The following is a 72,089-nucleotide window of genomic DNA, read 5'->3' on the forward strand; positions in this document are numbered from 1 at the left end:
AATCGAAAGTGCTTGGTTTCATCATTCTTTTTTTTTTGGAGGTTATTGTGGATGTGTAAAGATGATTTAGAGACCAGTATCTATAGTTTAATTTTGAGGCAAGGAAACGAATGTACCACCCAAATATTCACTAAACCAATTAAGAAATCTACAATAAATACCAAATCACAATATATGGTCACCGCGATATTAGACATAATTAAAACGACTTGGAGAAATGATTTTTCCATAAAAGTTTTATTTCAAAGTAAAATTCGAGATTCTATATCGGTTATGTAAATAATCATATGCATCGAATATACTACACAAATATTCCCTAGGGCAATTCCCTAATCTATAATAAATACCAAGTCACGCAATATGGTCACCAAGATATTATGCATATTTGATACGACTTGGAGAAAGGGTTTTTAATAAATGATGTTATTGTTAAGTAAAAATTGATGTTTCTTTTATGAAATATACCAGAAGTATAGATATAGATATCAATTATTAACAGAAATATATGAACTTCCAAATCGAAATATTGTGTTTGATCAGTTTGAAAACAAAAAAAAAATGAGTAACTAAGATGAACTTGTGGTATGAACCGATGTGCAGAAGTGATTTTTTTTTTTAACAAAATATTTTTATAGCATCTGTTCTGATATCTATTTGTTCATCGCTGAAACATTAAAATTGGAGCATGTATAATGTATTATTGTTCGTTTGGCATAGTCTAGTGGTTGGTTATTATTTTGTGTTTATGTTTCTAAAATTCAGTCTGATTTTAGCAGAGTTATAAGACATAGTCGACGGTTATCTTCTGAAACTGTATAGTTTGTATTAACATAGATATCAGTATAGGTTCAGTTATGGTACATTTAATAATAATTATGAGGTTGGATATGATACGTCTAATTCGTAAGGAATTAGGCGTTTAATTAAAACTATGAAGTCGGTTATGGTATCTTTAATTTATAAGAGATAGACATTTAATTAAAATATGAAGTCCACCTTAAAAATCCACCTAGAAGAAGTTGTCATGTTTCTAATTTAATAAGATAGATATTTTAGACATGAAAAATATTAAAAGATTTTTTCCATTATGTTGAATATAATTTATATAAATTATATTTTACATGATAAATGTTATTTAAATTAAAGCTCCAATTTTTAAATTTGCCTTAAGCCCTACAAAAGCTAGGCACGGCACTGGATTTACCGCAACACCAGACCCAAATAAAGATACAACTTAATAATTAAAGAATAAGGCTCATTTGTAGGTTGGTAAGTTGATTATCATCACCACCATGTGTCCTGTTTGGCGAGTTTTGTAACACGTGTACCAAGACACCTCCCTCATGCTTGTGGGAGCCTTTCCAGTCACCATGGGAGCTTCACCGCCATGGAAAACTTTGATTGCTTCTCATAGTTTGCAGGAAAGTGTATATTCAAGAGACGAGGAGATTGCAAAATGTCATTAGCTTAGGGTGTCATTAGCTTAGGGTGGTAATGCATAATAGAGAGTAATACATTTGCTGTAACCATAGACAAAACTGCTAGACTTTTTCAAAATCTAAGGGCATCCGCATTGGTGAACCCCCTCTTGGGGTTCATAAGATTTTTTTATTATTTTTTTGGTAGGACCATAAATAGTTGTGAACCTCTATCGATTGTGTTCTTTCATTGGTGAACCTGCAGAACGGGTTCATAGAAATAAAATAATATTATATATATATTTTTTTAAATATTTTCACTATATTGAAAATAAATGAATAAAATATAATAAGTTTTAAAATATTCAATACATTAAGAATTGATTACATTAACCAATATATTTATAAAAGAAATTTATTCAATACATTGAGAATTCATGAAGATACAACGATCAATCATCTACATTACCAAACATTTGCCAGATATTTTCGATGAGATCAGCTTTCAAACGATCATGTTTATCTGAATTTCGAACTTCAGTGCGAATGCCAAGCATATTATGGACATTCAAACTTTCTCTTCTTCGCACCTGGGAACTTCTGCTTGACTCTCCCGACTCGAACTCTGATGTATCAATTTGATTGTATCCGTCTCTTTCGTTCTCGACTATCATATTGTGCAATATAACACAACATCTCATAATCCTTCCTATTTTTTCCTTGTCCCATTGTAAAGCTGGGTTTTTAACTATTGCAAATCTCGATTGCAATACTCCAAAAGCACGTTCGACATCTTTTCTGGTGGCTTCTTGGCGTTCAGCAAACCGCACTGCTTTAGGACCTTGAGGAAGTGGGATGGATTGGATAAATGTAGCCCAATGCGGATAAATTCCGTCAGTAAGGTAGTATGCCATATGATAGGTGTGGTTGTTGACTTTAGGTGCTCGACCTTGTAAAATGTCATCAAAAACTGGTGACCGATCAAGAACATTGATATCGTTGAGAGTACCTGGTAAACCGAAAAATGCGTGCCATATCCAAAGATCCTGTGATGCCACAGCTTCTAAGACAATTGTCGGCTTTCCTGAACCACGTGTAAACTGCCCTCTCCAAGCCGTTGGGCAGTTTTTCCACTCCCAATGCATACAATCGATGCTGCCTACCATCCCTGGAAACCCCCGTGCCTCTCCAACATCGAGTAATCGTTGAAGATCCGCCGGGGTAGGTCTTCTTAAATACTCAGCTCCAAACAATTGTAAAATCCCATTAGTGAAATTATCCAAACATAAACGTGAAGTACTTTCACCTAGTCGGAGATATTTGTCATACATATCTCCCGATTGTCCGTATGCCATCATACGTATTGCTGCCGTAAACTTTTGAAGTGCAGATAGCCCCAACCTTCCATGAGCATTTCTTCTTTGCTGAAAGTATGGCAGTTCAGTACTTAGGCTTTGGACTATGCGAAGGAACAATGTTTTGTTCATTCGAAAACGGCGCCTAAACATTTCCGGCTGGTATGTTGGATTTTCCGCGAAATAATCCTTCCATAGTTGTTTGTGTCCTAGTTCCCGCTCTCTTTCGATATAACTTCGTCGCTTTGGCTTGTTGGTTTGAGCATTAACCATTGAGTCGATGTAATTATCGACTACTTCGTCGACAATTTCATCTAAAGCTTCATCTACTTCATCACTTGATGAGGAAGACATCCTTTGTACATATTCAAAAAAAATTAATTATTATCATATTAATTAAACAAAATGTTGTTTGTTTCATATATTTCTTTAAATTGTATTTTAAGACAACAAAATGTTCGGTGTTTCATATAAAAAAAAGCAACGGTTGATTAGAAATATATTATGTGATTATATCATTTTTTTCATGCAAAGATACATAATACTTGTAAGAAAATGTCGCCAAAAAAAAGATATAATCGCATCACATGGCGGTTCACCAAATATATTTGTAAAATGTACACGCAAACAAAGAGAAGTTGCATTGGAAATTATGTGATTATATCTTTTGTTTCATACAAACCTTAATTAAAATGTGTTATACATACCTGAATACAAGAAGTGGGTAGATACACAAATACTTTGTGTTTCACAAAGTCAAGTGAGAAAGAAAGAGAAGTTGCATTGGAGATTTTATAAATGATAGCCAAAGAGAAGTGACAAGCATAATATATATAGGGAGACATTGTTTACACCCGTGAATGAAGTTATCAGGGGTACATACACCCGTGATTACATAACATAGAAGTGTAGAAAGATCCAACATTTTACACTTTCCCGACATACATAGAGCTAAAAGACAAGTACATAAAGCTAAAAGACAGGTACATAAAAGAAACAGAGAAAGCGTGAACCCGTGACCTGCAACACAAGTACAAGCATCCACCTCCACAAGTCAAGCAACCCGTAACCTGCAACACAAAACATAGCCGAATCAATAAAGTTAAACAAAAAGTCTAGACAACACTCAAGAAATCACATATCACTCTAGACAATAGTCTACACAACACATTGTAAACCACAAAAAATAACCGACTGACCAACTCAAAGCATTTCAGATATCAGTTTATTCTTGAGTGTCATTTCTTGATCAGAAAGTGTATCTGCATTTTTGCCTAAGAGACGATCAAGGATTTTCCGGTTTGATATGATAGTTTTCATAGCTAGTATGCTCTCTATCTGATCAAGAGCTGCTTCATTCCCGTGCTTCTTTCGTTTCGCAGCTTTGGAAACCTTAATACCAGGAGGCCTAACCTCTTCCAACTCAGGCTCTGTTTCCGCAGCTTCCTTCCTTTTCTCCTTTGGACCATCTCTGGAAACAGAGTTTGATCTCCATTTTTGATCAAACCTCAGTTCCCTCCACGCATGCTCGAGTGTGAACTTGAGCTGGTAGTCGTTAAAGAAGATGTCATGGGCAGACTTCATGACATCGTTCTCATTTTGACCACTAGCTTGTTCCTTCAATGCGGCCTCATAACTTCCCACAAACTTACAGACCTGCTCATTAACTCTTCCCCACCTCTGCTTACACTGACTCCACTCTCTAGGAGCGAAGCCACTCAGCTGAGGGATTGAATTGAAATACTCTGCTATTCTATTCCAAAATGACCCTAACTTCTGCTGGTTACCAACTATCGGATCCTTGCTGGTGTTCAACCAAGCACTGATCAGAACAATGTCTTCTTGTGTTGTCCACTTTTTCCTTTCCAACGGTTTTGGAACAGTAGAAGACCCTACGCCTATGGACCCTACGTCTATGGGTTGACTGGTTTGGGAAGATAAAAGGTTCATAAACCCGGGAGAATCTAGAGAAAACGGTTCCATTTTGGTTTGAGGTGGTGTTTTAAACGTGGTTTTGGTTTTCAGATTTTTTACTTCTAACTATGTTTTTAAACTACAATTGTGCTTTGATAAGAGAGAGCAATTAAAGTAAGTCTAACTACCAAAATTCATTAAAGTTAATTACACAACAAGTTGTTCTCTAACGGCATTCATTACACATCAAATCTGTTTTAAAAAACTAGTACAAGAAGTAGACAGAGAGCATTCAACACAACATTCATCAGAGCAACCAACCAACTGATAATTACTGTTTTTCAGTTCCTAGTCTACCTAGTTCACTTCACTTTCTAGTTCGGTTACCTACTCTACCTAGTTCAGTTCACCTCTATTTCAGCATTCATCACATCATTCAGCAGATCAAGCTAAATACTTCAGTTCAGTTAAGCTTAGTTAAGCTTGAGTGTTTACCTTAAGGTTTTTATTCGAAGCAGACCTTCTCCAGATTTGCGACCTGCACAGTGAGAGAATAAATCTCAGCAGTGAGGTTATCAACCACCAAACTGAGGCGGTTAACCTCTGTCTGCAGATGGAAACAAACAAACCGTGTTACGGACTTAAAAAGAACCAAACTTTACAAATCTTTATACTACCTATTCGATACTCTTAAAAAGTTCACTAACCTCAACTGTGTCGATATGTTTATTGAGATTGGGCACCAACTTGATCACCTGCTCAGCCTTCTCCACCCGCCTACGCAGACTTTCGATCTCCTCCTGCACACCTATAACCCAAGGCTGACGGTAATGAAACCCATCAGCCTTGTTGACAACATAAACACATTAGACTCGCGTCACTAAAACATAATTTATACTTCTTCAAACCCATCTGCATTGTATCTCTTACCTCGTAGTTGATGCATGTGAAGAAGCGTTTCCCAGGCAGAGTGTCGTACTCCTCCTTCACGCGAACCTCGTCTCGGATTCTCCCACCACAGGGACACCTTCTGGAAATCCCATATTCTGAATCGGCCACGTTTCCCATCCTGTTGTAGTACTCCTCTTGCCTCTTTGTATTTCTTCTATCTTCCACGGGATCTATCTAAACAACAAAGATAAAACAGATTACGACATAATCACGAAAAATTATGATGAAACGACCCATAAATCGAACCCACATGCAGATTTAAAACCATAACTCGAAACCCCCAAATCGATTTCAGATCCCAGATAAACAAACCCTAAAAATCGATAAATCGAACCCCGCATGAGGTTTTACAACCATAAATCGAAACCCCCTTTTCCGATTTTGAACCCAAACTCGAAACCACAAAATCTATTTCGAGTCCCCCACATCGGTTTCGACACCAAAAACGCTTGATTTAACCGTGAATCCACTCGATACCCACCTGGGCTCGTAGAGAAGACACTCCGTCGTCGATTAGATAGAGAAAAGTGAAGAACGGTCAGCGTCGCACCAAAATCGCCTTTCGGAGAGAAACCCTAGCTTTTTTTCAGAAATGAGAGAAAATGCTTTCTCTCCGCTTTCCTCCTCGTCAACTCGCGAACGCGTCTCCAATGGGTGGGTGACACCTGGCATGAACCGGGCTCATACGGGGTCAGTACTAAGAGGCGGGTCGCGGAAATAAACCCAATTTTTGATTTATTTTTGGCTTCCGGGCCTATGAACCCGAGCCCATGAATCCCATTAGAACTTTCAATGCTGATGGCCTAAGTCAAGTAGCCCACCGCTTAAAAAGAAAATATAAACATTATACTAGTTTCCGTGACTTTTTCTGTAGACAACATGTGGTAGCTGGACTAAAGACAAAATTTTTAAAATGCTACATACAAGGTAAAATACATTGGCTGTAAGCCTGTAACTATAGACAACTGCAACTTGAAGAAAATAGCGAATAAATTGGCTGCAACCAAAGACAAAGCCGCAAGACTTTTCAAAAATATATGTCAAGGAGTCAACTGCCTAGGAAGATAAAACTTGGCTGCAACCAAAGACAAAGCCACAAGACTTTTCAAAAATCTATGTTAAGGCGTCAACTGCCTAGGAAGAAAAAACAATAACATTTCACTAGCCTTCATGATCTTTTTTATAAACGTGATGTGGTGACTGGACTTTGTATCCCATTCCTATATGATGGGTTTAGAACCGAAAAACATTGTAAAACACATGTTTAAGATACTCATTATTGTAAACACACGTTTAATATACATTGGTCAGGTTTCTATTATAGAAAAAGGTTTGACATCGCAAGTTAGAAGAGATCCTTAATAATATATAAGATAGATGGACCAATTCACTTATCACCAATTAGTTTTAAGTTGAAAAATCTCCGATCCAAACAATCCAACCCGATCCATTATCGTTCTAGCCCAAAGTCGGCCCATCGATCTTGCTCAAACATTTCGAGATTGACTCTCAAAGAGCCATCATCTCGAATGAGCGTATTAGGAACAAAAGTCCAACATTGGAAGTTGTAAGAGATCCTTAATAATATATAAGATAGATGGGCTAATCCACTAATCACCAATTGGTTTTAGGTTGGAAGCACACCTAGCTTAACAACTTCTACGATGATTTTCTCAGTGTACTGGTTAAAGAAAAAAATGTTTGTCGAAACATATGACGAGGGCACAATACGAACTGGCTTCTTCCATGGATGATATCGTGTCTTCTCATTCCTTAGCGAGGTGAGAAAACATAAGAAAATTTTGTGACGGCGAGCTCTGTATTGGAGCTTTTGATGAAATGTGGAGCTTTTGATGGAATGTGGAACTTGAGAAATGTGAATTTGTTTTCTCGCTTGTTTATGGAAGTCGCCAAGATTGAGTTTCAAAGCGAAAAGACAAACATAGAGGAGACATACTTGATGTTTAAGTTAACCATTTTTGATTCAATATTTGGATAAATTTAACGGAAATAAAAGATTTCACACTTTTCTGCAAAACCTCAACGGAAACTTCGTTTGTGACGGAAGAAAAGAACGATCTAGACGGGACTTAAACAAGAGCATGATGGAAGAAGAAATTGGCTGACATGCTCTAAGGGAGAGAAGTTGGTGAGGTGGATCGGGCAAGGTGAGTTGAGCGAGGTGGTTATAGAGGAGAGAACAAGGTATGTGGACCGAGAGGATATATTAGGAAATGTGGCCTAGAGAGAGAGAGAGAGCAGGCGATGTTGCCTAGAGAGGGAGTGGGCGATGTGGCTTAGTGAGAGAATGAGAGATGTTGCCTAAGAGCATGATTAATGAGAGAGTGGACGATGTGGTGAGAGGATGAGAGAGAACATTTTTTAATATAAACGACAAATTTTGACGAAATCCTCCGTAAAAAAAAGTGTGTTTTTGTAGTTTTATATTATATTTCTAAAAATTTTGTGTTTGTTTTTACAATTGAGAGCATGTAGTAATCCTCATCTCGATCCACATACCTTGTTCTCTCCTCTAGTGAGAGAGAGATGTTGCCTAAGAGCATGCTTAATGGGTCCGAGGGTTCTTAGGGTAAGGTTCTTAGCGGAATATAAGAAACTGTCTCTTAATTTTTAACTAAAAAAACTAAAAACCGGCTCTTAAATAAGATATTTAAGAGCCGGTTTTTAGTTTTTTTAGTTAAAAATTAAGAGACAGTTTCTTATATTCCGCTAAGAACCTCATCCTAAAAACTTTACCCTAAGAACCTCCATTAATCATGCTCTAAAGAGAGAGAACATTTATTAATATAAACGACAAATTTCGACGAAATTCTTTGTAAGAAAAAGTGTGTTTTGTAGTTTTATATTATATTTCTAAATATTTCTCGAAATTTTGTGTTTGTTTTTACAATCGATTCTTTGATTATAAATATATCATGGGTTAAGCAGAAAAACTACGTTGACTTGTCAGTTACAAGACTTGGTTTCCACAATGTCTTCTTCGGGGAACCATCCTCGTTCTTCACTTCTTCTTGACAAAAAGTAAAAGCAAAAAAATTTACTTCCTCAGGTAAAAAAAGTAAAATTACCGAACTATGTAACATTATCCCTATATATACCTCGCAAATTATTCCTTATCAACCACAGACAATAACCAAAACATGGCTTTCACAAAAGTTTCCTTAGTAATTTTCCTTTCCCTCTTTGGTTTATACTCTGTAACCGCCAAGACTCAAAAATGCGGTTGCGCTCCAAACCTCTGTTGCAGTCAGTTCGGTTCTTGCGGTACCAACGATGCTTACTGCGGTGCTGGATGCCGGTCAGGTCCTTGTAGAAGCAATATTAGAACCCCAAACGGCGGTGGATCGGTCAGTAGCATTGTGACACAGCAGTTCTTTAACAACATTATACAAAAAGCCGGTAGCGGCTGCGCCGGAAAAACATTCTACACTCACGACTCTTTCATTAACGCCGCTAATACTTTTCCCAACTTTGGTAATTCCGTTACTAGACGTGAAATTGCTACCATGTTTGCTCATTACTCTCAGGGGACTGGACGTAAGACTTCTCTCTTTCTTCTCTGTTTTTGTCAAAATATTATAAATACAAAGGGAAAATAATATTTTTGCAAGTACATCTACAGTAGTCACGACCGATATTCTAGCTGTCAGTTAGCTACAAATAAATGATAGGTTATTATCGATAACTAAAGAATTGAATATTTCTAAACGTATGCATTATTCGAAATTTATAAATGAATTCTACAATTAACAGGTGAGGTATTTGAAACAGTCTTCGTTTACGACATGCCTGAAAAATCTGAACATTTATCTCAGTTAATTAGGCTAATTATAATTCACTTTGTTTCATGTGCATGTCGTATAGACTTCTGCTACATACAAGCAATAAATGGAACGTTACGACGTGATGCATGCCAGGAACCTCAGCGACAAATATCATGCCATCCTCCTGGCATAGGCTACTTCGTTCGTGGTGAACGTCTCAATATCGACCTTCTCCGTCAGCCTGAGCTTGTTCGTAGCAACCCAACTCTAGGTTTCAAAACAAGTTTGTTATTTTGGATGAATAGCGTAAGGCCAGTACTCAACCAAGGATTTGGAGCAACCATAAGGGCTATCAATGGAACTGAATGCAACGGTGGGAATTTGGTTGCAGTCAATGAAAGGATTAGGTACTACAGAGATTATTGTGGACAGCTTGGTGTGGACCCTGGTTCTAACCTTAGTTGCTAAAACACGCGTGTTACTTTATAATGCAAATGCCATATGGAACGATATGATATGATATGAATAAAAGTATGTACTTTATGTACTTTATGTTGGATTGTTGGGTCTCAGTGTTCTCTGATTGAAATATGGAACAATATGATAAGAATAAAAGCGACTTTTTATTTAATAAAGTAAGAAACCTATTTCATCGCCTACCGGGCAATAATAAAATTTGATTAATTTTACACTGTTTTATTTATTTGTTACAAAAATCAATTATATTCTCCGTAACATGTTATTTTGATAGTGAAAAACGAAATTATTAAATAGAGTTTTATTAGGGACAAAAGTCTTGCATCGGAATTTGGAAGAGATCATGATCAATATATAAGATACTTGGTGTCTTGTCCGCACATGCGGATATAATCTTCTTATAAATATTTATTATTTTATATTTTGTTAATTAAAAAACAATATGTTAAATTATTATTTATATTCGTATAACAAGTTTATACCAAATATAAATAATTTATATATGACAGAAAATTTCATCAAAATATATATACTAATTATTGTGTTGAATTTTTCAAAACACTCATATATTAGAAATGTTTTAGACTATATTTTTATACAAGTGTTTTTTCTTCATTAATATTTAATTACATATTGTTTTATATCTTAATTTTTATAATAAAAATAGTATTTAAAGATAACAACCCAATATATAAGTATTATCTTATTTTTTAGAAATATAAAATATTATTTCAAGATAACAACAAAATATATGAGAATTATCTTTATAGAAATTTAATATTATTAATATAAAATTCGTTTTTAATTAAATTATTATATAAAAATTTATTAAGGGTAAAAACGACTTTAACCAGTCTAACTTTTAACGCAAGAACTCGATTCTGAAAATTTACTTCGCAAATAATAGTAATATGGACTAATTCTCTTATCACCAATTGATTTTATGTTGGAAGTTAATCTAACTTAACAGAGTTTGCACAGTTTTATACATTTTATGTAAATCTATTAATTAAACGAGTAATCTATCTATTATTCTGTTTTATATTATATATTCTATATTTTGTACTCTTATTTTCCGCTGATTTTTTGCATTCGAACTCTTACGTTAAAAGTTAGACTGGTTAATATCGTTATTATTCTCAATGAATTTTTATATATAATATATTATATAATTAAAAAAATTTTATACTAATAATATTATAAATTATAAAATTAGATAATTTTATGCATTATGTTGTTATCTTGAAATAATATTTTTTCTATTATAAAATTTAAAACTTAAGATATAAAACAATTTATAATTAAATATTAATCTAGCAAAAACATCTGTATAAAGATATTTTCTAAAATATTAAATAATTTGATGTTTGATTTAATTTCTTTTTAAAACATAAATAATAATTTCTCATGCTGGTTTTAAAATTTACAAAGCATAAAGTAATAAATATTCGTAAGAAGGTATGCTTGCATATGCAGGCAAAACCCCTAGTCTATAATTTTGTTGGTTAAGTGATTTTTTTTTGCATTCGAGCTCTCACATTAAAAATTAGAGTGATTAAAGTTTATTATACCCTTAATGAATTATATATATATATTTTACTAAATAATTAAATGAATTTATATTAATAATATTAGATTTATATGTTTGGTTTGATTATAATCGTAAATATTTGATTGTAATTTAATATAATAATTTTTGGAAAATAAAAAATTTCTTATATATTGCGTTGTTATCTAGAAATTTGTTTTTGCTATTATAAAAGTTAAAATTAAGAAATAAAAATTTCAAATTATATATTAATCAAACAAAATCATTTGTGTAGAGATACTTTCCAAAATATTTTTAGTATGTGAGTGTTTCTTAAATTTCAACACAATAATAAACAGAGACATTTTGATGAAAAAATATATAAATAATTTGATATTTGATTTAAACTTTTTGAGAACTTAAATAATAACTTATCATATTAGTTTATGAATTAACAAGACAAACTAATAAGTATTCATAAAACAATTGTGCCCGCATTGTGCGGGTAAAACACTTAGTTTTCTGTATATGCCTATTTATTTTAAAGTCAATTATATTAATGTCATATAAAAGTGTGTGAGTGATGAATTGGGGGTTAAATATATCTCATGTAAGGAATTTTAACTATATTAAATATTATTTATGCATTTTTCAAAATTTGGGGTTAAATATATCCTAAGTTGAAAGTGTGTGAAATTGTTGATTATTTATGCATTTCCATAACTTCATTGGGTCCATAAAAGGAGTACATGTTTTCCTAGCCAATCGTTCATCTGTATGTTACGATGTACCTCATTTTGTCTTCTAGGGGCATGCATAGAGGGATTCAAAACACGTGAAGAAGGAAACCCACTCAATCTCCACATCTCCTGAGCTAATAGACAAACAAAAAATAAATGATGAATTGTTCCCCCCCTCGATACAGCACCAGGCATAATAGAGCTCAATTATCGAATCTTGAAAGAGTGTTTTAATCACTCGGAGATCATCCATGTATCATGAACGCAGAATACAAGAGCGAACAGTCTGACACGCAGTGCAAGGAAACAACCGTCTTTCGTCGTTCATATAGATTCTGAGTCACCAGTGTGGTTTGTAGAGTCTTAATTGAGTCTGTTGATGTTTATATTGATGAGAAAAAAAAATCAAATCTTGTGTTCTATCAAATTAATTTTAACCGCAAGAGCTCATCATGATAAGAGGCACCACAATAAATTTATAAGTTTTGGAATTGTTTCCAATTTCTAAATGTTATTGGACATGTCTGGATGAAGGGCCGGTGGAGGTTGAGTTGCCCGATGTGAATCATCAGCTTCCATAGAAATGATTACCATATCGAGCTGTGAAGACCAAATTGTTTGTTTTCAGGCTTTAATGGGGATAATTGTATATGTATAGTAAGATGACGATCACAAAGTAAGATCACAAAGTGTTCGATAATCCCATTGGTTTGTAGTGCTGTCAATTAAATCTCGAACCCGCAGCTATGGGGTTTTGTATGGTAAAAGTTTCGGTGCTCTTGGTTGGTTGATGCGTGATACACATAGGCTTGGCCCTATGCCATAAGATAGCCGTTTCTCCAGGTTCCTGTTGTAAGATCTCATACAGATCATCAGCCCCTTTTCCAGGTTTCTGCTACTTATGAATTTCTAGAAGAACTAATTAGTCTAATCCACAGAGGAGTAAATTGGCATGTTGATTAGGTTGATGTACAATCTCAAGGAAGTTCCAGTAATACTTGACCGGAAGCCCTCACACACTGTGGCTTCCCGGTGTTCCTTCTGAATTTCTATCATGAGTATCGTCTGCCTATCATGGATTCTCATGATCAAAAAAGGAGAATTTCCTTGATATCTCAATAAGGGAGATATTATATGAAAAAGGAATATCCACGTAGGAATCTAAGGTGTTTCTCTGGATTTATGGAGCAACATAAGTCTTCGGTCATGGTGTGTACCTGATGCAGACAAATAGGTTGAACGGTCGATCAAAGAACTTTAGGGTTCTTAGAGACTTGTTCTTGGATCGATCAAGAGTTTTTTTCGATAGCTTCCTGAGACCAACTTTCTGTTTGGTGAATTTAATCAAATCGAACAAGGTATAAAGCAAAACAACTAGTTTATTAATTATCAAAGCATTCATACAACTTTAGGCTTCAATGCCTATTTATAATAAATCTTTAAATCTAGAAAACCCTAATCTTAATTAAAATAGGAAAACCATTAAAATATAGAAAATACAAATAAAAGGTAATTATCTAAATTAATATAATTAATAAAATAAATAACAAGATATTTGGAGATATTCCAAATACTTATCTGCATCATTCTTTCCGGGTTGTAGAAGATTCGTCCTCGAATCTTGAATAGGTTTTTCGTGGCTGAAATCTTCAAATATTTATCTTCAAATCCGAAATTTTTATAAAACCGAATCTTCTGACTTTCCCCAAAATTTGCACGTAACTTTTCCTACACGGGTTTTGCACGGATATTGTCCCGCCCGAATTTTGCACGAATCTCGTCTTGCCCGATATTTGCACAGACGAAATTTGCAAAAGAATCTTCACCAAAAACGAAGTCGACAACGCGGACATCATCTTCATAGATATCGTAGATCGGATAACCATAGATTTCTCGATAGATTTCATAGTTTTCTTCTCTCTCAACAAAGAGACTTTCGTCCTGGATAGGATAGATGTTCGTCCTGGATAGGATAGACTCACCATGACATCCAGAACCGTTCTTCGATTAAGAAACCAAAGAGACGCAGCTCTGATACCACCCGATGGAGCGGAAGCAATGATAAACAGCTCAACCAAGGGGTTATGGAACCACGTTTGGGACCTGCCAGCTCAACCAAGAGATTCTAGGGAATCCTCGCTTGGGACATGTTTCTTGATTGATGAATCTAATCAAATCAATACAAGGGATAGATAATACAATTTTCCCAAAAGCCAAACCTATTTTATTAATCAAATCAAACTGAAAACAAAATAGCCTAATGGCTTCTTAAATAGAAAAACCTAAACAAATCCTAACTTAAAGAATAAGCTAAACCGACATAAATTAGTAAAGTCCAAAAGAAAGCCCATCACTATATGTTTCCCTAGTTAACATGTATGTGAAGTAAGATGCGCTGCATCAGTACCACTTTGAATTTCTTCCAGATTCGTAGTCTCTAACGAATTTTTGAACACTGCTCCCTCCAGCATATTCGTGTTGGTATATGCATCGGTATCATGATTTTCACATGTGAATTAGCATGATTGGTGTTGCAGTTGGCGCATCCACGATCTGTTCTCTGTTTTTCGTAGGAGGCTATGTAATTGTGTTTCATGTTCCGGCAGAGGCATCTAATGTATGTGCCACTTCTTAAAATCTGTCGGTTGAGATTGCGAGGACGGATATAAGTAACCAATACTCCAAATCTTCACCAATGAAGCATGTTCATTTCCTTTTTTTTATGTGCAAAGAAGCATGTTCATATTCAAATATTTTAATAATGGTATTATCCCCTATATATTAATCATGTAACATTTTTAAATGACAACCCTGACGTGTCAGCCTCACGTACAAACTCAGACGCCCTTAATAAATTTCCCTGTCTCACGAGAGATATTACATAATGTACCATCGAGTGGACCAACCTCATATTAATAAAAGAGTACTCATTAAATGAATGTTTTGCACGTTTAAGTAAACCGTGACCAAACCGGTTCATGGTTATTTTATGGAAAACTATTAAAACTTAATGAGTACTCCTCTATATATTCAGTCAGCAACTAACCAATGTTAACACATTGAGCAAACTGGTTCACCTGTATATGGCTAAAATCTCTACAATTTCTTGATTTTGTACGTCCATATAATTTGATGTTGAGAACGATTCATCACAAACTCAAGGATTACTCACATGTGACATTGTACAACCTATTAGAAACATTACAACACAACGATGTAAACCAGTTAGAAAAATGACACAAGTCTTTTTATATTAACGTTTACCAAAGTAAATGACATAATGGCATTAATCCATGATCGAAGAATACTGACACGTCTCTTTATCACACAATATCATGTTAGAAGAATGACAAAAGTTTCATGATTGAATTAAAGTTGAAAGAGGAATTGGTTTCAGTTAAAAACTTATGTTTTCATATTCATACATTCAGTTTGATGAATTTGAATCGACATGTAATTTGTCAATTTTTTTTAAAAAAAATTAAAGGACACATATCGTTGTTTTAAAAGGATTACAATAATTGATTTTTTATAATTTAAATAAATATCATATATATGTTTTTTTAACACGGTTTAGTTTCAAGCCATAACAAGAAAAAAATTCAAACAACCAGCTTTAAAAATTCTAAATAAACTAAAAGAAATCACCAGTATCACAATACTAAAAGCCCGATTTCCTCAAAATCTAGGGTGCCACGTCAGGATATATATTCGACCAATAGGAACATTTCCTTTCGGGTCTGGGTTTCTGTTTTATTTGGATGGGTTTGTTCGGTTTTTGGTCTGGGTTAATGGGCTTCGCCAGGTTTGTGTTATGGCCTGTTCTTCAGCTTAAACCTAGGTCTACGGAGGCGCGTTCTGGAGTCTCTCCTTCTCTTCACCATTTCTCTTCGTCTTCTCCTCTGTGTTTTCATCATCCGATTCCTCGCGATCGGTTTCTCTCAATCAATTTCGCCTTCAATTCTTCTTTATGGTTTCTTTTCATCTTCCCCCTTTCCTCCTCCTTTATATATTGTTTCTTCACCCGTCTACAAATCAAAACCCTAGAAACTCTATCAATGGCGATGAAACCACATGGGAAGTCGATTATGTCATCCGATTCCGACGAAAAAAGCGTATTCTTCAAAGATCTCTCGCTGGGTCCCAACGAAGCTCAGTTGAAGTTTCGGCTCATCCATTTCTGGGAGGCTTGGAATCCGGTAAAGAAGACGCTTATTGGCATGGAGATGCTACTCATCGACGAACAGGTTATAGTAATTAAGCATTATTTTTCATTTCGAAAGGAGTTTGTGCTTATCGTTCTTCACTTACGCTGGGTTTCTCTTATGTCGTTATTCGCAGGGAACTGTTATTCAAGGATTTATTTCCCCAGGGCGTATTGAAAAATATCTGCCTGATATGAAGCGAGGCTCTGTTTACAAACTCAACAACTTCTACGGATCCAGAAACAAATCGGTGTTTCGGGTTGCTGATCATACCGTTACAGTGTCGTTCTCATGGAACTCGGAGTTGAAGGTTCTTCTAAACTGTCCCACTCATTTTGATGCGGACAGTTTCCGGTTCCATTCATATGAAGAGTTTCAAGCGAACTGCGACCTCAAAGGAGACCTCTACGGTAAGCTCTATGATTCCCAACGTTATTTTTAGTTTAGTTGCTTGATAATTGGTTGAATCAATGTTTTGTTTTAACATCCGTAAAGAAATATATGCTTTAAAAAGATAGAATTATAAATACATGTTGTTTCATACGTAAAAACTTGGATTTTAGTTTAGTTGCTTGATAATAGGTTGAATCAATGTTTTGTTTTAGCATCCGTAAAGAAACATATGCTTTAAAAAATAGAATTGTAAATACATGTTGTTTCATACGTAAAAACTTGGATTTTAGTTTAGTTGCTTGATAATTGGTTGAATCAATGTTTTGTTTTAGCATCCGTAAAGAAATATATGCTTTAAAAAATAGAATTGTGAATACATGTTGTTTCATACGTAAAAACTTGGATTATTAGGATTGCTTAGATTCTTTTAAACTTAAAGTTTATAACATTTGTTAGACAGAAAAAGTTGACAATATATATATATATTTTTTGGCTGTGATTCATTAAATTGATGAATTTTAATATAGATGTAACTATTGTGATGTTTGCCTAGATGTTGTTGGCCACATGAAGTTGGTTAACGGTCAGAGTATCGTTGAGGCACCGGTTCTTGATGAAGTGGAGATAGCAAAAGCAAGGCGTGTTCTTATTCATGTCCAATCACATGAGTACGTGTACATTATTTTCTGAAAACTACTTCTCCTTACTCCTATTACTTACGTAGTATCGTTTTTCAGTGGACCGGTCATGAAGCTATACCTTTGGGATCAGGCTGCAAGAGACTTCTGCAAAAAGTTCAATTCGTACGAGGGCACACCCACTGTGTTACTGGTCACGACCGTCAACACGAAGACTCTCGGAGGTTCTGATTTTTATCTATGATATAGGTTTCTTACATTTATATATCAGCATTTTGTGTTCTTTAGTTGGGTTTTTTCATGTGACAACAGGTACTCTGGCCTTGACCTCAATGTCATCTTCGCGTGTGTTTATGGACTATGAAGTCCAACCTACAATAGACTACTTCAGTTGGTAAGCGTTTATGTGTTTTGCTTTTACTCTTTTTTCTGAATGAAGTGCTCGCGTTACCTCACTGCGTTGACTGACTAACTCAAATTTTTTTACTCTATCTCAGGTTGGGCTCTAATCCCGCAATTGCTGAGCAGGTTAATGCAGAGGTAGTCACCAAACGTGAGACAATGACTATAGGGGAAATATTCTCCTACATCGAGCAAGAATCCGCAAAGGTAAACTCAATCTATAAAACTTCAATCACTAAGAGAAATTTATATTCTTATGCATATACGCAGGATGCCTTCTTTGAGTGCACGGCTACGATCGATGACGTCGTGCATGGTTGTTCTTGGTATTACATTGCTTGCAGTGGGTGCCATTCTAAGGTTATCAACGGTCCAACTTCGTTGATCTGTACAAGCAAGAAGTGTGGAAAGGTTAATGCATCTGGTGTTCCACAGTAAGAACTCTAACCTGAACTTCAATTAAGTTTTTATTGGAGTTACGTTCTCATTCTTTCATGGCAGGTACCTGTCAAAGATATCCGTTTATGACAACAGTGATCAAGCTGTCTTTGTGCTTCTTGGTGATGCTGGTCGTGAGCTGACTGGGAAGCCAGCATCAGAGTTAGTCAGAAGCTATTTTGAGGTAACTTTTTATAAGTATATAAGCTCTGAAACGTTTTGGGCAGATGTTGTTTTCTTTTCATCATGCTAATCTCTTAAACGTATAAGCCTGACCCTGTTTTGATTGAATGTCAGGCTAATGGCAACGAAGGAGTTAACCTTGAGGCGCCAGTTCCGGAAGCTCTAATCAGCACCATAGGTCAGAAGCACAAGTTTTGTGTCAAAGTCACAGAGCATAACTTTTCAGGTAAGACCCGATCTCTTACCGTGACCAAGATCCTCCCACTAGACCCTCAGCCAACCACAGTGTCTTCGGAAGATAACCATACTGCTGCCACGTCTGAGGAAACATCTGAAAACCGTGTGGATTCAGCAGATGGGAGTAAGAGAACCTGTGATAGTTCTGAGCTGGAGAGAGTTAAACGCCCTAAATGTGGGAACTAGGGTTCTCGCGACAGTTCTCAGAGATTGCAGCATCTATTCAGTTTACGTGTTTGTCTCTTTACAATTGCATGCATGGTTTTTTCATTATGTCTTTGGATTATGAGAGTTTTTTCCTAGACAATGGTTTCTCTCATTTTGATTTTTCAGCGTTTTTAATTTTTCAATGATTAGATTGCATGCATGATATTTGTCAAATATCATAGTGTTTAAATAATCTGGATCAACATGTTATTTTTTCTTAACCTAATTTGATTGACTTAAATCCAAAGAATAGTGTGAATATATTCCCATATCGCAAATCCATAAGGTTTATGACAAACCCAAATGGTCCATAAATACATTAGGATTTACTTACCAAAATGAGAAAATAACGTTAATGTCAAACACAATTACTAAATGCGTTTTCCTTTACTAACGTAAAAAAATATTCTCATATCTCAATCAGTTTAATATCTTTCCTAAACCATACTCCTAAAAAAAAAAAAAAACGCTTTCTACTCCAATCTCCATATTCGATAATCAAAACGCTCTGTAACATATTTCTTCCCCTTCTCGGTTCTTCCTTGGGTGATTTTACAGTAGGCTACAAATTTCGCCAAACGACTCTGTAAGTGTAAACTTTTTTTACAAATAAACGGTATACGAGTATTAATCCACCCCTATTGTTAACAATATATTTGCTTCTCAGGATAAAGTTACACACAAAATGGAGAACGTGCCTCGAAGACCCCATTTGGAAACTGCAGGTTCAAAAATACAAACTTTTGCATACAGTATTCTATTTACCAAATGGATTTGAGAATAGTTCATATAGCTTTAATCCAGTGTATATACCTGTAATCCGATTTAAAACAGAAGACATACAAAATAATCAAATTTCAATCTTTATATTCCTTTATATCGCAAATTGTTTTTATATTAATATGGAGATAACAGGTATTTAAAGTTTTATATTCTTTTACAACACGAATTGTTTTTTATTAAATAATAACCATTTCAATATTTATTTTAAAAGGACAGCTAATAACTCTGTCCCCTCGCAAGAGCTTCACATGTCTCTGACTATACTAAACTAAATATACTAATACAAAAAAAATATATATATTTATAATCTTATTTTTTTAAGCATATATTTGTTCCAGCTATATAAAAACTAATATATGAGTTGAGAAAATTACAGATATTACTCATAGTATATTTTAAAATTACTATTTTAATTTACAACTTTTAATGCTGTATTTTAAAAAAAACTTTGGGAAAAAAAGATAAAAATAAAAACATTTCGCATTTGTCATAAAATCATAAAAAAAAGTTCCCTCTTTTTGTTGTTATTTTTAAATTTTTTCTTATAAAAGTTTTTATTATTTTCTTTAATATTTATATATTTTTTATATTCCAAATTCTATAAATTTTGTAAATATATATTGAGTATTAATGTCATTTAACTATTAAATGAAACATTTGGTAATTTTCGTCTTTATGTTATAAGTTAGTGACCAAAACTTAAAAATGGTCTGTTTATAAGAATAACCCAATTCAAGATGTGATAAAAATTTATAATATAATTATGATTGACATATTATACATTTGTCAATCATATTGTAGTATAATTACATGTAGCCTATAAAATTTAGAAGTGAGTTATAGATGGGGTCCAACTGGTTTCCACAAATCTGTTAAAGCTTGGTAAGGTAGTAATCAATTATTAAAAAACACATAAATCCAATTCGTGGGCTTATTTGTTTCTATAGAAATCACTGTATTTTACTATCATTTTATTAACGACATATAACAGAACTTGGAATTCTCAAATATTACTATTTTTTTATAAGATTTAGTATTAATAGGAAAAGAACATGTATATGGTTTGATAAACATAAGATTATTCTTTTTCAAATAATAAAGTGGTAAAAATTTTTAAAAAAACTCTCCATATAGTAAATGAACTAAAACTATTATTTTCTGTATTATTAATGTCTTATATTTTATACAAACTCACCTGTTTTTTTGTTATTTTTATTTTAAGCATATAATATAAGCTGGAGTTCACATATACTATTATTCCATCTTAATAAGAGTTATTGTTAATAAGGGGAAAAACATGTGAATGAATGTCTTCTTCTTTTTATGAATGATATTTCGCGAGGCTAATAATTTTCAAACTTATACATATATAATCAATTAAGAAATCATTAGAATAAATAATTTATCATATTTAATTTTGGGTTTATCTATTTATATAATATTTAAATACAAATACAATAAAGTTAATTTAATTTAATGAATACATTTAATACACTACTTCTTTTACGTAATGTATAATTTCTAACTGTTTATAAAGGTCCTATTTTATAAAGTTTATACTTAAAAATCTTGACATCGATACAATTAGAAATTCTGTAGCAACTATAATATAATATGGACTTCTCCTTATTTGTATGAACGATAAGTGTTCTCCCATAACTTTAAAAAAAATAGTATATAGATATATTATAAACACCTTCCTAATTTTTTTCCATCCAGGAACTTCTACCGGAATCACACATAAAAGAAAAAGAGGACGCCCACCCGGATCACGTAACAAACCCAAAGGTGTGTCATTACTCTGAAGATATATTATTTTATTCTCTACGAGAATACTATTTTAAATTATGAATTTATTTTGTAGTCAATCAGATATGCAATCCACCGACGTTCAAACCAAAATACTATGATTGTAAGTTTAAATAGATAATTATAATATATTTTCAAAAGAATCTATTGATAAACTAATTTATTTATCTAATTTACAGGTGGCTGTGATAAATGTGACACCTATGGTATAAAATCAATCCAGTCTAAAAACATTATTATCCCACAATGTTTAATGCATATATTGTCTTAAATGGATCGCTTTTAATTTATCCAGTGAGACAAAAAAACGCCCGAGGGATGAGAAAAGCCATCTTGCTATCCAAACGAACGTCATCCCTGCCACAAGGTAACAATCCCTGTCAACTTTAAATAATTAAGAAACTATAACAAAAACTTATACGTCTCATCTGCATATGTTATACGCATAGGTCTACATGCTCCACAAGGATCTCATGGCTTACACCCAACAAGAACTGCAAAGAAAGGTGCATATATTCAACTCATATTTTAAACCAATGTCAAGAATGAGCACGATAAATTAAAACCTCATATCAATAAATGTTAAGTGCATAAAATTTATATCTCTTTATAATATATTAAACGCTTCTAACTATAAAAATACTAACCGCAATGTCTTAACAATTTAAAACACCTTTAACCACAGATAAAGGCTCCACATCTAAATCCGAAGACAACCCCATCGTAGAATGCACAAAATGTGGTGCATTAATGTGGACTTCAGAGAGTACTGGTAAAGACTTCAGAACAGGTGAACTAACCTTCACTATTTGCTGTAACCATGGCCAAATAAAGCTTCCACCGATCAATCAACCCCCACCCATGTTAGAAGAACTTCTTCAGCATAGGTGGTTTCGAGATACCATCCGAGTCTATAATTCGGTACTGGCTTTCACCTCCATTGGAATGAAGATGGATTATACGGTAGTTAATTCTCCCGGACCCTACACTATACGGATCCAAGGTCAAACCCACCATAGAATTGGCTCGCTAATACCGAGACAAGGCCGTCCCCCCGAATATCTCCAGCTTTATATATTTGATACGGGCAACGAAGTCAGAAACCGTTTAAACGCGATGGGCCAAACCCCAACAGAAGGTAATCTTGATGAGGCAACCTTAGCGCGCCTCATCGAGATGCTTGATGAGAATAACTGTTTAGCCAAGCTTTTCCGACGAGCACGTGACTACTACGAAGGCAGCGGGCAAGAGTTTAATATAAGGTTGCTCTCAGATAAAGGGAAAGGTAAAGAATACGATCTCCCGAGTACGAGTGAGGTCGCAGGCCTTATCGTAGGGGATATGTCATCAACAATTGGAGTACGAGATATAGTGGTTCAATTCCAATCTGACACTTTGCAGCAGATCCGTGACGACCACCCTCTATACATGAGCCTCCAATATCCTCTTCTCTTTCCACATGGTGAGTATGGATTTCACCCCGAAATCTCATTACATCTAGAGACAGGCACCTCGAAAACAAGGCAATTCTTGACGATACGCCAGTACTACGCTGCTCAGATACAGACACGTCTTAACCAAGGGATGACATTGGTTAAAGGGGGTCGTCTCCTCCATCAATATGTTGTGGACGTTTATACGGCAATCGAAGAAGATCGGCTCAGGTGGGCCAGAAATAATCAAGATGTTTTGCGAGCCGAGCTCTACAGTAATGTACTCGATGCTGTTAGCAAGGGTGACACTGATGCTAAAATTATTGGACAAAGGTTCATACTGCCGCCAAGTTTCACCGGCGGGCCTCGATACTTAGTTGAGAAATACCATGATGCGATGGCTATCTGCAGAGAATATGGGAACCCGGATTTGTTTATCACAATGACGGCCAATCCTAACTGGAAAGAGATTAAAGAACATCTTGAGATATACGGTGGAGACTCCCCTAATGATAGACCAGACATTGAATGTCGTGTCTTTAAGATGAAGTTAGACCAGCTACTGAAGGATTTCAAAAAAGGAACTTTCTTCAAGCCATACACTGCAGCTCTCCACAGAATAGAGTTTCAAAAAAGAGGCCTCCCCCATGCACATATATTATTGTGGTTTGGAAAATCATCCAGAACACCAAGTTCGGAGGAGGTAGATGAGATTATTTCAGCCGAGCTCCCAAACAAAGAAGAAGACCCAGAAGCTTATAATTTAGTGACAAAACACATGATCCATGGTCCATGTGGTGTCATTAATCCGAAGTCACCGTGTATGGAAAATAATGTGTGCACAAAGAAGTATCCTCGGCCTTATAATGACAGTACTTCGATTGACAAATCAGGGTACGTGTTATATCGTCGCCGCCGAAATGAAAATGAGTCTGTGGTTAAAAGTGGGGCAACCCTGAACAACACGTTTGTTGTACCTCATAACGTTAATCTCCTAAAGAAGTACGAGGCTCATATCAATGTGGAATGGTGTAACCGTACAAGCGCAGTGAAGTACTTATTCAAGTACATAACCAAGGGTGTTGACAGAGCATCCGCAGTTATTGAAAAAGGAAATACGGCAACTACCTCTGACACAGTTGCTTCTGCAGAACCAAAGGAAAAAGTGATTAAACAACGGAATGAGATCCAAGAATACATCGAAGCCCGGTATTTGTCAGCTTGTGAGTCCATGTGGCGGACTTTCGCATTTCACATACATAAAAGAAAGCCGTCCGTTGAGAAACTTATCATTCACTTAGAAGGCGAGCATAACATCACCATTAAAGAAACTGATAACCTCGGCCGCGTAATCCGCAAACCAGGTATTGAGAAGACAATGTTTACTGAATGGATGGTGTTATGCAGAAGGTCAGCATTTGCACGGACATTAACTTATGTGCAAATTCCAGAATATTTCGTCTGGAACAACAATTCCAAAGTCTGGTCTGAACGTAAGAAAGGAAAAACCATTGGGCGAATTGTGGCTGTCCATCCATCAGCAGGTGATCGATACTATCTGAGGATCCTCATCAATAAGATTAAAGGTCCTAGAAGTTATGACGAGCTGAAAACTTTCAACGACGTGAAATACCCTGACTTCAAATCGGTTTGCCACGCACGAGGCTATTTGGACGATGATGTTGAATGGCTCGAGAGTATGTCAGAAGGTGCTAGAACAGCCACCCCATACCAACTCCGCGATATGTTTGTCACATTTCTAACCACTTGCTTCGTTGCAAGCCCCAAAGGACTATGGGAGCACTCATGGAAATCGATGAGCGAGGACATACTTCACAAGAGGCAAAGGATCTTAGGCCACACAAATCTGGAGCTGGACGATGAGACCCTTGAGCAGTACACGTTAATCGAAGTGGAAAAGTTGATGCGCATGCAAGATCGTTCTTTAAACGATATTAAAGAGATGCCTAAGATCAAACCTGTTTTGCTAAAAGAATTGGGGAACAGTTTGTGGAACCAAGAAATGGATTATGATGTTGCCGAAGAAACGCTCAGGCATGACAATCAGTACAACTTGCTTAACGCCGAGCAGCGTGCGATTTACGAATCAGTCTTAGACTCTGTTGACAAAAAGGATGGAAAACTATTCTTTGTACATGGCGCAGGAGGCACGGGAAAAACATTCCTCTATCAAACCATCATATCCAGACTTCGCTCGAGGAAACAAATCGTTCTCCCGGTAGCTTCTTCAGGAATAGCCGCATTGCTACTACCAAACGGAAGAACAGCTCATTCACGCTTTAATATTCCTTTGAAGCTCGACGAAGATAAGCTTTGCAACATCAAACCAGGTACTATGCTCGCTGAACTCATCGAGAAAACGGACCTCATCATCTGGGATGAGGCACCTATGACGCACAAACATGCCTTCGAAGCACTTGACAAAACATTGAAGGACATAATGTCTATGAAAAGCCCACACGCAAAGGATCAAACTTTTGGCGGAAAAACGGTTTTGTTAGGTGGTGATTTTAGACAAATCCTTCCGGTTGTTCCACAAGGGAGTAGAGCTGATACTGTCTTAGCTTCGATAAGTCATTCATATCTATGGAATTTCTGCCACAAGTTCCCTTTGAAGACAAATATGCGAGTCAACCAGGACGAAAAAGAGTTCTCCGATTGGCTTCTCAAAGTAGGCGAGGGTCGTCTGGAATCAGAACAAGAAGATGAGAACGATGGCTACCATGACCAAATGGTAAATATCGATCCAACATTCCTCCAAGAGACTAAAGATGAATCACTAAAACAGGTTGTCGATGCAGCGTATGGTGATACCAACCAAATAGAGGCCTCCCAAAGTACCTACACCGACAAAGCTATCCTAACACCCCGGAATGATACAGTCGATGAGATCAATGCGTATACAATCTCCAAAACCGAGGGAGAGTCAAAAGACTACTACAGTTATGATAGCTTTGAGGTTTCGGAAACTCAATCTAACCAAAATGATACACTATACGCCATTGAGTATCTCAACTCGATGGAGTTTCCAGGATTGCCTTCCCATAAACTCACTCTCAAAGTTGGGGCCCCGATTATGCTTCTGCGAAACATAAACCAAACAAAAGGATTATGTAATGGTACCCGTATGATCCTAACCCACATAGGCGAAAGAGTGCTTAAGGCAGATATAATTACTGGTTCCCACATTGGAAATGAAGTTTTGATCCCAAGAGTAGTCCTCTTGCATGGGGATACACAGCTACCGTTCACTTTACGTCGACGCCAGTTCCCTATCAGATTGTGTTATGCAATGACAATCAACAAAAGCCAGGGCCAAAGCTTAAAAGAGGTTATCCTATACCTTCCTAGACCTGTCTTCTCACATGGTCAACTGTACGTGGCCCTATCACGTGTAACAAGCAAAGCAGGACTACAAATCATCAAAGGCGAAGACTCACACAAACAAAAAGTGAAGAACATAGTCTACAAAGAAATCTTCAACCGCCTTCACCCACATGAGAGTAAGTAAAACTCAAAACTCAGAATCTAATGGAAGATATCGAAGTGGTTATTTATCTAATAATTCATATCTATGTACTATGCAGCACTCGAGGTACCACCAAAAATGAATCAGAACTAAAACTCCTTCCGTGATGAAGGTTACCTCACTACTTACAAGTACGTCTCCATACTCTACTATCTAATTAATTGATAACTAATACTAATCTATATTCACTGATATATTTAAAAATAAATTTCAGGCTCCACAACACGGAAACTCCTTCCCTTCCACCACCTCCTTCGTCAAAATTCCACTGTTCTATTTACGTTTCTTCCTTCTATGTTTTAAGACATTAACATCTGCTCTTAATAATGATAAAAACAATTTTGCTTCTACAAATAATTTATAACAAACTTAAATTTTAAAGTGATTAAAGTTATTTATTTGTTTACAACTTTTAAAGCATTATATTATTCAAACAAACTGATGTGTTAATTAATTTTTGCGAACAATATAACATACACTGTTTAATTTAAAATAATGTGTTGCAAATCAATTCATACAAAATAACCCGGGCGTAGCCCGGGACCGCCTCTAGTGTAACATAAAAAGCCCAAAAGATCATATAAATAGAACCTACCAAAAATTGATATAGTACCAACCAACAGACTGGTTTTTGTACTAATTTTGAAGGAGTAAACTCAAAATAACATATAATTGTTATGCCTTGATAAGTAAGTTTTTATGATGGAAAAAAGACTTTTTTATAATTCCTATATGGCATTAACTATCGTACCATAATTGAAACTTTCATAAATTACGCATATTCACTATAATCTTATATCATTCATTACTTGAGAAAAAATACTAGGATCATTTATTAGGTAAGATATTATTTTCTTATATCGACTTACTAGGATAAGACATGTGCCTTGCACAAAGTAAATTTATATGAAAATTATTTAAAAAATATTTTACGGAAAAAATTTTATATTATTGATCGAATTAATATATTTGGCTCTTAAACAATTTTTTAAAACCCCTTTTTGTAAATTACATAATTTGTTTACTAATGAACTGATCATATTTTAAAAAATATTTTAGGTCAAAAAATTATTTATCGTATAAAAACCTAACGTTTAGGGTGAAAAATCTCATGACTACTATTTACTTACAATGAAAATATCACCTCGGTTTTATATCATGATTTAACAATTTAAAAGTTAAATATGGTTATGAGAAGTTTACGTTCACATGTCAATCCTATCTATCTTCGATATTTTTCTCTTTTTTGTGTCATTTTGGTTATTGCTCGATATAACTATTGATTTTTGAGTTTATTCTCATTTATTTCTTTTATTTTGGCCTGAGATTTAGAAAATGTTTAAGATTCAAAATTATTAAAGAGATACATACTTAGGTTAAGATCCGCGCCTTGTGCAGAATAAATACTTAATTTATATTTTTCTGCATATTATGAATTAATAAAATAATTATTATATATTAAATAACTAAGAAATCAGTTACTATTATGTAATAAATTGGCTTGCACATATAAATCAAATGACCGCTCTTGTTTATTCGCAATCATTTTAGAATAAATAAATCAAAACAATCAATCTTATCTATCGTATATGATATATACTTAAATTTAAACGATATGAAGTATATATATATATATATATATATATATATATATATATATTAACATAAACACCTATTAAAATAAAATTATTTATTTATATGATTTTATTATCATTGTATTTTATTATAGAAAAAAATTTAAACATTGATCACAAAAGTTTATGTGAGACTTTTAACAGTTTTAGTACTTTATACTCGTTTTGAAAAATTCAAAATACAACATATACAAAAAAATCTAAAATTTTAATATATGATTAATGTAATTGTGTAATTTATTTTAAACGTAAAGAATTAACCAAAAATGATAGAAAACATACAGATTATTAGCAAATCTTCATTATTTAAAATCATTAATTACTATATATATCATAATCAAATTAGATAATTCCGTAGATTTTATTTAAGGAAATAATATATAATAAATAGCCACCTTACTTTAGTTAATATCATATGATATCATATAGTTGATATTAAATGTTTCTAGTGAGATATAAAAATCGAATTGGACCAACATATTTTTCAATTTCAATGTGAGGCTGACACATAGGACTAATTAACTACCTAATTGATTGACACATAAACAATGAGTCTTATTTAATTATTACAAAATTGAAGTTACATATTTTCAAATGTTCCTCAATTAATATATATGGGATGTCATACTTTCCTAATTTTTTACATAAAGGCCTGAGAAGATGTTATGTTTAAAGGCTTCCAGAACAAAATGATGCGAAAACAATATGTCAGAATGTTTGCATAAACCTTGGTTGGTGAGGGGATATACAACAAAATGAAGAAGATGAACCTGGCGAGGTTTATTCTTCTAAGCAGTCGAAGATGTAGTTCTCCTTCATTGATATTGAGTATGAAATTACATTTTCTTATTTTTTTTTCTTTTGTAATATTTCCTTTCAATTTTTGACCTAATAATCAAATGTTTACAATTAATAACAGCTTCACTCATATCCTCTATATATTAATAGAAAAACATTTAAAAAGTTATAACCTGTAATTTGTACTAATTAAAAAATGCTCTGATTAGTTGTCACGTAATTGGAATGATAATTTTGCTTACGTGGCGGCTTGAGAATCAATTGAGAATTTTGTTAGTCCAAAATTATATTGCTAGGAAATCCCTTATAAATTAATCGAAAAACATTACAACATTGTTCTGTAGCCACGTGTCATCATGAGAATGAAATTCAGAATTCTTAAGGGGGTATATTCAATTGGAAGTTTTTAGGTGATTTGCAATAAAATGACAAAACCACTGTTATTCACACATGAATTTTAAAATCTCATTTAAAATCCAGTGTTATTGAACTTGACATTTTATGAACTACTCTAAAATCTAGTGTTATTGAAAATATTTTAAGTTATGGAGTTTTAAAGTTTGAAGTGATTTTAAAGTGTTTGGGTGGAGTTCCTTAGTTAAAAAATTTAAAACTCAAATCCCATGGTTTTAGGTGATATTTTAGGGTGGTTTAACAAAATCATTTTAATCTCTGCGATTTAGTGAAATCATCTAAAACCTCATTAAAAATCAAATCAAATCACCTCAAATTTTATATTGAATACATCCCCCTTAGAGAAGTAGGTTGGTCAATCTTAACTTATATTATACTTTTTATTAAACTAACTATTAAATTGATAAATAGTCTACAAAAGAATATTCTCGCTCTTTCCTTAAATAAAAGCTACAGAATTATCTAATATGGTTAACGTATATATGACAATTAAAGATTATGAATAATAAAAATTTGATAAATTTTTTTGTATCTTAGCTTTTTTTGTTTAATTTTATATTATTAAAAGATATTAAACAACCACATTAACCATATAATAAACAAAAATGTTTTTTTTCTTACATGTTATATTTTGAATTCTTAAAACGACTATAAATAACTACAAACGTTAAATGTCTCACACTAAAATTTTGTGATAAATGGTTTAACTTTTTTTTGGTAATAGCAAGATACAAATGGTCATAAATCGTATGAATATGAAGTCTCATTTACTAGACATTCATATTATATATTAATATAGTTTCAAATTAAACTATATAACATAGAAAAATACTTAAATATGATAATTTTGAAATTTGTATTGGAAAAGTATTGAAACCTTAATATTTTAATTTTGAAATTTGCATGAAAAAACCACACATTAGAAATTTTGTATTTATCACATGAGCATAAATTCTCAATAATAAATATTTATATTAAAATATACTATATATCTATATTCATGTCATTTTAATTTAGTTATATACCATATAGAATAAATAAATTGATTGTTTTGATTTATTTACTAAAAATGTATCCTAAATAAACAAGATGTATTGTCTTGATTTATGTGTTTACTCGAATTTTATTATATACATAATACATAAATGAATACAAATAAATAATAATAGATAAAAATTATTTTTATATATAACATTCATCTAGTGCAATTGCGCGGATCTTAAACTAATGTTATATTATATAGTATGTCCACTATGGACCATTTATTTATCAAATTGAAATTATTATATATTTTTTTCCTTAAATAAATCCTACAAAATTACTTAATGTGATTAAGATATATATATAGCAATTGATGACTTTAAATAATAAAGATTTGCTAACAATCTGTATACTTTCTATCATTTTTGTTTAATTATTTATTATTAAAATAAATTCCATAATTACATTAATAATATAGTAAAAATTTAGATTTTTTTATATGTTATATTTTGAATTTTTCAAAGCGAGTATAAATTAATAAAACTGTTAAAAGTCTCACATAAACTTTTGTGATCAAGGTTTAATTTTTTTTCTATAATAAAATGCAATGATTAGAAAATCGTATGAATAAATAGTTTTATTTTAATAGGTGTTTATGTTTATATATATATATATATATATATGTATATATATATCTATATCATATCGTTTAAATTACTTTTAAATGATTATATGATATATATATCATATCGTTCACATAGATGCAGAGCTACCAGTTTGTTTCACAGAGTCAGCATGAATCTGTTTGCTTGATGACAAAAAAAAATGATGTATAGTTTAATTTTGAAATCTTCATTGAAAACTAAACATTCCACATTTAAAAAAAATCGTTAATAAAAAATTTTATTACACAAATATACAAATAATCATTAAATCATATGAGTAGAAACCTCACTTAATAAATATTCATATTAAAAGTATACTATATACAATATATATGTTAATATCATTTAAATTTAATTATATAACATATACGATAGATAAGATTGATTGATTTATTTATTTATCCTAAAATGGTTGCGAATTAAAAAAAGCGTTTGTTTGATTTATATACGAACGCCAATTTATTACATAATAGTAACTGATTTATTAGTTATTTAATATATATATATATATATAATTTAATTATTTCATAATATCCAGAAAAATATAAAATAAGTAATAAATATAAAATATTTATTCTGTACAAGGCGCATATTTTAACCTAAGTATGTATCTCTTTAATAATTTTAAATCTTAAACATTTTCTAAATTTCAGGCCAAACAAAATAACGAAATGAGAATAAACTCAAATATCAATATTTATATCGAGCAATAGCCAAAATGAAAAAAAAAACGACACAAAAATGAGAAAAATAATGAAGATAGATAGTGTAGAACCTAAAATCTACACTAAGTATTTGATAGTGATCGGGGTTTGATCTAGGGAAGACAAATGATGTAGGCAACGATATCTTTAGAACACAACGATGTTAAATAGTTTCCAGTAGGTGAAAATGGACTTTATTGATGAATAAGATCGAATAAAATGAATTGAACTAGGTCGAGTGATACAAACGAGATCGGTAAAGAAAGAATCTAAAAGTGGGAAGACAACAAGATAAATGTAAGTGTCTAGCTCTCTCTAGGGTTTTCAACGTGTCCTCCTTTTTTTTCCACTCCTCTTCCTTTGTAGTAAGTCGACTTCGAGATCTCTGTGGTAGCTCCGCGATCTCAGCTTCTTGTTGCACGATATCCACGACCTCGGCAACTCCTTCTCGAGCTCGTATTCTTGCTACGGGCTCCGGCCCTTTAAGGCCCATGCCTTTGATCGTGGCTCATTATGGTATTGACCAACATTGAGTCCAACATTTGTCCCCCAGCCTCTTTTGATTTGATCGAAAAGGAAAAAGAGCGGTTATCTTTTAACTTGGGTGTTGTCGTTTGGTAACCGATATCACTCGGATTCGGTTTTAATAATCGTTTTCGAAAAATGTCATTCGTTGGCGTGTTTTTTTTATTATTATTTTAATCGGTAACGGCTACTTTAGCCGCCGCTAGGGCATAGGTGTTGGGGTCGAAAACGGTTACGACGAAGTTAACGTCCAAATTTCCGAAAAAAAACGTAGAAATCTTCTTCGACAAATACTTTTTCGAAATAGATTCTTCTTTACGAAAAGCTTTGCGGAGGAAACGCGAGTCATCGGACAAGAGCTCGAAAAGGATCGCTACGCAGCGACCGAACACGTTCTCCGCTCGGTCGCTACGTAGCGACCGAGCTCGAACCGAAGTTCGGTCGCTACATAGCGACTGAGCTCTTCCGAAACGTCGATACGACATTAGTCCATGCATTCTCGTCTACCCTTCGATGCTATCTCCCGAAGACCGTAGCGAACCCATTTCACGACTCCCCGCCATTCAAAGTTACCGATCAAACTTAACCGTAAAAACCGCGGAAATTTCGTTCTTTATCGAAAGAAGCCGTAATAAACGCTTCGAGTCAGAAGACGGCCTGAAGGGACCTAAGACGTGACTCGAGGCCCAACTTACGATTTCTTAACCAACAGCCTGTAAGCCGCATGACGGTTTACACTTGGTTCGCGAGGAAAGATAAATGTCAAGTTTCCGCGGATAAATACGAAATTTTGAAGATAATTACGAAGATCGGAAAAAATGGAATATCTCCATTTTTATGCTATGGCGGCTTAAGGGCAGAAGGGGATAAGCGTAAACCGACCTTGGAGCCAGTATATAAGAAGTCCTAGGCGAGAGACATAGGGGGACTTGAGTCAGAGCTAACTTAGCACTTAGAGCGATTTAGGCATATTTCCGTTTTTGTTATTCGAGCTGCGACTCAAGTAGGTTATTGCCGTCTTAGGGTTTTAGAACTAGGAATCTCGCCGACAGCTCTCGTAGCCCAGGCTCTTACCTTGTTGTAACGCTCAAACGCGAATTCAGAATAAGATCTACTTTGCTCTCTTTTCGATTTCTTATACTTTATCGTTGTCATTATTGTGTTCTGATTGTTTGGCGTGTGGTATTAGCAGATATCCGAGACCTCTGGGAAATTAGGGTTTTCCTAGTTTCCTTATTTAAACGGAAATCGACAGTGCGAATTTCAATTCCCACAATAGGCTAGGTCATAATTGCTTTTCTTGATAGCGATGATAGAGCTGTTAAGGTGGCTTATATATACGTAGAGGATCTTTTTTTTTGCCTCACCTCCGCTTCTTGTTCGTCTCTTTCTCCTTTGCTCTGAATATTTCTGTTCTTCGATCTCAAGATGTGTTCATCTTTCAATTTCCCTCATCCGACTACTACATCCGATGATCTCGAGAACCTTTATAAGGTGTATGGGGTTGATCATTCCGTCGTCCTTGACTTGGTCGGTATGCATGAGACCCCCGAAACTGTGAGAGTAGGCTACTACGGAGCCTATCTTTCTTTCTTTCACTCCTACGGTCTTATTTTCCCGATCCCGGAGCCAATACTCGAGGTCCTGGCAGAGCTTAGGTTATCGCTTACCTAGCTTCTCCCGACCTTTCTTAGGCATCTTGTCGCCTTCTTGGTTAAGGCTAGGGAAGAGGGTCTTGCTTTTGGTCTTAGCGAGTTTCGTCAGCTCGTTCTGGTGAAGCGGAATAAGCAGAACCCTGGTACTTTCCTAGTGTCTCCGCGCCCAGGTCGCCACGTTATCGAGGACATCCCTTATCGCGACAAGAAGTGGCACGAGCAATTTTTTGTTTTCAAGATGGATCGAGCATCTATGGGTGACTTCGACTTCTCCCAGCTTCCCCGGCGTTGGGCCGAGAATATCGGTTAGTTTTCTTTTGCCTATGTGTTGATGATTTTTTTTTTTTTTTGGAGTGGAAGACTAAAAATTTTCGTTTATTTTCGTTTCATTCAGTTCCTTCTGGAAGCTCTTCAATGTCAGATGAGATCTATGGTCTGATGAGGGTCCTTCGAAGAGGTCGTTCGAACTGGTCTACTTTTGATCGAACTCAGATTCAAACCGTCTTCGCCTTGCCGGTGAGGACCGACAGAGCTCCTTTGGTTGACGAGTCTGAAGACGAGGCCGAACATTCCCAGGAGGTCGTAGCGACTCCTTCTGTTCAGACCCAGTCTTCAGATCGGCTAACTAGACAGCTTGTGAGGAGGTCGTCGTTCCGAACTTCTGGGTCTGCATCGAGGGGCCGAGCTTCCGGAAAATCTCCCTTGACCTCGATTCATGATTCCGACGACGAAGATGTTTCAGGAGAGAATCGACCCCCTGTCTCGCTGAGTCCTGGCTCAGAAGACGAGTATCGGAGGGTGCCTTGCCTGGTCCGTCTCATCCTAGGTTTGTTTCTGAGGGAGATGGTTCTTCGTTTGCGGCCCAAAGCGACCTAATTTCCCTCGCTGGTAGCATGAGGTCTGCGGGTTGCCGTCTCCCATATCCCGCTTCCTCAGTCGAGAGGGAAGCCTAGGCCAAGGTTGCTGTGGCAAGCTCGAAGGTTTGTTTCTCGCCTTCATTCTATTTGAAAAGCTGTTTTGTGGTATTTGCTTATTTCGATTTCTTCTTAGGTGATGGAAGCTTTTAATGAATATGTCGTGACGATGGAAGATCATGTCGTGGCGTCTCGGAATGACAAGGAAATCGAGAGCATTGGTTTTGAGATCAAGATGCTTTCGAAGGACCTCGAAGCCACCAAGCGAGAAGGGAAGAAGGATGCCGAAAAGATCGAAGCTTTGACTGAAGACTGGAGGAGAGTTCATCTGGAGAACGAGGCTCTCACGTCCCAGATGTTTGCTCAAAGGTCAAGAATTGCGGCGGTTGAGGTCAAGAGAGATCGGGACATTCGCCGCGCTTCTTGTATTGCTTGTCGCGATATCGCGGCTAAGTATCGAGAATTTCTTGAATCTTTGAAGGATAGGTGGGAGAGTAAGAAGAAGAAAGTGTCTGCTGAGATCCTGCTACAAGAGGTGACCGCCAACATCGATCTCCTGGCCGAGCTCAAGGATGGGGGCCTAGCTGTGGATGCGGAGCTTGCTCGATTAAAGGGAATGGAAGGATACTGCAAGGATCTTGTCGCCTCCACCGCTGTGCCGGATTGGTCGATCTCCAAGCTCGATCTTCCTCGAGTCTCAGATGATTCGGTGGATCAAGTCGGGGGGTCGTCTGTCCCCGATGATTCCGTTTCTAGTTAGTTTTTTTTTTTGTTTAATATCTTTTTGTTTTTGACGATCTTTGATCTTGATATCTTGGATATCTTTTAATGGATAAGCATAATATTTCGGAATATCCCTGTTTCCTTAGCTTTCGAGATTCGTTTTGTTCGGGTTGTTGAGATATGGCGAGGTTCCGATCGTTATAAAGCTTTGGCTTTGCTCTAGGATTCGTCATAGTATTTCATTTAGTTTCGTTTTTGCTTGCTAAAGGAACATGGCTCCGAGAAGATCCAACTCTCGCGATTCCGATAGGGTACGAACTCGAATTGGTAGTGCCAATGCGGAACGTATTCGATCCGGAGATGTGAGTGATGCGCTCACAGAAGTTCTTCGTGAGGAGACCCGACTTCCGCGGCCTTCAACCCAAGGGGCCAAAGATCTCGAGGGTGAGAAATCTGTTGCTCGTGTTAAGTCGAGTAGCCCAACGGGTTCGGAGGGGCGTGATCATCCTCCGAAGAAGGATAAAACGAATGGTTCGGACAATCGTCTTGGTGTCCCGGGTGAAGCGGTTGTTGCTAAGCCGTTTCATTGGCAGTTCCCGCATTCAAAGAATTGTCCTATTATGGAAGATCCAGATAGTGTTGCTCATTTGGTGAGGCACTTCAAACCTGCTCGATGTCCGCTTCCCTCTCTGCGTAATATGACAGAGCGTGAGGCTTACGTAAAGATGGTTGTGCCCCATGCCAAGGTCGAATATTTGGTTCGTTTTGTCTGTACTGATTTTCCATGTTTCAGACTATGGAGGCTAACAACGAGTTTGCGGCGACTTTAGAAAAATGCCTGCAGGATGTTCCGCGTTCTGACGAACTTTATGAAATAAAGAAGGTCGTTCGCGAGCTAAAGCTCGGTCTAAAGATGGCTAAAGACCAGGAGCATGTCAATGCTGCGCAACTGGCTTCCGCTGAAAAGCTGGGGAATCAGGCTGCTTCGCTCGAAGCTCGTCTGCAAGTTGTGGGCAACGAAAGGAAGTCGGCCCTAGAGCAAGTTTCCTTCTTGGAAGCGAAGGTTGAATCTTCTGCCAATAAGTTCTTTGACGACCTTCGTCGCACGACTTATGACGCCAAAAAGACTATGGCGGATAGCTATCTGGATGTGCTGGTCTCTCTGAGAGAGAAATGGGAAAAGAAGAAGGCTGCAACTGATTGTGAGGCTCGTCTTCAGGAAGTCGTGGTAAATATAGATCTTTTGAAGGAGATAATGAACAACAATCTCCTGGCTTCGGATGAGTTGTTGCGGCTTTGAGCGAAGGAGGTCGAGCTTGGGTCCGAGGTCGATGTGATAGCGACTTCGAATTTCTCCGTTGGGAAGCTCGACCTGCCTCAGATATCGGAGGATCTGCCAGAGGATTTCTTTGCTAAGGTCCCTTCCACGGCAGACGACGTGGCGAAGTGCTCGGGTGATCGCTTTGAGGATGGTGAATTCAACATCGAAGAGTAGCTTTAGGGACTTTCTTTGCTTTTCTTTCTGCTTTTTGTTGCTTTATTTATTTTTTAATAAAGAAGGGATCGTGGATCCCGATTTATTTGTTGCCATTTTTATGTTTTATGCGGGGCCGATCTTTTGGGGCCATGTGTCGATTTGTTGTAGATACTTTTATCGACAGTTTCGATGTAACAAAAGATTTTGTTAGCTAGTTTTGTCGCGCTTGTTTGCGGAGTTGATCGCGACCGAGGACTTGATCAGGGTCCTGGTTTTTGATTAACTGTCGCAGTTATGCGATTTTCTGATATGAGTAGTCTGATGTGTTCGAATGTCTAAGAACTGTATTTATTAAGATGTTGGATTCTGTTTCGTTACATATTTGTGAAAAGAAGGCAGTTTTTGATATTGTCGTGCCGTTGTTCCTCGGGTGTTGCGATATGCCCACTTTGAGTTCTGTAGGTGGAAGGTGACTGGACTCGTGTCGTGAGTTGCCTATGTACCCTCGTCGAGGGATCAAGTCATAACGTAGTTCGATTATTTTCCCAGGGATAAGGTCTGTTGTTCGATTGTTCGTGTACGTAGGTACGCCTGTCGTTAATTTTGGCTACCTGATTAAGGGTGTTGCTCGATGTCCTTTAAGCTCGCGAGGTAGCATGTCCTGGAGCTCTTCTGGCTTCCTCTGATAGTTTCGACTCCTTTCAGGGTTCGAAATTTCAGGCATTGGTGATATGTCGACGGGATTGCCTTCATGCTGTATAGGCAAGGTCTCCCAAGGATTGCGTTGAATGGGGCTGGACTGTCTATCATGATGAATTCTATGATTTTTCTGATTTCTCCAGCGGTTACCGCGAGCTCGATCGATCCGAGAGAATAGGTGGTCTCTCCTGCGAAGCCGATGAGGAGACTTCGCTCTTCCTTAAGGAGTGTTTTAGTGAATCCCATTCTTTTAAACGCATCGTAGAAGAGGACATCGGTCGAGCTTCCGGTCTCAGTGTCGATCATTACTCGGGATAGTTCACAACCACTGACATCGATTCGTATCACGAGAGCGTCTTTGTGTGGTTTATCGAGATCTGTGGTTTCGTTTTCGTCGAAGGTGATTTCGTGATCGGGACCCGATAGGGGCTCTCTAATTCCTACGTTGTTTTCGGCTCTCCGTTGGTATGCTTTGATTGAGTTGACCAATTGCAGAACTTAGAGCCTCAGTAAATGAAGTCAATCCATTTTTTGCCCTCGTTGTGGACCGGAAAACTCCACCTCTTAGTCAGTGTTGGTCGGTAGTGTCTCTGCCCCCCCAGACAGATTGCGATTGAGAGTCTGCATTCTGTCTTTTTTCTGAATCTGTTTCTCCAGCAGCTCGCGAATCTTAGTCATTTTATTCTTTCGCTTGAAGTTGGAGATTTTTACGCAAGGAGGCTTTGTGTTTGGATTGTACTGAGTGACACGAGGAGGGGGAGTGGCTTCGTCGGGATTTTCCAATGTGCGGATCGCTACCACGATCTCGAAGCGAATTTTCCCTTCGGTTTGACTCTTAGTTTCGTTGGTTGCGTTGTTACTTGGTCCCCACGAAATCATGTCGACTCTTTTCTTCGGAGCCGGGGGTGGAGAGCTCGGTGATTCCTGTTCGATTTCCCTGCCTCTTTTGTTTGTCGAGACTTTGGATTTTCGGTTGGATTTTGAAGTCACTGGTTCTTCTTCTTCCTCTCTGTTTTCCTCAGTGGTTTTCTTGCTTTCGTTTTGACTGCGAAGTGTGGCTCGGCATTCTTCGGTCGCGTGGCCCTTGCGATAATGGAAGGTGCAGTACTTGCTAAGATCGTATGTTGAAGACTTTTACGACGAATTATTTATTGCATAAGAGTGCTGCCCTTTGGTGGTTGGTTCTTTAGGAGCAGTAGGCTTTTTGGTCACGTTATTCTTGTTCGCGCTATACTGTTCCTTTAGCGCTGCGACCTCCTCTTCATGGGTGGCAAAGTAAGAGGCTCGGTGTAGGGCGTCGTCCAATGAAATAGGTGTTCGAACCGCCCGTTCTTCTCTAAATTTGGACGAGAACCAGATGCCATTCTTCATTGCCGCTAGGGCGACGACCTCGTTCGGGTGCGAAATCTTGGCCTTGATCTCACAGAACTTGTTTATGTACGCTCTTAGTTGTTCGAAAAGTGCTTGTTTGAGATTCCAAAGATCTGCCTCGGTAACTCTTATCTCTATGAAGGCTGAGTACTATTTTAGGAACGTAGACACCAACTGGGTAAAGTTGTCGATAGAATTTTCTTCTAGTCCAGCAAACCATTCTAGGGCGGCTCCAGTGAGGTTCTCGGCGAAGAAACGGCAGTATCCGGCCTCGTTTTCATCGTCGGTGAGGTGTGCTCTTGATATCGCTAGACGGAAGGCTCGCACATGGGCTTCCGGGTCTGTGTTCCCGGCGTATTCGGAGAATTTCAGTTTCCCAACGTGATGCAGTCTTACTGTAACACCCCCGAACCATCCTAGGCATAGGTCGACCTATCGGCCAACAATCAAACAAGAACATGACCGACGGACGACCCACACCAAGGGTTGGAGATTAAAGGCCAACCGGCCAGCCAACAATCAAACAAGAACATGACTGACCGTCCAACCCAACACCATGGTCCGGAAGCGCTACGTGACGGGTTAGGGACGATCAGGCCAGAGTCACAAATTTTACTCCACGACCTCGACCAGTTCGTCCACTAACACGTCCCGCTGCGTCAAGGCACAAGGCTTTGCAACCTGTACCTAGAGTTAGCATTTTCCGTTAGATCGAGGCCTAAGGCTTTTCAACCCGTACCTCGACCTAACGTTGTGTTAGACCGGACTAGTCAAATATCAGAGTACTCATGAAGCGCATATAAAACAATTACTTTATTGATTCAAGAAATATTCATACATTGAATAATTCAAGACTGGGCCCGGCCTAATGCCAAATCGAGTCAACTATACACAAATCCACAATACCGTTAACAAAAGGCATAAAAATCTACACCGGCGGTCCTAACATCCAGCACCCCGCTATCCGATCATCCTTACCTAAGCTACCTACAAAAAGGACAACGGAGTTGGATGAGTAACCTAATGTTACTCAGTGAATTATAATCCCCAACTAACAAATACAACCCCTCGCTATCCCACCCCAAACAATCTAAAGCGAGAGGTTCACCTAACAACAAATTAATCCAATTCAATAAATAAGCAATATCAGAAAAACGCAGCAGATAATAATAGCAAGATAATTAACGATATGAAATCATAACCGCTAATGACTTGCTAACCACTTAAACTCAAACTCAACTCAATCTAGGGTTCAACAACCCTCTACACCCTCAACACTATAACTAGGGCCCTTTGTGAGTTAGTGTTCCGCCTCTATCCTCGGCAATATCCTATCTCCTTACCACAAAAGCCAGAAGAAGGAACTTTCAACCGAACGTGGCCCACAGTACAGTCGGGTCACCGCGTGACAGCCCCAGTACAGTCGGGCCACTGCCGGTTGTTACACGACGATCGCGGCCCACAGTACGGTCGGGTCACCACAAGACAGCCCCAGTACAGTCGGGTCACTGCCGGTCACTACCCCGTCCGTGTAACCACTCAGCCATGGGCCATGATCCCGTCTCTCTGAGTGTTCTCGATCCAACGAATAAGGGGTTTCCTTGAACCCGCTGGGTACAAGGGCGAGGAAACACTAGTCCACCTCAAACATGCCTAGCATGGTGGGTTACACACAAGCTATATGGCATCACACTCTAACTCTACAACACTAACAACAATATCATCACTAAACAACTCAACCAGTTAGTCACTCCCTTACCAAGAGCTGACAAACCTCAATCAACAAGCAAGAATTCAACATTCGCTAACTAACCAATCAACCTAACCATTAGCATGCTACTACAGTTCCCAAGCAATAACTAAGCATGCTATCAGCTCAATCAACTAAAACTCAACTATTAACTAATCAAACCGTTACTCAGTTAGATCCGGCCTCCTGCCATGATCCAACTTCCAAGTAACGGAAACCTGCATGAAAACAAGTCAGCAATCAATTGATCACAACTCACAGTGTTCTTTGCCGATAAGCAGCTGGTTGATCGGAGAGGACTTGGCCAAAACCCAAGGGACGCCTTGACTGGAGTGGACTGAACTGATCTCGACTTGAACAGAACCTCGGCTTCACCATGAAGAAACTGACAGGCCTTGACAGGCTGATCTGGACTCGGACAGAACCTCCTCTAGCTTCTGGATAGTTTTTCGGACTTCCCGGCGGAGTATCGAGCAGAGCTTCGACTGATCTGAACCCGTAGAACTGATCTAACTCCGGACAGCATCTCCACTTGATCATCAAAGGAACTGAGTGGCCTGGACGAATTCAGTTGGACAGAACCGCCCCTAGGTGCTAACTCGAAATCAGTAGAGAACTGATCTCGAAAACTCTCTAAAACACTCGAAATAGCTCGGAATCACTTGCTTTCTTTTTCTACTTCTCTCTCACGTTTTTAACTTGGTTTGGACAGGTCTGGATGTGAAGAAATGAGCTGGGGTCGTGGGGTATTTATAGGAGACAGCAGCCAATCAGATTCAGGTTAGTGGCCGCCCGTGTGTCGCTTAGCATGGCTCCGGACGCATGAGCGGCGGCACCTCGTGCTCCACATGGCTGGCTGCATGTCCAGGACACATGCAGGACGCCACCAATCCTCACAGATGTCAGGCTGCATGACTAGAGCTCATGCAAGGCGCCACAGCAGCACACACATGTCGATCAGCATGCTTCGGTTGCATTCGCGGAGACACCTCGTGCTTGGTCGATCCACCTCGTGCTTCTACATGTCAGGCTGCATGTACAGCTTCCACGCACGGCGACACCTCGAGCTTCTGGAGACACTTAGCTGCTTAGATGGTAGTTATCACGTCCTGGCTATATACGTAGAGACACCTCGAGCTTCTTGGTCGGTTTACGCGATTTTTGACCCTTCCGGCAAATTTCTGACCCGTGATCAATCCCAAATATTTTTTCGCTCCCGTTCTGATGCTCTAAATATTTTTAATAGACTCCAGATGAATTCTGATATCCTGTAAAAATATTTCCCGAGCGTCAGGCTTCCTCGAAGAATTCCATAATACCGAAATTAGGGTTTTCGCCCAATTTCCGATCTTCCTGTTGTGTTTCGATCCCGTCGTGCTTGCTTCCCATCCTGCTTAATTCCCGTCCTGCTTCCAACTTATTATGTCTCCAGAATAATATTTTACTGATACGAAGATTTTCCGAGAAAACTTCGTGATGAAGAAACGTCGGTCTTCAAAAACCTCGAGCTTCTAAACCGTCGTGCTTCCAAAATTGTTATGCTTCCAAAACGTCCTTCACATCAATCTAAGACATCTTCTAACTATGATCGAGCAACTTATTCGACTCATAGTTCATCCACGATCACTTCTTCGCCCACCTCGTACTTCAAAACTTCTCGATCGATCCTTATTGCCCGCGACTCGACCACCACAAAGACACTCGACCATTCTCTCTCTCTTTTTTTTTTTTTTTAACGGGTTTCTACACTTACGCTGGCAATTCTGTTTGTAAACGGAGTCCTTCTTGTTTCTTCGATGACCATGTCGATATCTGGGGCAGAGCTCATCGCCATATGCACGATCGCATGTATCCTTTTGAGCTCGGCATCATTTCTTTCAATGTAATTCTGAAATGCTCTGGTTTCGCTCGGGATCCCTAAATCCTCCCTTTGGGGGTCGAAGTTGACATGGCCGTGAAGATCGTGCCTCCGAGCTTCTTCTGTTAGGTTATCGAATCCAGCTTGATGGAGTGTCCTCGTCGTGGATGGAGTTCGATTTTTGGGGATCGACGGGTTTGGTGGTGAGATCCGAGTTCTTGGTTCCCCGTGCCTTTCGGTCGATCCGTTTTGGAATTGGATTGGAGTGCTTCGTGGGTGTTGGAGCCCCGTATCGATTTCGTCTAATCCACTGTACCTTAAGCTTCGGTGGGTTATGCCCTGCGGCGGTGGTCGTTGTGAGTTTTCTCCCGCGTAGCGTCCAGATCAAGCGCTTGGGATCTCCGAAGTTCCGAACAGACCGGCATTTTAGGGGTTCGATGTACTCCTTAATGGACCAAGGGACGTTTGATTCCTTTCTCGAGCGTTCGCGGCTCGATGATCTGCGAGCTCCTTCTCAGCTTGCTCTAATCGATCAGCGATGGTCTGGTCGAGACCATTCCCCGAATTTCGGTCAGCTCTCCTCGAGTCTGGGCTAGAGGAGTCAGCGAAATTGGTCTAGATTGAGATCGAGTCGGATCGTCGGCGGATTACCTGTCCTCGGGGCGGTTCCAGACTAGTGCTCCGACTCGTTCTGGGATCGATGTCTGGTCGATCGAAGCGGATCGATGTCTGGTCGATCGAAGGGGATCGACCTTGATTCGAAGTCCCGATCGGAGGAATTCGTTGCGCCTGGGTCATTCCGGTTGCCCCGCTGGCTCCCGTTGGCCCAGATGGTACTGTTTTGGTCCCTGAGTCGGATCCCGTAGGATCAACTTCATGGACTCTCGAGGGTGTGGTTCTGATGGCTTGGCTGAGATCCGTAGTCGCGCTTAGGAAACTTAGATCGGTTTCTTAGCAAAGATGTTTTTCGTTTAACTTCCCCTCAGACGGTGTGGGAACCGGAATTCACACCGTTGAGATTTGTTAATCGGAGGAAAGCCAAGCTAACCTAGCCTTCCCTGAAGGTCCCGGTTATCTGCTGGGCCACGCACAATACAATCAATATGAAAGAGTCGAAAGTAATAAATCGTAAAAGAACGAAAAGAGAACAAAGAGGTCTTATTTCCGAATTCGCGTTTGAGCGTGAACAACAGGTAAGATCCTAGGCCACGAGAGCTGTCGGTACATTCGCTAGTCTAGCCACCTAAGTTCTAACCTAGTCGAGTCGCAGCTCGATAGTAAAAACGGAAAAATGCCTAAATTGCTCTAAGTATTAAGTTTGCTCTGAGAAAGCTCTCCCTTGCTCCTCGCCTTAAGCCCTCCTTATATACTCTCTCTAGGTCGGTTTGCACCTCTTCCTGGGCTGGATTCGTCGTGAGACGGGCTTTTCCATTTTTCGTCACTCTTCATGATTATCTTCGAAAACTTGACATTTATCTTTTTCTGCGAATAAAAAATAGACCGTAATATCAGCCTTAGGCTCAATCCTGTTCTAAAATCGTAAGTGGGCCGTTTAGCCGCGGTTCAGGCCCCTTTTGGGCCGTTTTGGGACTTAGACATTTTTACGATTTTTCCTAAGAAACAGCCGTTGGTTTTTCCGAAAGGATTCCAATTCCCCGTATAGTTAAGGGAACTGGTGTTCAAGCTAACCATAGCCGTTTTATACGGCAGGCAGGAATCCATTTCGACGACCAAGTTTTTGTAACTTTTCCCGAAGTCTTTCTTTGATAATCCTAAGCAAGACGAGACATGGGTATGGCGTCCAAGGGCTTGAGGATTGTGTTACAGGAACTTAGACGAGGATGCACGGTTTCGGGACAGGAGGTCGGTCCTCGCCCATGGGCGAGATGACCTCGGTGCGGGTCGTCCTCGCCCATGGGCGAGGTGACCTCGGCGCGGGTCGTCCTCGCCCATGGGCGAGGTGACCTCGGCGCGGGTCGTCCTCGCCCATGGGCGAGGTGACCTCGGCGCGGGTCGTCCTCTCCCATGGGCGAGGTGACCTTGGTGCGGGTCGTCCTCGTCCATGCGCGAGGTGACCTCGGTGCGGGTCGTCCTCGCCCAGGGGCGAGGTGACCTCGGTTGAGACGGTCCTCGCTTACGATCGAGACCTCATCCAGACTGATCTTCTTCTCGACATTCATCGGTTCGCATCCGCGAAAAACTTTCTTTTACTTGATTAACCGTTTTCCGGGAATGTCTAGTTTTCAAGGATCGATCGAGAGTTGGTTTTCCGGGAACTTTCTGGCATTGATTCCGTTGTGACCAGTTTTGACCCCAACAGACGGTGCCAAAATGTAGAACCTAAAATGTACACTAAGTATTTGATAGTGATCGGGGTTTGATCTAGGGAAGATAAATGATGTAGGCAACGATATCTTTAGAACACAACGATGTTAAATAGTTTCCAGTAGGTGAAAATGGACTTTATTGATGAATAAGATCGAATACAATGAATTGAACTAGATCGAGTGATACAAACGAGATCGGTAACAAACGAGATCGGTAAAGAAAGAATCTAAAAGTGGGAAGACAACAGATCGATGTAAGTGTGTAGCTCTCTCTAGGGTTTTCAACGTGTCCTCCTCTGTTTCCACTCCTCTTCCTTTATAGTAAGTCGACTTCGAGATCTCTGTGGTAGCTCCGCGATCTCAGCTTCTTGTTGCACGATCTCCGCCACCTCGGCGACTCCTTCTCGAGCTCGTATTCTTGCTACGGGCTCCGGCCCTTTAAGGCCCATGCTTTTGATCGCGGCCCATTATGGTATTGACCATAATGGGTCCAATAGATAGGATTGACACGTGAACGTAAACTTCTCATAACCATAATTAACTTTTAAATTGTGAAATCATGATATAAAACCGAGATGACTTAGTTTCATTATAACCAAATAGTAGGCATCAGATTCTTCAGCCTAAACGTTAGGTTCTTATACGATAAGTGTTTTTTTTACCTAAAATATTTTAAAAAATGGGATCAGCTCATCAGTAAACAAATTATGTAATACACTACAAGAAAACAGCGGCATACTGAGGGAAAAAATCGTCGGTATGTCGTCGGAATAACGCTATTCCGACGACATACCGACGAAAAAATTCCTCGGAAATAACTCCTCGGAAATTCATCTTTCCTCGGAAATCCCTCAAAAATTTCCGACAGAATTCCGAGGAAACCCTATTTCCTCGGAATTTCCGAGGACCACAAGTTCGTCGGAAATTCCTCGGAAGATGTCGTCGGAATATTCCGAGGGATAAACTTCCTCGGAATATTTCCAAAATTAAAAAAAAAAAATATTATTTTTTTTAAATTGAAATTCGAAAATATAAAATTAAAATTGAAATAGAAAACATATTTAAAATACAAAAAATAATAAAATAGTTTTTATAAATAAAAAAATGTTTTATAAATACAAAATTAGTTTTAATAAATATGAAATCATCTTTTTATAAATACAAATAGTTTTTATAAATACAAAAAATAATAAAATAGTGTTTATAAATAAAAAATGTTTTATAAATACAAAATTAGATTTATAAATATAAATATTTTTATAGATATGAAATCATCTTTTTATAAATACAAAATAGTTTTTATAAATACAAAAAATAATAAAATAGTGTTTATAAATAAAAAAAATGTTTTAGAAATACAAAATTAATTTTAAAATATGAAATCATCTTTTATAAATCTAAAAATTGAATTTATATACAAAGAACGGTTTGTATATTTAAAAATAGTTTTTATAAATACAAAAATAAAAAAATAGTGTTTATAAATCAAAAAAATGTTTTATAAATACAAAATTAATTTTAAAATATGAAATCATCTTTTATAAATCCAAAAATTGAATTTATATACAAAAAACGTTTTGTAAAATCGAATTTATATAGAAAAAACGTTTTGTAAATACAAAAATAATGAAAAATTTATAAAAAAAGTTCTAAATCAATTCAACACAACCAAATCACAATTCTAAACCTATTACACAACAAATCACAATCCTACCCAATCACCCTAACAAAAATCTATCAAAAACCTTCTAAAATCATCAAATCTACTTAAAAACCTAACAAATAGGACCTAAGAGAGTGGGATAGGGTCCTTACATGATTTGTAAGAGAATGGAAAGGATTCGCCGGAGAGTTCGTCGCGAGAGAAGGTGGAGAACGCCAGAAGGAGAGAGAGATTGCCGGAGAGGAAGAAGAGAGAAATGGGGAAGAAGATGCGTTTGGAGTTTATAAAACCTTGGGTCCGACGGATATTTTCCGTCGGAATTCCCTCAGTATTTTCAATTTCAATTTTTCCGAAATATTTGGCGGCTTGTTTGCCCGGTTAAATGAAAATATTCCGAGGAAATTCCGACGGCCACTTAAATATCCGTCGGAATTTCCTCGGAATATTTTCATTAATTCGAGGAAAAAGAATATCCTGTGCATGTATTTCTATTAATTTATATTGTTCCTCGGAATTTCCTCAGAATATTCCGAGGAAATACCGAGGAACTAGTGTTTGGGGTTTCAAAACATCAATTTTTTTTGCCGTATTTCATTTCTTATACAATTGTAATGCATACCATTGAGGATTCTTTGTATAGATGAGCATAAACCATGAAATAACAAATTTCAAAACGAATTGTAAGTATTTCCTTTACCGTTCATTAAAGTGTATAAGTGTTTCTCTTATGTTGTGGGAATTTCGTTCATACAATCGGAAAAGTGTTTATTATAGGGTAAGGAACAAATTTTTGACTTCATAATGAACGTAAGACACTTAATAAGGGTTATATAGGTGTTATTCAAACCGCAAAAACGTTGTTTTCGGTTTAAAAACCCTATTTCCTCGAAATTTCCTCGGAATATTCCGAGGGAATTCCGAGGAAACCCTTTTCTTCCTCGGAATTTCCTCGGAATATTCCGAGAAAATTCCGAGGAACTAGTGTTTGAGGTTTCAAAACGTCAATTTTTTTTAAACGGATCGATCGATGGATATATGTCAAAAAACGCATCGATCGATCACTAAGATGGACCAAAGCGTAACAATGTGATCGATCGATGAGATTATCCCATCGATCGATCGAGGATATCAAGTGTTCCTCGGAATTTCCTCGGAATATTCCGAGGAAATTCCGAGGAACTAGTGTTTGGGGTTTCAAAATCTCGAATTTTTTTTTTATAAACGGATCGATCGATGGATATATGTCCAAAAACGCATCGATCGATCACGAAGATGGACCAAAGCGTAACAATGTGATCGATCGATGGGATTATCCCATCGATCGATCGAGGATATCAAGTGTTCCTCGGAATTTCCTCGGAATATTCCGAGGAAATTCCGAGGAACTAGTGTTTGGGGTTTCAAAATCTCGAATGTTTTTTTATAAACGGATCGATCGATGGATTTATGTCCAAAAACGCATCGATCGATCACTAAGATGGACCAAAGCGTAACAATGTGATCGATCGATGGGTATATGTCCAAAAACGCATCGATCGATCACTAGTTCGTCGGAATTTCCTCGGAATATTCCGACGGATTGATGGTTCCTCGGAATTCCGTCGGTATATTCCGAGGAAACCCAAATTTTGGGTTTCCTCGGAATTTCCTCAGAAATTCCTCGGGAAATTCCGAGGATTTCATTTTCCGTCGGAATGTCCGTCAGAATACCGTTGTTTTCTTGTAGTGAATTAACAAAAAAATACTATCCGAAATAGTGAAGGGTGCTTGATAATATTCCATTCCTTGAAAGGCAGTAAATACTAGAGCCAGTAAAACTGTAGCTACTAAAGCATAAACTACTCGTTTTTCCATCCCCGCGAGTATAGCATGATGAGCCCAAGTTACGGCAGCTCCGGATGAAGGGAGAATAGGGGTATTAAGAAAAGGGATTTCCCAAGGATCTAAAACCCCAATCCCTTTTGGGGGCCAAATACCTCCGATCTCTACAGCAGGTGACAAAGAAGAATGAGAAGAAGCCCAAAAAAAGCAAAAAAGAACATAACCTCCGATACGATGAACAAAATAGAACCATATCGAGGTCCTAATTGTACGACTTTGGTATGATGTCCTTCCAACGTGGATTCACGTAGAACATCGCGCCACCATACGAACATGATATATAGGAGAAATATGAGGCCCAATTAAAATTTGTTTAAGGGCCAAAAATATTAATTCGATCAAAAATATAATTCACCCTGCGCAAAACGCAAGTCTTATTCTAGTTAAGTGTGTTTTTCTGTGTTCTAAAGTTATGGAGAATTGAATGGAGAGAAGGTGATCAATATTTATTTAAATGAAGTTATGTACAGGCATAAAATTATATTCGTAGTTTACGTTTTTGACTAGGTGGTTTCAAATATCTCACTAACTTAGAAGGTGTTTCTAAAATGTCATTTGATCCCGACAATTCAGAAATACGGTTCTTCGCATCAATCTGAGATTTTAATATCTAACTAGATTTTGACCGGTGCAACCGTGCAGATATTTGTATTCAATTATTTATCAAATTGTTTTACATTAATGGTATATGTTATAAAATTAACCATATTTTCAAATTTATATATGCTTTTTAATTTTAATAATTTTATAGTTTTCATGTTTATCATGCCAGATTCAATTCACACAGTTAATTGCATTGTAGCGCGTTATTATATATTTTTGTTTGAGTTTGAATATTAGACTAATTAAAATATATTTATTTCAAAGTATATGTAAATTATTTTGTATTTCATATATTATTTAGGTAAAATATTTGCATGTAAATGTCCTATTTCAAATTATAAGTAATAAGGATAATTTTATGTTTAAATCAAGCAATAAATTCATATTTACTGCAATTGAAAAAAATATATTAATATACATTAAATCTAAACATTTAGTATTAGTTATTCATAAATAAGAACATAAACTATTGAAATATCACACAAAAATAATTGGATCTGTATAATTTCTTATTTTAAGTCACATGAGTCAATGATTTAATTATCCTAAGTTCAAACAATCAATGTTGATTAAAAAAAGAGAAATTCCCTATGATAGATCTAAAATAGTTTTTGTCACAAATATAGATATTAGAAATAGAAATGACCAAAATAGGCTTAAATTTTTTTATCAAAAGAAGTAAATATACACTTATACCCCTAAGGTTAATTAATCTAGACATTAATGTTTAGAATTAAGGGATGAGGTTTAGGGTTTAGGGTTTAGGGTTTAGAGTTGAGGAGTGGAGTTTTGGGGATAGGTTTTCAAATTTTTAAAAATAAAATAAAATTAAAATTTTCAATATAAAATACTATTTTGGTCATTTTAGTTTTTGAGATCTATTTTTGTGGCAAAAAATTAAAAAGGTCTATTTGAGATAATTACCCTTAAAAAACACAATTAATGATTAACTACTGTTTTTCCGGGAAGAAAACGTCAACAATTCTAACTTTGTTATAAATCAATTGATGGATGTCCATAACCGGCCCGGTCCATAAACCGGCCAATCCGCAGGAGAGAGAGAGAGGAGAGAGAGTCGACCGAGTATGAGAGAGAGGCGGCCAAGAGACTTTTCATTCTTCTTGTTTTCCTTTTTCCTTTATGTTTATGATTTGTAATATTTCTTTTTATCTATCTTGTAATCTCCTATATAAAGGGAACACTTATTCATTAATAAAATACAGAAACTTACAGCTCTAAATCCTAAGTTTCACAACACGTTATCAGCACGATAGTTTCCAAACTCCGTGAGCCAAAAATCGCAAAACCCTTAAAACCCTAAACAAGCCGGCAATCCATCTAACCCTAATCCGATCGTACCTAAACCCTAACCCGATCACGTCTCGTTCGTTCCAGCAAGCATTCCCGTCTCAGCCCCATCCTATCTCCGCTCAGACGACCCCATCCGTTCTCAGCTTGCATCCCGGACAGCTACAGCTCGCGTTCCCCGATCAGCCAGCTCGCGACCCGATAGGAAGCAGCCTGCTAGCGTTCCCGATCAGACGCGTCCCGTTCCAGCTCGTTCCAGCTCGCGTTCAAGCTCGCGTCCGATCGTCCAGCTCGAGGTTCTCTTGGTGGTCCGGTTCTACAATCTTCAAAACCTAAAGGTAATTCGAATTCTGAAAACATGAAATCGAATTTGGTTGATTGTAAAGATTGAAACCCTAAAACCTAATCTAAAAGATGAAAGCTATAGGATAATAGATCAATCCCTAAAGAGTAAATCGAAGCTCGAATAAGTTTGATCCCCTAAACCCTAAAATTCGAGGTTTGATCCATTGATCAATTAAAATCAGAACCATAAAGGTTTTCAATCTCAAATCAAATCCCTTTGATCTAAGATCAAATCAAATTCCCAAAACCCTAATCTGAAAAAAAAATCGATTTGTATTGTTTGGAATTTGAACATTGATTGATCACCTAGAACTATTGATTAGGATTGTTTAAACTTGAATCTGAATTTGTCTTGTTTAAACTGAAACCCTAAATAACCTAGTCTATATTATTTTGAAATCGAATTTGGATTGTGGCTGTGTGGCCTTGATACATTCTAGGTCAATTGTTCTAGATCATAACCCGTGGCCGTGTGGCCTTGCTGCATTCATATCTAAACCTAGCCACAACTGATTGATTGCAATTTGAACTTAGAATCTAATGTTAGGATGGTATTGAAATTGAAATCAAGTGGCCAAATGTTTGTTCTTTGCATGGCCATGTGTGTGTTTGTTATGATTGCATTGTATGAACTGATAAGAATTCATCTATACTAGGATTGCAATTACACAACAAACTATATGCATTAACCCTGAATTAAAACTAGTAGTCGTGCGGCTTGTTGTCTACCTTGGCCGTGTGGCTTCTTCTTGGCCGTAAGGCATAAACCTTGGGTATTAGGCTTACTTGATTGTTTAAACTTAAAACCCTAAATTTAAAACTATTACTAAAAGATCTAAAAATATTAATCCATGATTTCAGATGTCGAAAATCAATAACCTGGATTTTGCTGCCTTAAATCTATCTGGAGACAATTACCTTCAGTGGGTGCTCGATGCTAAGATCATCTTGAAATCCAAGGGTCTCGGTGAATGTATCACCGAGAACAATAATGCCAATGAAAAGGATCGTTACAGAGCCATCTTGATCATTCGTCATCATCTAGCTGAGAGTCTCAAGGATCAATATCTAACCATTGAGAATCCACTAGATCTTTGGACTGAATTGAAATCGAGATATGATCACCATAGAACGGTGATCTTACCAAAAGCTCGGTTTGATTGGACGAATCTCAGGATCCAAGACTATAAGTCTATGGACGAGTATAACTCTGCACTGTTTAAGATCGTTTCTGAAATGAAATGTGTGGTGAAAGTATTACGGATCAGGATATGCTTGAGAAAACCTTTTCCACTTTCCACACAAGCAATTTATTGTTACAACAACAGTACCGTGAGAAAGGTTTCAAAACCTATGTTGATCTTATTTCTTGTCTCTTGCTTGCTGAGCAGAACAATGAATTACTAATGAGAAACTGTCAGATGAGACCTCTTGGATCGGCTCCACTACCTGAAGCACACGCCACATAGGACAATAAAGAGTCCAACCACGTCCAAGGAAACGACCAGCATTGCCGTGGTAGGGACAAGTTCAATGGACGTGGCCGCTGTAGAAGATCTTTTGGCGAGGAAATGGTCGAGACCATGGACGGGACAGTGGCTCATTTGGACGAGGCCATGGTCGCGGCCGTGGATCTTCATTCAAACCTCAACACTCGATCAACTCAAGCAAATCAGTGTGTCATAGGTGTGGAATGAGTAATCATTGGGCTAAGACTTGTAGGACTCCCAAGCATCTAGTTGACCTCTATCAAGAGAGTTTGAAAGGGAAGAATCCTGAAGCCCATATGACATGACTTCGATCATGAGAAGGACGATCTTATGGATTATGAAACTTCAGATTGTCTTAAAGAGTGAAGATTGATTTCGACATTTGTAATCTAAATTTTGGTGTTCTTTGATTTGGTGTTTTTCATTTCTATGAACTTAAAACTTAAATAATAAATGAATGATTTTATATATGAAGTCTCTAAGTAACATCCTATGAATCTTGTTTTAGAAATGAACGAGAACAAGGATGTACTCGTTGTGGACAGTGGGTCGAGCCACACCATCTTATAAGACAAGAGATACTTCTTAACCCTAACTCTTAAAAACGCCAACATCTCCACCATTGCGGGAATAACTAGTCTCATAGAGGGGCACGGCCAGGCCAACATCCTGTTTCCTATGGGTACCATCTTGAGATATCAGATGCCTTGTACTCGCCCAAATCTAAGAGAAATCTATTAAGCTTTAAAGACATTCGAATGAATGGCTTTCATATTGAAACCACGGGCACAGGAAACAAAGAATCCCTTCAAATCATTGAAATCGTCCATGGCAATAAGAAAGTTTTAGAACCCATTCCCGTACTATCTACTGGTCTTTACCATGCTAAAGTAAGTATGATCGAGGCCAATGCCATTTTTAATAAAGAGGCAATCGACAACTTCACTCTATGGCACGACCGGCTTGGCCATCCCGGTTCGACCATGATGCGTAAACTGATCCTGAACGCTAATGGCCATACCCTTAAAGAGAAACGAATTATCTCTAAGCACTTGTCATGTGTTGCTTTTTCCCAAGGGAAACTCATTTCTAGGCCATCACCAGTTAAAGTCACTAAGGAAATGATAAACTTTCTGGAAAGAATTCAAGGAGACATCTGTGGACCAATTCACCCACCTAGTGGGACATTTTGATATTTCATGGTCCTCATAGATGCGTCCACTAGATGGTCGCATGTTTGTCTCCTCTCGACCAGAAACTTGGCATTTACCAGGTTACTTGCTCAGATAATTCGATTACGAGCTCATTTCCCAGATTTTCCTTTGAAGACTATACGTCTTCATAATGCTGGTGAGTTCACTTCCCAAGCGTTTAATGATTACTGTATGTCCATGTGGGTAAGTGTGGAACACTCCGTGGCACATGTACATACACAGAACGGCTTGGCCGAATCATTTATAAAACGCATACAGCTCATAGCTCGACCATTACTCATGAGGTCGAGACTTTCGGTCTCAGCGTGGGGACACGCCGTCCTTCATGCGAGTGAACATAAGTATTCCCGATCACAATTACTTACTAGTCACGTGCCAGACATTTCCCATATTAGGACATTCGGTTGTGCCGTTTATGTTCCAATAGCTCCACCACAGAGAACAAAGATGGGACCTCAAAGGAGGATGGGGATATATGTTGGATTTGATTCCCCCACGATTTTAAAGTATCTTGAGCCAACTACGGGTGATTTGTTTAAGGCCAGAAACGCGGATTGTCATTTCAATGAATTCGAAATTCCAACATTAGGGGGAGATAGCAGTAAAATGGTAAAAGAAATTTCATGGAATCAAACATCCATATCTTGGCAATATCCTCGAACTCAAGAATGTGATCTAGAAGTTCAAAAGATCATTCATTTACAAAAGTTAGCTAATCAATTGCCAGATTCCTTTGCTGACCCGAAAAGTGTGACTAACTCATACATACCAGCTGCTAATGCACCAATAAGAATTGATGTTCAAGAGGGACACAATCAAGTTGCTACAGAGTCTAGACAACATATGAAACGTGGTAGACCAATAGGTTCCAAAGATAAGAACCCTCGGAAAACAAAGAAAGGTGCAGAAAATGAAACTGAGGTTGTTCAGACACCAGACATGGCCACGGCCGATCCAGCCCGTGATGTGGCAGCGTCCGACCCTACGGCTCTAGACATGGCCGGACCTGATGCCACTGATGTGGCCGGCCCTGATGTGCCAAATAATGTGGCTTGGGACGCCTTGCTTCATGGTACTGATGGTGCAGATAATAATGAGATCTCAATAAACTATGTCTTGTCTGGAAAACGGTTGAACAAAAAACATGTCGACATGGATGATATATTTGCTTATGAAGTAGCACTTTAACTTATGGATAATGAGGATCATGAACCCACGTCTATATATGCATGCATGCAACGACCAGATTGGCTTAAGTGGAAAGAAGCCATAAACGTGGAGTTATAATCATTGAGAAAAAGAGGTGTATTTGGCCAAATAATCCGGACACCTCATGATATTAAACCAGTGGGATACAAATGGGTCTTTGTGAGAAAGAGAAATGAGAAAGGCGAAGTTGTGAGATACAAAGCACGACTTGTTGCACAAGGATTCTCACAGAGACCAGGAATAGACTATGCGGAGACATACTCCCATGTGGTGGATGCTACGACCTTCAGATTCCTAATGAGTATGACCGTGAGAGAAGGTCTAGATTTACGGTTAATGGATGTTGTAACCGCATACCTTTATGGTCCACTGGATAATGATATTTACATGAAAGTTCCAGAAGGTATCGAATTGAAAAACAAAGAGAGTTCTCGAGAACAACATTGTATTAAATTGAATAATTCTCTTTATGGACTGAAACAATCCGGTCGGATGTGGTACAATCGACTGAGTGAATATCTAGGAAAAGAGGGATATAGAAATGACTATCAGTCCATGTATTTTCATTAAGAAATTCAAAAATCAAGGGTTCATGATCATAGCAGTATATGTTGATGATCTGAACATCCTTGGAACCTCTGGAGAGATTCCCTAAACGGTTGAAAACCTTAAGAAAGAATTCGAGATGAAAGATCTCGGGAAAACAAAATTTTATTTGGGATTACAACTTGAGTACACAAATGATGAGATCCTTGCGCATCAAATGGCATATACAGAAAAGGTACTCAAGAGGTTTAACATGGCCGATTGTCATCCCCTGACCAGTCCCATGGTCGTGAGATCACTCGGCCTGGACACTGACCCATTCCGTCCCAAGATGGACGATGAGGATGTCCTTGGTCCCGAAATGCCATATCTCAGTACCATAGGAGCTTTAATGTATTTGGTAACTCACACACGGCCTGATATAAGCTGTGCCGTGAACCTACTATCTAGGTTTAGTTCATGTCCGACCCAGAGGCACTGAAATAGGATCAAACACGTTCTTCATTACCTGCAAGGAACAAAAGACTTGGGTCTATATTATACTAACCATAACAAAGATGGTTTAGTTGGTTTTGCTGATGCTGGTTACTTATCAGATCCACATCAAGCACGATCACAGACAGGATATGTCTTTACGCATGGTGGTACGGCCATATCATGTCGTTCCATGAAACAAACCATCGCGGCCACATCGTCTAATCACTCGGAAATTTTGGCCATACATGAGGCCAGCCGCGAGTGTGTTTGGTTGAGGTCGATGACCCAACACGTCCGAGCTGATTGCGGGATGTCCAAGAACAAAGAGCCAACCGTAATGTATGAGGACAATGCTGCGTGCATTGCTCAGCTCAAGGACGGTTACATAAAAAGTGATAGGACGAAGCACATATTGCTTAAGTTCTTCTTTGCTCACGAGCTTCAGAAAGCCGGTGAGGTCCAGGTCGTCCAAGTACGATCAAGTGACAATTTAGCAGACCTATTCACCAAAGCACTTCCTACCTGCACGTTCAGGAAGCCCACGCATCAGATTGGAATGCGTAGGCTGAAAGACCTCCCCTGAGGTTCACATCAGGGGGAGTAGTACGTGTTGTACTCTTTTTCCTTCATCATGTTTTTGTCCCACTAGGTTTTTCATGATAAGGTTTTAATGAGGCAATATTAAGCGTATTACAATCCTTGTATGGTTATGGCATCCAAGGGGGAGTGTTATAAATCAATTGATGGATGTCCATAACCGGTCCGGTCCATAAACCAACACATCCGCAGGAGAGAGAGAGAGGAGAGAGAGTCGGCCGAGTATGAGAGAGAGGCGGCCAAGAGACTTTCCATTCTTCTAGTTTTCCTTTTTCTTTTATGTTTATGATTTGTAATATTTCATTTTATCTATCTTGTAATCCCCTATATAAAAGGAACACTTATTCATTAATAAAATACATAAACTTACAGCTCTAAATCCTAAGTTTCACAGCAAACTTAACAAATTAATCAGACTTTCTTTTTCGTTATTTTTTCGGTCATATTCTATTCTCCTTTCTTCATCTGTTAACTACCGATAGATCCTCCAAGCTCCAACTCTAATAACATAAGGTTTAACATTGTTGAGTAAAGTTACACTTATCTTTTACAAAAAAAAAAAGTTACACCCTTATTTGAAGACATTTTGTGTGAATGTGGTGATGGTTTAGTGAATGATACACACTTTTTATTTATAGATGAAACTGTTCCTATATTTAGTGTATCGTTGCTTTGAATGCAAATAGAAAATTAGGAAATAATATATTTTAATACGATTTTTTAAACCATAATTTTAGGTTATATCTTCTTATTGATATTAAATTACGTGAATCTTTCAATATACTTGGGGAAAAGTTAACGTATACCTGTTTAGATAATAATTAATTTGAAAATTTGGTAAGGATATGAGAGCATATATATTTTACGATATTTGTGTTAGATTTGAACAGATTTTATTTATTTTAAACATTTTAATGTTGTAAAATAATGGAGAAACTGTGTGTTTTGGAGGACATAAAGCTTCTCAAAGGAAGTTTCCTCAACTCTGATATAGTTCATGTACCTCGGACAGCGAATCTTCGGGCAGATAGTCTAGCACGCAGTGCTAGGAAACAATCGTCCTTTGTCGTTCACATGGATGCGGAGTTACCGATTTGGTTTACAGAGTCATCATGAGTCTGTAAATTCTTTGCTGTCAAAAAAAAAAAAAAAAAAAATGGAGAAACTGTGTGTTTATTTCTGAATAATAAGTTCCCTTTATATAGGGGTTACAAGGAAGAGATAAATTGAAAGAGTACAAAACCTAATCCAAAAGGAAATAGGAAAACTAAAGATAACAATAAAAGGAAAACGTCCTAATCCTAAGTCGGTCCAAACCGACCGACTCTCTCTCCTCTTGGTCGCGGCCGCGGCTGGGCCTGGTCGTGGCTGATGGGCCTTCTCTTCTGGTCTTGGTTAATAGCAATCCACTCCATGATTTATAACACTCCCCCTTGGATGCTATAACCACATGGGTTTGTATCATGCACGACGCTGCCTCATTAAAACCTCTCTAGGAAAACCAAAAACCCAAGGCGGGAAAAATGGAAACCGTAGACAGGAAAAAGAGTACAACACATGACACTCCCCCTGATGAAGGCATCACTGAAGATCCTTCAGCTGGCGCATTCCTATCTGATGAACCAGCTTCCTGAACGTTGAGGTTGGCAGAGACTTGGTGAAGAGGTCGGCTGAATTATCACTGGACCGAACTTGAACCACTTGAACTTCTTCAGCCTTCTGCAGGTCGTGGGTGAAGAAGAATTTGGGCAAGATATGTTTTGTTCTATCTCCCTTAACGTATCCATCTTTGAGCTGAGCTATGCAAGCTGCATTGTCCTCATAGATGATCGTTGGCTCTTCTTTTTCCTTTCCCACGGCCAGACCACTCTCTTTAAGAATATGGCCGATCATGTTCCTCAACCATACAAGCTCTCGGCTTGCTTCATACATGGCTATGATCTCGGCATGATTAGAGGACGTGGCCACTAAGGTTTGTTTCGTGGACCGCCAACATACTGCAGCCCCACTGTGTATAAACACATATTCTGTCTGAGATCTATCATTGTGTGGGTCAGATAAGTACCCAGCATCTGCATATCCGGCTAAACCCTGTCCCGGTTGGTCGGTATAGAACAATCCGAGGTCCTTTGTTCCTTGCAGGTATCTGAACAGATGTTTTATACCATTCCAGTGCCTAAGTGTCGGACATGAACTGAATCTAGACAGTAAACTCACGGCAAATCTGATGTCCGGTCTAGTATGACTAGCCAAATACATTAAGGCTCCAATGGCACTTAGGTAAGGCATTTTCGGTCCGAGTGTCTCCTCGTCCGGCTTCTTTGGTCCGAATGGGTCCTTCTCTAGGTCTAAGGACCTTACGACCATGGGACCCGTCAAGGAATGAGCCTTGTCCATATTAAACTGTTTGAGTATCTTTTCTGTATATGTCCTTTGATGCACAAGGATTCCATTGTCTACATACTCAAATTGCAGTCCCAAACATAACTTAGTTTTTCCTAAGTCTTTCATTTCGAATTCTTTCTTTAGACATTCGACTGTTTGGGAAATCTCTCCAGGGGTTCCTATTACATTCAGGTCATCCACATAAACCGACATAATCACGAAGCGCTTGCTGTCGAATCTCTTTATAAAAATACATGGACTTATTGGATCGTTCTTATAACCCTCTTTCACTAGGTACTCTAATAATCTGTTGTACCACATTCGACCTGATTGTTTCAAACCATATATATAAGCCTTTATTCAGCTTAATACAATGTTGTTCTCGAGAACCCTTCTTATCTTTGAGCTCAATACCCTTTGCAACTCTCATATGAATTTCATTATCCAATGGGCCATACAGATACACGGTTACTACATCCATTAGGCGCAGATCAAGTTTTTCTTTCACGGCCAGACTGATCAAATATCGTAATGTAGTTGCGTCCACCACAGGGGAGTAAGTCTCCTCATAGTCTATTCCTGGTCTCTGTGAGAATCTTTGTGCTACAAGCCGTGCTTTGTATCTCACTACTTCTCCTTTCTCATTTCTCTTTCTCACAAAGGCCCATTTGTATCCCACGGGTTTGACATCTCTTGGTGTCACGGTTATAGGGCCAAAAACACCTCTTTTCTTTAATGATTCTAACTCCACGTTTATAGCTTATGTCCATTTGATCCAATCTGATCTTTGCATGCATTCATATATGGACGTGGGTTCTAGATCCTCATCTACTTCCATGATCTCATGTGGGAACCGAAATTCGCACTGTCGATTTCCGTTAAAATAAAGAAACTAGGAAAATCCTTATTTCCCAGAGGTCCCGGATATCTGCTAATACCACACGTCAAGCAATCAGAACACAAAAACAACAATGATAAAGTATAAGAAATCGAAAAGAGAGCAAAGTAGGTCTTATTCTGAATTCGCGTTTGAGCGTTACAACAAGGTACGAGCCTGGGCTACAAGAGCTGTCGGCGAGATTCCTAGTTCTAAAATCCTAAGACGGCAATAACCTAGTTGAGTCGCAGCTCGAATAACAAAAACGGAAATATGCCTAATTGCTCTAAGTGCTAAGTCTGCTCTGGAAAAAGTCCTCTTATGCCTCTCGCCTGGGATTCCTTATATACTGGCTCCAAGGTCGGTTTACCCTTTTCCCCTTCTGCCATTAAGCCGTCATAGCATAAAAATAGAGATATTCCATTTTTTCCGATCTTCGTAATTATCTTCAAAATTTCGTATTTATCCGCAGAAACTTGACATTTATCTTTCCTTGCGATCCAAGCGTAAACCGTCATGCGGCTTACGGGCTGTTGGTTAAGAAATCGTAAGTTGGGCTTCGAGTCATGTCTTAGGTCCCTTTGGGCCGTCTTCCGACTCGAAGCGTTTATTATGGCTTCTTTCGATAAAGAACGAACTTTCCGCGGTTTTTACGGTTAATTTTGATCGATAACTTAGAATGGCGGGGAATCGTGAAATGGTTTCGCTACGGTCTTCGGGAGAGAGCATCGAAGGGTAGATGAGAACGCATGGACTAATTTCGTATCGACGTTTCAGAAGAGCTCGGTCGCTACGTAGCGACCGAGTGCTTGATCGCTACGTAGCGACCGAACTTTGGTTCGAGCTTGGTCGCTACGTAGCGACTGGGCTCCGGCTCGAGCTCGGTCGCTATGTAGCGACCGAGCTCCTGCTCGAGCTCGGTCGCTACGTAGCGACCGAGCTCCTGCTCGAGCTCGGTCGCTACGTAGCGACCGAGCTCTTGTCCGATGCCTCGCGTTTCTTCCGTAAAGCTTTTCGTAAAGAATCTATTTCCAAAAAGTATTTGTCAAAGAAGGTTTCTACGTTTTCTTCTTCGGGGATTTTGACGTTAACTTCGTTGCAACCGTTTTCGACCCCAACAGTTAGCCCCCAGCTCGTTAGAGTCGAGACTCTTGCGGGTGGTTTGACGATTTCGGCGAAGTTAGGCGTATTGAACGAAGTTTACTTCAAACTCCGCCGGAGAGAATTTCTCGAAAAAATGCTTATTAAAAACAATAAAATCCCGAGCCCACACTTCTATAAGTAGTGAGCTTTTGTCATTCATTTGTTTCACACCTTCCCTTCTTCAAAACCTCTCTAGCTCCAAATCTCTTGTTTTTAACATGTCTTCTTCCCATGGTGACAAGCGAAGTTCCGATGTGGAGATGGGCGAGGCTACATCTCCGGCGCCGATTTCGAATTCTCTGGTCGAAGCGCCAGCTTGCGTTGCCGATCATCTCTCCTTTCGAGAGAAATTAGTTCGTCGCCAAGCCGAGAAAGAACAGGTTCAAGCCTGCGACGAGTTACCGTCCTCTTCTGCGCTGGCCGTTGCTCCGGGTCATGGGACCGAGGACGCAACTCCGCGAGATACGGGAACTCTCGCAGGCTCGGTCGTTCCAGATGCTTCGGCTTTACCTGCTAGATCGTCCACGACTCCGATTCTTGTCGAAGATAAGGAGAGGGCTGCTGACTCTATGCCACCTCCTCCGGCCAGCAAGGGGATCGTTCTAGTGCTGCATGCTCCTAGTGTTGTTCCGGTTACTCAGCCTTAGGGCCGGAAGAGGAAGTTTACCTAGGGCGGTTACGGGGAACCTTCGCAGCACGAAGGCTCGAGCATAGCGTCGGGGCTTCGCCGAAAGGTTTGTCGCTCGCTTACTTTCTTGATTGTTATATATTTTTCTAAAAGACAAAGAATCCCTAATTTTCTTCTCGTTTCGCAGTTCATGTCGTTGATCGACGGGATGATCAGCGAGTGCGGTTCTGAGACCAGTCGTCTTGCCGGGGAGTTGCTGGAACTTCAGGGTAGATGGTCCGAAACCGAGGCTATGCTGACGGCTATCAAGGATTCTCACTCCGTGAAAGTGTCGAAACTTGAGGTCGCGATAGGGGAGCTCGAGAGGGACCTCAGGAAGACGGCGAGTTCATTGCTTTAGGAGAAGAAAGCCAGGAAGTCCAAATCTTTGGAGGTGCGTCGTCTTCAGCGTCAGATCGAGAGCGATGCAGGATTAGTGAGCCGCGGGATTCGAGAGGCCAAGGACGCTCTCCGTTCTGAATTCCAAGCTCGCTTGGCAAAGATCTCCGCCCTTCTGGGCTCTCTCGAATGCATTCGGAAAAGGGATTTAGCCTTGGAGACGATCGAGGGCGGGATGGCCGTGGTTCAGTCGTTCCGAAGTGAGACTCCTCCGACCTTAGAGGCCGAAGAGGCCCTACTGTCCGGCAGCAAGGGAGATTTGGAAGTCGTGGATGGAGATTTCGATCTCATCCTAGCTGACCTGAAATACGCGTGCTTCCTTCCGACGTGTTCAGAAGGCCCGGAGGGGAAGGATCCGGTGCTTGGAGGTGACGCGGCTCTAGGCTCAGATGAAGCGACGGGTGAAGAGGGAGCGTGAGCTCTGAGGATGACTTTGGTTAGATCTCTTTCGGGAGATTTTTTATGTTTGATGTTTCGGCCTTAAATGGTCTCATTTCGTGTTTCGGGACTGGCCGTATGTGGCTTTGAATCCCCGCCGCTCTGCGGCTTTTTATGACAAGATGGTTGAGTTGCATTTTTCATAAGCTTACGTATGGCGTGGAAGAAGGGTGATGAGTTGTCGTCTCATATCCTTTTTTGATGTGAAATGTTTCATTCGAGATCTGTTTCGAGATATCGACTTCGCGGGATATCTGAAGATGTCGAATATAAACATAGAGGCATGGTTTTGGGATCTCTTATCTTTTGGATGTCATGCCTTGAGATGTTAGAGACCAGTGCGCTGGGTTTAGGGCAAGACCTAGGTTTACTTTTGGTTTAAGATTTTATGCGGTGACTAGCCGGCTATCGATTTATTTGTCGCGATTTTAACCTGATTCGTACCGATTTAAAGTCCGCGATAGGTTCTCGGCTTATATGACTTGTTAGATACGAATCGAGCATCTCTCCGGAGACAATTTTTAAGCCAACCGGAAGTGCTGGACCAAAAATTCAGGTTTCTTTTATAGCGCTATTATCCTTGTGTCGGATGTACGAGAGTCATCTTTGTGAGATGGCTATGTCTGTTTAGGACTTTCAAGAGTTCGATGTGATCAGTACCGAACCTGGCGGCAAATGGCGTCGTTTAGAGTTTTTGCGCAAGATATGTGTTAAAATGTTCATCACTTTTTGACGGAGTGTCCGTTTTGTTCGGAAGAAGTAATCCTCGAGGCATCTCTCGCGACGTCTCGTGATGCCAATGGCTGCTTCTCCCTAACGGCTGATTAATTTTCGAATATCAAAAATATTTCGCGGATAAAAGATAATTTGCTTGGTTAAGATATGTCGGAAACATCGAAGGCGTGGTCGGGTGTTTTCGAGTTTTGAGAGTATACGAGTATACGTATCCACTCCCCCCCCCCACCCTTTTTGATGTGGGGGGACAGATGAATTTGTCTTTCGACAAACTCCCTACGTACTCCTTATGGAGATCAAGCCGTCTCGTAGTTCGGTGATTGTGGGTTGGTTAGTGATAGAATTTTTTGAGATGCATCGCGTTCCAGGTCCTTGGAATTATTATGCCTTGCATGTTGGCTATTATGTAGGAGCCCGGTCGGACGATTTTTTTGATTTTATAGGGTCCTTCCCAGTTTGCTCCGAGTTTTCCCGCGTTTCGTTCAGCGGTGTTTTGGAAGACTATGGGAATGACTAGATCTCCCTGATTAAATCTGCGATTTCGTACGTTGGAATTGTAGTACTTTACGGCTGCGTGTTGGTAATTTTGGATTCTGATTAGTGCTCGATCTCGGCGCTCGTTAACGAGATCGAGATCGTCGAGGAGCATTGCGTTGTTGAGCTCCTCTCGTTCGGGAAGTAATCTTCTTCGAACACCGGGGAATTCGACTTCTGCGGGAATCATGCTTTCTGTTCCATATACTAGAGCGAAAGGGGTTTCTCCTGTTGCTCGCCTCGGGGTGGTACGGTGGGACCAGAGAACTCCCTCGAGTTCGTCGGCCCACCTGCCTTTTTTGGCCTCTAAGCGTTTCTTCAGTCCGTCGAGAATGGTTTTATTAATCGTTTCAGCTTGTCCGTTACACTGCGGATATCTGGGCGTCGATTTGTTAAGGCGTATCTTCCATTTTTCGCAGAACGCCTCGAACCGGGTGGAGATAAACTGAGATCCGTTATCGGTTACGATTTCGTAAGGAACTTCATGCCTACAGATGATGTTTTTCCATACGAAACTTTCGACTTGGACATCTTTTATACTTGCGTACGAATCTGCCTCTACCCATTTTGAGAAAAAATCGGTGAGAACTAAAAGGAAACGCTTTTGCTTTGAATTATGAAGGGGACCGACGATGTCCATGGCCCATCGCATAAAAGGATAGGGCGATGTGATGGAGGAGAGAACTTCGGCTGGTTGTCGGATGGTTGGAGCATGCCTCTGGCATTTTTCGCATTTTTGTGCGAACTTCTCGCAATCTCCGATCATCGTTGGCCAGTAGTATCCATGGCGCTTGATTTTCACTGCCAGTGATCTTCTGCCGGAATGATTGCCGCAGGACCCAGAATGTACTTCTTCCATAACTTTTTTCGCTTCTTCCCCTTCCAGGCACGTCATGAGTGGTCCGGAGAATCTCCATTTGTAAATTTCGCCGTCTACTGTTACGTAGCGCGCGGCCTGTGTTTGGACTTTGCGGGCTGCCCATTTCTTGGTGGGCAGGCGTCCGTCGATAATGTAGTCTTGAATTTTTTGCAGCCATGGGGTATCGCAGCCGTAATCAGATTGCTCTGATTGCGGTTCTATTGTAACTTCTTCTTCTTCGTCATCTTGGCTTTCTATGAGGTTGACGACGATTGGTGGTCCGATGCTCGGGTGTTTGATGAACTCGACCAGAATTACCCTTTTAAGTCCTGGATCAGAACTTGATGCTAAGGCCGCGAGAACATCTGCCTGGATGTTTTCGGAACGGAGAATTTGCGTAAGGGCAGAATAGTCAAACTTTTGAGCTAGTTTTCGGACTAGTTTGAGGTACGCGTCCATCCGTTTGTCCCTGGCTTCATACTCTCCGTTGTACTGACTTGCCACTAACTGGGAATCGCAGTAAGCGTGGATGTTTCGTATCTTCAAGTCGTGAGCCAAACGCAGTCCTGCGACGAGTGCTTCGTATTCGGCTTCGTTGTTTAAGGCGTGGAATTCCAGCCTAAACGATTGCTCTAAGATCTCGCACGTTGGAGATGTGAGGCGAATTCCGACGCCTGATCCCTGTTTGGACAAGGATCCGTCTACTTGAAGGAGCCAAGTGTAATTTGGTTCCTCGTTGGTTATGGTCTCTGTCGGTAAAGAAGTCCGCAAGCACTTGTGACTTTGCGCCTGCTCTCGGTCGGTACTCGATATCGTGTTCGCTCAGTTCTACTGCCCATTTGGCTAACCGGCCAGATTGACTCGGGCTATGCAGGATCGTTCGTAGGGAAAAAGTCGTGAGGATGACGTTCGTGTGGGATTGGAAATATGGTCTTAGTTTCCGGGCCGATGTTACGATTGCGCATGCTAATTTTTCCATTAGCGGGTATCTAGATTCGGCATTTGGCAAGGTTTTGCTTATGTAGAAAATAGGTTTCTGTTCCGTGTTCTTCCCTGATTAGCACGCCGCTCACAGCTGTCGCTGATACAGCGATGTACAAGAACAAAGGTTCCCCCTCCACTGGTTTTGCGAGGACTGGGGGGAAGCCAAATACCGCTTCAGCTGTTGGAAAGCGTTTTCGCATTCTTCCGACCATTCGAATTTTTTATTTCCCCGTAAGACATCATAAAAAGGCAGGCACTTGTCTGTTGATCGTGAAATAAACTGGTTAAGTGCCGCGACTCTACTGATCAGCCTTTGGACTTCCCGCTTATACTTTGGCGAAGCCATCTATATCAGTGCGTTGATCTGCTTTGGATTAGCCTCGATGCCGCGGAACGTGACTAGGTAGCCGAGGAATTCCCCTGATGCCACGGCGAATCTGCATTTTGTCGGGTTGAGCTTCATGTTATGGGAATTTAACTGTGCGAAACATTCCTCGAGATTTGATACGTGATCCTTTGCTTGGAGGGATTTGACGAGCATGTCGTCGATATAAACCTCCATCGTTTCACCGAGTTGTTGAGAGAACATACGGTTCACGAGTCGTTGGTAAGTTGCGCCAGCGTTTTTGAGGCCGAAGGGCATTACCCTGTAGCAATACGTTCCCCGATCGGTAATGAACGCAGTCTTTTCGCGATCGTCAGGGTTCATCATAATTTGGTTGTAACCTGAGAAGGCGTCCATGAAAGACAGAAGTTTGTTTCCTGCTGTTGCTTCTACTAATCGATCGATGTGTGGCAGGGGGAAACTATCTTTTGGACGAGCCTTGTTTAGGTCGGTAAAATCCACGCAAACTCGCCATTTTCCGTTTTTCTTTTTGACTACTACGGGGTTGGCGAGCCAGTCTGGATACCTCACTTCCGTTGTTGACCCGACTTTAAGCAATTTTTCGACCTCGTCGTTGACCGCGGAGGCTCGTTCGGGTCCTAGCTTCCACCTTTTTTGTTTGACGGGTTTGAAAGTCGGATCGATATTTAATTCGTGACACGTTATGTTAATGTCAATCCCTGGCATATCTTCCGCGGCCCATGCGAAAGTATTGAGGTTTTTTTTAGGTAGGTTACGAGCTCTGTTCTCAAAGGCTCGCTGAGATTGGCTCCGATCTCGACGCATCGTTCCGGAGATGCTTCTTCGAGACAGACTGTGACCACAGGTTCGCAAGTTGGTTCACGTTTTTCCTCTAGGGCCGCGATGTTACGAGACCGCCAGAAGAGTTCAGCCGAATCTTGACTCGGCGAACCTTGGTCGGAGACCTTTTTCTCCATTTTTCTAGGAGTGGTCTCAAGGTCTGGTCTTCTTCGTTTTTGTTCAGCGGCATAACACACCTGCGATACTCTCGGGTTTCCCCATATTACCTCGATTCCGTTAGGGGTTGGAAACTTGAGGCAAAGATGGTACGTTGATGGGATGGCACGCATGGCGTTCAACCACGGTGTTCCCATGATAACGTTGTAAGATGCATAACGGTCAACGACTAGAAACTCTGTGACTCTTGTCATGGTTCCGGCTTTGACTGCGAGATTAATCGACCCGTAGGCCAGAGTCGTTTCCCCCGAAAGTCCCAGTAGTGGGCTAGGGTATTTCACGATTTCGAATTGATCGATCCCCATATTCTCGAGAGTCTCTTTGAAGATGATGTCGGCCGAACTTCCGGTGTCGATCAGCACCCTAACGACGTCGATATCTCGGATCGTCAGTTCGATAACAAGGAGATCGTTTCGAGGTTTGGCTCGATCGGCCGTTGCTCCCCCCTTGAATGAGATGACGTTCGCGCACGTTGAGTCTTGCATTTCGTTCCTGATCGTTGAGTGGTTTTTGCGGGTTAGATTGATCTGTACCCCCCCCCCTCCTTCTAGCGCCAAACTGTGGGAACCGAAATTCGCACTGTCGATTTCCGTTAAAATAAGGAAACTAGGAAAATCCTAATTTCCCAGAGAACCCGGATATCTGCTAATACCAAACGCCAAGCGATCAGAACACAAAAATAACAATGATAAAGTATAAGAAATCGAAAAAGAGAGCAAAGTAGGTCTTATTCCAAATTTGCGTTTGAGCGTTACAACAAGGTAAGAGCCTAGGCTACAAGAGCTGTCGGCGAGATTCCTAGTTCTAAAACCCTAAGACGACAATAACCTAGTTGAGTCGCAGCTCGAATAACAAAAACGGAAATCTGCCTAATTGCTCAAAGTGGTAAGTCTGCTCTGGAAAAAGTCCTCCTATGCCTCTCGCCTGGGATTCCTTATATACTGGCTCCAAGGTCGGTTTACGCTTTTCCCCTTCTGCCCTTAAGCCGTCATAGCATAAAAATGAAGATATTCTATTTTTTCCGATCTTCGTAATTATCTTCAAAATTTCGTATTTATCCGTGGAAACTTGACATTTATCTTTCCTTGCGATCCAAGCGTAAACCGTCATGCGGCTTACGGGCTGTTGGTTAAGAAATCGTAAGTTGGGCTTCGAGTCATGTCTTAGGTCCCTTTGGGCCGTCTTCCGACTCGAAGCGTTTATTACGGCTTCTTTCGATAAAGAACGAACTTTCCGCGGTTTTTACGGTAAAGTTTGATCGATAACTTAGAATGGCGGGGAATCGTGAAATGGGTTCGCTATGGTCTTCGGGAGAGAGCATCGAAGGGTAGACGAGAACGCATGGACTAATGTCGTATCGACGTTTCGGAAGAGCTCGGTCGCTACGTAGCGACCGAGTGCTCGATGGCTACGTAGCGACCGAGTGCTCGATCGCTACGTAGCGACCGAACTTTGGTTCGAGCTCGGTCGCTACGTAGCGACTGGGCTCCGGCTCGAGCTCGGTCGCTACGTAGCGACCGAACGATTGCTACGTAGCGACCGAACGATTGCTCGGTTGCTACGTAGTGACCGAGCTTTGGCTCGAACTCGGTCGCTACGTAGCGACCGAGCTTTGGCTCGAGCTCGGTCGCCACGTAGCGACCGAGCTCTTGTCCGATGCCTCGTGTTTCTTCCGCAAAGCTTTTCGTAAAGAATCTATTTCGAAAAAGTATTTGTCGAAGAAGGTTTCTACGTTTTCTTCTTTGGGGATTTTGACGTTAACTTCGTTGCAACCGTTTTCGACCCCAACATCTCAAGTGCTACTTTATAAGCAAATATATCATCGACGTCGATATCTTTTCTGTTCCATTTCGTTCTAGACATTATATAATTTATAGAGATTTCTTGATTGTCCGACCCTGGTGTCCCATGAAGTTCGGCGTCCCAAACCCCATCGTTGGGAACAGTCGGATCAGTTGGTGTGGCCGGCCCACTCGGCTCGACCGTTCTGGTCGGCTCGACCGGTCCATCATTGTCCTGGACGGTTTCCTTGATGCTCTTGGATCCAACACCTCTCTTGGACTTTCGAGGCTGTTTATCTTTGGAACCAATAGGTCTACCACGTTTGAGACGTTGTTTAGACTTTGTAGCCACTTGACCTTGTCCCTTCTGGACATCTATTCTTATAGGTGCATTACAAGCCAGTATATATGACTTTGTCACTCGATTTGGGTCAGCAAATGTATCTGGCAGTTGATTAGCTAGCTTTTGAAGATATATAATCTTTTGGACTTCCATATCACATTATATAGTCCGAGGATCTTGCCAAGATATTGATGGTCGAGAACATTCTATTTCTTTGCTCAACCGGCCGTTATCTCCCCCTAAGGTCGGATATGTGGACTCATCAAACTGTGAGTCTGCGTATCTGGCCTTAAAAAAATCATCGGTTGTTGGCTCAAGATACTTTATAATGGTTGGGGAGTCATATCCAACGTATATTCCCATCCTCCTTTGTGGTCCCATTTTAGTTCTCTGTGGTGGAGCAATTGGAACGTAAACGGCACATCCAAATGTTTTGATGTGGGACACGTCTGGCTCATGACCCGTGAGTAACTGGGATGGCGAATATCTATGCTCACTAGATGGCCTGATGCGAATCTGTTCTGCTGCATGTAATACTGCATGTCCCCACGCTGATACCGGGAGCTGAGACCTCATGAGCAATGGTCGGGCTATCAGCTGGATACGTTTAGTGAAGGATTCGGCCAAGCCGTTCTGTGTATGTACATGTGCCATGGAGTGTTCTACACTTACCCCCATGGACATACAATACTCATTAAACGCCTGGGACGTAAACTCACCAGCATTGTCTAGACGTATAGTCTTTAAAGGGAAATCTGGAAAGTGTGCTCTCAGTCTTATTATCTGAGCAAGTAGGCGTGCAAATGCCAAGTTCCGTGTGGATAGTAGACAAACATGCGACCATCTGGTCGATGCATCAATCAGGACCATAAAGTATCTAAACGTCCCATTAGGTGGGTGTATTGGCCCACATATGTCTCCCTGAATCCTTTCAGCAAATTTATGATCTCTTTATTAACTTTGGCTGGTGATGGCCTAGTTATGAGTTTCCCTTGTGCACATGTTGCACATGTGAGATTGTATGGGACAACTCCTTTGAACGTGTGCCCTTGTGAATTCATCATCAACTTTCGCATCATGTTAGTACCAGGGTGGCCAAGCCGGTTATGCCATAGAGTGAATATTTCGCAGGCATTAGCCTCGATCATACTGACCTTTGCTTAGTATAGACCAGTAGACATTGCAGGTATGGTTTCTAGGACCTTTCTGTTGCCTTTGGTGATCGAAATTATGTTAAGGAATTCATCATTTCCTTCTCCCCATGTTTCAAGATGGAAACCATTCAATCTTATGTCTTTGAAACTCAAAAAGCTTCTTTTAGAGCTTGTGGAATACAAGGCATTTTTGATCTCTAGATGAGTGCCCTTAGGCTTCATTACATATGCCTGGCCGTGACCTTCAATCAGGCCGGCTACACCTGCAATGGTGTTTACGTTTTCACTCTACATTGTGAGATTTATGAAATATCTTTTGTCTCTAAGTATTGTGTGACTTGTGCCACTATCCACCACGAGTATGCTCATCTCATCATTCATTCTATAAGTAATAAGATTTCTAATCTGAGAGACTTTATAAAACTTTAAAACTTTCTTTATTAAAATTTCAGAACACCAAAAATAAAAACACCAAAACAATCATAAAGCAATAAGACAAGTCGTATCGAAATTTAGTCCTTGAGACAATCAGAAGTCTCAAAATCCATTTGGTCATCTTTAGCAATGTCGGATTCATTATCAGCCTCATAACCGGAATCATGAACCATGTGAGCCTTCGGGTTCTTGTTCTTCAGACTTTCTTGGTAGAGCTCACATAAGTGCTTAGGGGTTCTACAATTCTTGGCCCAATGGTTGCCAATTCCACATCTGTGACAAACGGATTTGGTCGAGTAAGACGGTTTGGATATGCCACCTCGACCACGGCCATAACTTCCTCGGCCACGGCCAGGATTGGAACCACGACCACGGTTATTGTGGTTCCCTCTCCGGCCGGTCGAGTAGTTATCTCAGCTGTTCGAGTAATTGTCACGGCCACGTCCCTTGTAACCACCACGGCCATTGTCGTGTGATCTCTTATTGTTTTGGACGTAGTTGCACTCATTAGGGCCTTTCTTTTCAACTTCATTGGCCTCTGGTAATGGGGCTGTTCCAACAGGTCTAGCTTCACTGTTCTTCATCAGGAGCTCATTGTTTGCCTCGGCCAGAAGTATACACGAGATCAGATCAGTATATGTGGCGAAGCCTTTCATTCTGTACTGCTGCTGCAGTATTATGTTTGATGAATGAAATGTAGAGAATGTTTTCTCAAGTAACTCTTCTTCGGTTACTATTTCATCACAAAGTCTCAGCATTGAGACCGTCTTAAATAAGACTGAATTGTACTCATCCACCGACTTGTAATCCAAGAATCTAAGATTCTTCCAGTCGTTTCTAGCCTTTTGAAGTAACACCGTTTTCTGGTGATCATATCTATGCTGTAAAGCATCCCAAAGTTCTAGTGGATTTTCCATCGTGATGTACTGATCCTTTAGACCTTCAATGAGGTGATGGCGTATAATACTTATAGCCCTATACCGATTCTTATCGGTCTCATTGTTGCCCTTGATGATAGAATCACCAAGTCCTTTTGACCTTAAGCTGATCTTTGTATCTAGCGCCCACTGCAAGTAGTTATCTCCTGAGAGATTAAGGGCTGCATAGTCTCTGTTTGAGATTTTCGACATGTGAATCACATCATCATTCAAATTTAAGTTTCACAATGTGATCATGTGGCCGCAAGATAATCAACAAGCTTGGCCACAAACATGTCTTACGCATTTATGAAAAACAAGCAATCTAATCGACCATGGTGCGGACAATCAAGCCACACGGCCATGTTGTCAAACAATAGGATTGGATATGTAAATCTACTTGACCATGGTGCGAACAATCCTAATTTAGGATTCTACATGTAACAGAGAGATTAAGGCCACATGGCCATATGTATTTATCAATGTAATCAGATTCGAATTCATATGTTCTATATGCTGGTCGTTCCTTTTAAACAGTATGAATGCAATTCATATTCAGATTCATATGTATGCAAGCAATCCTTAATCAATTCTAGGGTTTCCGATTTAAACACTAGTAGGATTCGATTTCAAGATTAAGGTTTCAAGGCCTTTAAGAGTTAAATTCTAGATCAGATTATTTCAATCAATCTAACAATCTTAAACCTCAGATTTTATCAAATCAATCAATCAATCAAGAACAAGTAAAATCGGATTCAATCTTTAGGTTTAGGGTTTTCGATTCCAAAATTAGGGTTTCTT

General features: G+C 39.1%; 6 protein-coding genes and 1 pseudogene across 6 annotated transcripts; 4 read left to right on the forward strand and 3 right to left on the reverse strand.

Annotated features, from left to right (window-relative positions):
• Positions 1-1,870: 1,870 nt before the first annotated feature.
• On the reverse strand, positions 1,871-3,127 carry LOC106384662. Its single transcript, XM_022696484.1, has 2 exons — positions 2,428-3,127; positions 1,871-2,367 (listed from the first exon to the last, which is right to left on the reverse strand). The coding sequence occupies exons 1-2, from the start codon at positions 3,125-3,127 to the stop codon at positions 1,871-1,873; spliced, it is 1,197 nt and encodes a 398-aa protein (XP_022552205.1).
• Positions 3,128-3,976: 849 nt separating this feature from the next.
• LOC106384663 (glutathione S-transferase T3-like) lies at positions 3,977-4,756 on the reverse strand. Its single transcript, XM_013824600.2, has one exon. The coding sequence runs from the start codon at positions 4,754-4,756 to the stop codon at positions 3,977-3,979; it is 780 nt and encodes a 259-aa protein (XP_013680054.1).
• Positions 4,757-8,601: 3,845 nt separating this feature from the next.
• LOC106389800 (basic endochitinase CHB4-like) lies at positions 8,602-9,982 on the forward strand. Its single transcript, XM_013830145.3, has 2 exons — positions 8,602-9,196; positions 9,524-9,982. The coding sequence occupies exons 1-2, from the start codon at positions 8,800-8,802 to the stop codon at positions 9,889-9,891; spliced, it is 765 nt and encodes a 254-aa protein (XP_013685599.1). The 5' UTR covers positions 8,602-8,799; the 3' UTR covers positions 9,892-9,982.
• A 5,851-nt stretch (positions 9,983-15,833) lies between these two features.
• Positions 15,834-19,118, forward strand: LOC106364129. The gene is made up of 9 exons (XM_022697983.2): positions 15,834-16,415; positions 16,510-16,783; positions 17,320-17,434; positions 17,504-17,628; positions 17,717-17,798; positions 17,902-18,013; positions 18,077-18,240; positions 18,308-18,428; positions 18,542-19,118. Exons 1-9 carry the CDS (start codon positions 15,930-15,932, stop codon positions 18,848-18,850), a joined length of 1,788 nt encoding a protein of 595 aa, XP_022553704.2. The 5' UTR covers positions 15,834-15,929; the 3' UTR covers positions 18,851-19,118.
• A 3,461-nt stretch (positions 19,119-22,579) lies between these two features.
• Positions 22,580-26,428, forward strand: LOC106355224. The gene has a single exon (XM_013795211.1). It carries the CDS (start codon positions 22,580-22,582, stop codon positions 26,426-26,428), a length of 3,849 nt encoding a protein of 1,282 aa, XP_013650665.1.
• A 21,868-nt stretch (positions 26,429-48,296) lies between these two features.
• On the reverse strand, positions 48,297-48,787 carry LOC125592399 (annotated as a pseudogene).
• A 7,170-nt stretch (positions 48,788-55,957) lies between these two features.
• LOC125592510 lies at positions 55,958-56,260 on the forward strand. Its single transcript, XM_048767721.1, has one exon. The coding sequence runs from the start codon at positions 55,958-55,960 to the stop codon at positions 56,258-56,260; it is 303 nt and encodes a 100-aa protein (XP_048623678.1).
• Positions 56,261-72,089: the final 15,829 nt, after the last annotated feature.

Source organism: Brassica napus, chromosome C9 (assembly GCF_020379485.1).
Source record: "Brassica napus cultivar Da-Ae chromosome C9, Da-Ae, whole genome shotgun sequence".
Taxonomy (NCBI): domain Eukaryota; kingdom Viridiplantae; phylum Streptophyta; class Magnoliopsida; order Brassicales; family Brassicaceae; genus Brassica; species Brassica napus.

Coding starts and splice junctions, on each gene's coding strand:
- LOC106384662 (XM_022696484.1), bottom strand. CDS start 3,127: ATGTCTTCCTCATCAAGTGATGAAGTAGATGAAGCTTTAGATGAAATT. Junction 2,368..2,427: donor CGCATTTTTCGGTTTACCAG/GTACTCTCAACG, acceptor ACATTTTACAAG/GTCGAGCACCTAAAGTCAAC.
- LOC106384663 (XM_013824600.2), bottom strand. CDS start 4,756: ATGGAACCGTTTTCTCTAGATTCTCCCGGGTTTATGAACCTTTTATCT.
- LOC106389800 (XM_013830145.3), top strand. CDS start 8,800: ATGGCTTTCACAAAAGTTTCCTTAGTAATTTTCCTTTCCCTCTTTGGT. Junction 9,197..9,523: donor TTACTCTCAGGGGACTGGAC/GTAAGACTTCTC, acceptor CATGTCGTATAG/ACTTCTGCTACATACAAGCA.
- LOC106364129 (XM_022697983.2), top strand. CDS start 15,930: ATGGGTTTGTTCGGTTTTTGGTCTGGGTTAATGGGCTTCGCCAGGTTT. Junction 16,416..16,509: donor TGCTACTCATCGACGAACAG/GTTATAGTAATT, acceptor CGTTATTCGCAG/GGAACTGTTATTCAAGGATT. Junction 17,435..17,503: donor ATTCATGTCCAATCACATGA/GTACGTGTACAT, acceptor ATCGTTTTTCAG/TGGACCGGTCATGAAGCTAT.
- LOC106355224 (XM_013795211.1), top strand. CDS start 22,580: ATGGGCCAAACCCCAACAGAAGGTAATCTTGATGAGGCAACCTTAGCG.
- LOC125592510 (XM_048767721.1), top strand. CDS start 55,958: ATGACCCAACACGTCCGAGCTGATTGCGGGATGTCCAAGAACAAAGAG.